Genomic DNA, 60,948 nt, shown 5'->3' with positions numbered 1-60,948 from the left:
TAATATTGTAAATCAACTACACTTCAATAAAAAATCTTAAAAATTAAAGAAAAAAGACAGGGCCTTTAAAAAAGGTAGATAAAATTGTTGGAACAAAAACTTTTCCTTTGCTAACTTATGTTCCAGTGTCGAGGGTCTGCAAATTAACTGACTGTCAACAGATTAGCAGGAGAAAAGACAAGGATTATTCACATGTGTGCAGGAGCACTCATCAGTGACTGAATAGACAGAGGTAAAGGTTTGCGTACCAATATAACAAAAGTCAGGGGAGGAGTTAAGGGCTTCACTGGGATTGCATGGAAAGTTCCATTAGGTGTTTCGTTGCTGATGAAAATGGGCTGGAAGCTCCCTCAGAACGGGTGGTTTATGGCACTACTGGTGCCAAGGGTCAGTCTTGTCCCACACAGGAAACTCTCTCAGTGGACAGAGTTTATCTAATCTCTACATGGCAGCTATATTTTCAGAAGGCTATGCTTAAGTTTAGGTAATGTTTCTTTCCCCAGTTGTTGACTGTTCAAATATTTTCAGTTTAAAGTAAGATTTATAGGACTTTGATGGGCTCTTAGTCCCTTCAAAGTTAAATGGGGTCATTAGGGTGGGCCCTAATCCAATATGACTGGATTACATATTGGAGACAGGGTTACACAGAGGAAGCACGCCGTGTGAACATGAAGACAGTCTAGTTACCGGTCAAGGAGAGAGGCCTCAGAAGAAACCAACCCTGCAGGCACCTTGATCTTGGACCTCTGGCCCCCAGAACTGTGAGAAAACAAATTTCTGTTGTTTAAGCCATCGAGTCTGTGGTACCTCGTTACAGCAGCCCTAGAAAACGAATGTTGTCTATTTTGTTTTGTTTTCTCCTTCTGACTCTTGTGAATTATGTCAAAAAGAAACAAAAGTCTGCCCGGCAAGAATAAAATTAAGGAAGTGTTTACCACAAAGCCTCTGACATTTTGGGTGTTCAGAGACATTTTCTAAGGTCAAGGGGAAACGTGGCAAGAATTAACCCACTTGAGCACAGGACTGTCACAACTGTAAGGCTCTGCTGGAGAACCATTTGCGGGGGAAGGGGTTATTAATAGCCAGAGGCATCCTCGCCAACAACAATCCATCACCAGCTTCCAGAGGCCATCCCTTTAGGTAACTAATCAGAGCCCGCCCCCCTCCCAGTGGGTAAAACTATAACAAAGCACAGGTCTGCGGGCACCACAGAGTTCAGGAAGCCCTGCGTGCTGAAAGGACTTGCTTGTGTTCACATATAAGGGCCCTTTGGAAACTCTTCATAGTAGTTTGGAGAGACACTGAGGGTGGGGAATGGGATAGAGGCATGTGGGTTAGTAATCTACCACAGCTGGATGGTGTCAGTGCCAGGGAAATCTTTCTCCTTCTCTGAGAAGGTGGGACCGGAAGAAGGAGGAGGAGGGAGGAAAGAGGAGGGAGGGAGCGGAAGAAGAGAAGGAAGGAAGGACGAAGGAAGAAGGAAGAAAAGAGACGGCGGAGGATCCTTCCTTCCGTTTCCTCATCCCTCCCTCCCTTCTTTTTTCTCTTTCTTTCTTCTTTTTTTCTTCATTCTTCCTTTTTCCTTCTTTCTTTCTTTCTTTCTTTCTTTCTTTCTTTCTTTCTTTCTTTCTTTCTTCCTTTCTTCTTTCTTCCTTTCTTCCTTTCTTCCTTTCTTCCTTTCTTCCTTTCTTTCTCATTAAAGTAATCTTATTACTTCCAGGCTGGGGCAAATATGCAATACAATAAGAAAGAAGGAGGCTTCTCGCATTAACATTTGAATAAAGCAGGAAAAAACTAGAGATGTATCAGAGAAGATTACCCTTTGTGATCAATGAATCATTCTGTCTCCAGAATAGAACTTTAATTGAATTAGATCCTTCTCCATTAAATCCAACTGGATTTTATTTTAAAGATTATGTTATCTTTTCCAGATTTGTGTTAATTTAATAAGTGACTACAAATCTTCTTTATTAAGGACCTGAGCATCCTATGCAAAGCAACTGACTAACTGATGTAGAAAAGTGTCAAGCAAATTTAACTGACTTAGCAGAAATCTGCCTTTCAGAAAATGCTAGCCACCAAAGTGATTTAACAAAAGGAAAAGAAAAAACTAGAATTCAGTAATTTTGAACAATAACCTTGATTTATCTACAGAATGTTCCTTGAATTAAAAAACTATGACACAATATTACATTTAAAAATTATCATTTTTGCCAAAGGACTTCAAATCACATATTAAGGTGTCATTTCATATATTCCAGCTCAGCATACCCATGTCAATATCATCACTGTCTTATTTTATGGAAGAAGAGGAATTCTTTGCTGTTTCCAAAGAAGCCGTGTCAATGCCCGAGGCCTAAAAGATGGCAGTACTGTGTTTGCAACCCTCAACAAACCATTTTAGAGACTTCAGCTGAGGCACAGAAATGACTTAAAGAGCACACAGGTAACTAGTGGAAAGAAGGGAATGGAAACACCTTGATAACTTTACTTCTTGATTAAAGGCTTGTGGCCCGTCTTTAACTTCAAATCTATCTCCCGCCGCCCTGCACTGACTCCTCCACCTGGAACGCTCCTTCTTCATGGCTCGTCGGCCCTGTATCTCACTCAGGTGTCAGCCCCGCAGGCACACCTTCCATGGCACCTTATTTAAGAATACCCTCATCCTTCATTATGCTACTTCTCACTATAGCACCTGTTCCACTTGAATTCAATGATACAGATTTACATTTCCTTAGCCAGAACCTTTGAGAACAAACGTGCTTCCAACATAACACATTTAAAAAAATTTTAGAAAGAAAGTGTGAGGCATTTGCTGTGTATTTGTAACACCTTAATACCCCTGGTCTGGGCCACCATCCCATAATAAAATTCATCAATGTTAATTTCTAACAAGACTAAATAAAGTCTGTAGATAACTTCATGTCAGTTCAAGACAGCTATTGTGACCAAACAAGTTATAAAAATATGTATCTTTGGTTTTCTGAGCCTCTTGGATTTTAGAATTGTAGATAGAGGATTTGGAGAAATATATAAATATAAATTATAAATATAAACATAAACATAAATATAAATATATATAAATATATATATATATATATAGTCTGCCTCTCCCACAAAATGTAAGTTCCATATTAGGGTAGGGGAGCATGTCTGTAGACATGCCATAAATATTTCATGACTAAATTAATAAAACTACTTTCCACATGTTGATTGTTTTGGACCATAATTAGTAGATACTAATTCAGACTTACAAAAATCTTTCAGAGGGATGTGAGAGTTGTTGATCTGAGTAGCTCTGGAATCTGACACAGTAGAGGCAGTGTCATATAGTGGATAAAATTACGAACTATTAGACAGAGCCCTTTGTCTTGTCAGTTCTTCACTAAAGATATAAAAGCTCTCTTCTCTGGTCACTTCCTCAGGTCTTCATTCTCTAATGAAGGCTCCCAAGTATCTGTAAAAATTCAGCAGAATTTGTATGCTTTTTGATTGTTAATCTGTCAGTAAAATTTTCAGACCCAGTCAGGAATGCAAAGAGAGTCATGGAAAACTTCTTCCTCCTCTGCACTGTGATGATGGTTAAATGACTTTACACCAGTGACAAAATTGAATAAAATTAAGCTCATGCACACACACACACACACACACAAACGAGTGCATGTAAAACTGGTGAAAACTGAACAAGGTTGGTGGACTGTATCAATGTCATTTTCTTGGTGATGATTCTACACTCTAGTTAGGCAGGAAAACTCTTTGGGAAAAACTGAAAGGTGCTCAGTTTTTCTCTATCATATTTTTACAACTACAAGTGAGTGTATAGTACCTCAAATAAAACAATTAATTTAAAAATGAATGCTCATAAGCATTATTTCTCTTAGGATGAACCAGTAAGTAAGATATATTTTCTCTGATTCTATATAATTTTATAAATTTTTAATCCTTTTATAGCCTAAAAGTTTTCCATAACTAGATGATAAATGATTCACATAAAAGGGTTAGCAAGAAATTGAAATCTACTAATGAGGAAATTAATATTATGAACATCAATCAGCTTGATATGGAAACATTTACCCTGTGTGTCTGGAAAATTTATCCTTCTACTTCAGCCAGCAACTGGCTTTAAAATGCATGAGTTCACAACCAGATGAAAGTCAAAATTTTCAGAATCTTGGCAAACATGATCATTATTTCATGGAAACATTTGGTTTTGATTTTCCTATAAAGCCAATAGGCAATAATAACTGTACTCACAACTAACTGCTTAAATTTCTGTTTAATAAAAAGGTAGATATGCATGTCATAGATAAATATAATTTTTTTCTCTTTTTAAAAAACTCAAGTACCATCAGTTACAATGTGTCAATTTCTGGTGTACAGCAATGTCCCAGTCAGGTATATATACACACACATATTTGTTTTATATTTGATAAATATAATTTTAATAAATGTTTAATTTTATAGGAGTTTTTGATACACCACACTCAATTTCCCCTGTCATTCACATCTAACATTATTATGGTACATTTGTGACAATTCAATAACTAATATACATTATTAGTCATTATTATTAACTAAAGTTTATACTTCATTCAGATTTTCTTAGTTTTTTGCCAGGGCCCCTTTTTCTGTCCTAAAACCCCTTTCAAGACACCACATTACATTCAGCTGTCATATCTCCTTAAGCTCCTCTTGGCTGTGACGGCTTGTCAGATTCTGCTTAGTTTGGTGACCTTGTTTTGAGGAGTCCTGGTCAGATATTTCGTAGAATGCCCCCTCAGTGGTATTTCTCTGATTTGTTTTTTCCACAGTTAGACTTGGGTTATGGGTTTGGGGGAAGAACACCAGAGGTAAAGTGGCTTCTGTCAAGGATATTAACGTGATTTTGACGCCTGGAAATTTAGTGTGAGGGGATCCATTAACAACCCTAGAGAAGCAAAAAGGGGGCGCAGACTCTGGTCTCAGCTCTAACAGAAGCAGTTGGATGACTGTGAGCCGTGAGCCTGCCTTCCCTGTGTCCTTGTTCACCCATCTGAAGACTGAACTTTCATCCATTCCTAAAGTTCAGTTGTTCACACCAGCCAGGGGCACTCGAGTTGCTCTGTGGGGTGGAGCTCATGCATTTCCTTGGACTCTGGACCGTCTCCTTGAACAGACATTGGTGCGATTCATGCAATACTGATAAGAACAGTCTAAAAAAAGCCTGTATCCCCAAGTCAAGCAGCCTGAGCTATAATGCAGGACACTTGTTTTTTTTTTTTTTGCCTGTTGTTAAACTTTATCAGTATCCAATCAGTAATTAAGTTCAAAAAATGAAATGGACCCCTCCTTCATACTTCCTCTCCCTTGCCATCCCTCCTGCTTGTCTATCACAGCGTCTTAAGTCTATGTCTGAGTTGAAGCCAACCTTCAGTTACTGCAAATTGAAGAAAAAATATTCTGTTTAACTAGATTTAAATTGCTATTAACACTTAATTGGTACATATGCAGAGCTATTATGTCTGTTTCTATTTGAGACAGGAGGGAAGGGGACAGGGCATAACCATTAAAAGAATGACACAGCGATCAGCACCAAGATGGTGGGAGATTCAAGTCCCAGTTAGACGCTGAGCTTCAATATACGCTCACTGAAATACACTAGGATGCTATATGGCACTCCCACAGGTGCCAGGGCAGTTTTAAGGGTGACCAGAAAAGGTCAAAGGGTGAGTGATGGCCCAGTTCCTGGGAACCCCACCCCCTTCCCCAAAGTAGTTGAATCAATCCTCCCACTTGTTAGCATATGAAGTTACCAAGCCCATAAGAACTAACAACCCCACACCCTGTGGCCTCTCCTTTCTGGGTGAGACGGTCCGCACTCTGTCTATGGAGTGTGTATCTGCTTTTACTTTAAATTGAGCACCCAACCCCACACCTCGTGGCCTTTCTCTCACCTTCTGAAACAGCCTGCACTCTGTCTATGGAGTATGTATCTCTCTGAATAAATCTACCTTTACTCAACTGTGGCTCACTCTTGAATTCTTTCCTGCATGAAGCCAAGGACCCACACTTGGTGGGATGCATGCCAGGGACTCAATCAAGACCTGGGACGTGGCCATCTTCTTGCCCCACATTTTTCCTGTATCACATTTACACACAGAAGTTAAAATCAGATTTTTCAGAAGCACCATAGCTAAAAACTTTCAGTAATATTTTGTTTTCTTTCTATTTTTAAAAAAATCCTCCTCTCACCATCTGGTATAGTTTGCCAAAAGCACTAAAAAGATGGCAGAACAAGGAAAAGGAACTCGGGTGGTCCGCAAATTGGGCAACACTGTCTTCGCCAAACTGAGAATTTACGTGTGGTGAGTAGTGTCCTGTGTCCTCACCTCCTTCCCCTCAAACTTGTAGGACTTAGAAGGCTCTGTCTTTGGCATGTGGTCATTAATAGCAAGTCACCGGGAGAAATCTCAGCAAGGCACACAGCCCAGATCCCTGTAATGTTCACAAAGTTTGATAAATACAGATGGTGTCTTCTAAGAGATAGGTAAATACATCAGTTTTCCTCTAGTGGAAAACTACTATATGAAAGCAGAAAGAAAATTCTCCTTGACATTTGGAAAATACCAGCGTCCACAGATGGAAGGAACAGTCTATGGGCAGTAGAATTAAACTTCTACATTAAATGAGCAAACCACCTATGCGAAACAATCTAGGCATTGTTTGCTAATAGTTATTCTAAAATTGTTTTTATAAAATATTTTGTATGTTTCCATTACAATTTTATTCCTCTTAACTTTTTGTGTGACTTTTTTTTTAATCCAGAATTCACTTTTGACCTTGAGGAGTGACTGTAATGTTTGAGGAGAGGAAGCTGAGTTGTGGCAGGAAAATTTCTATCTTGACATCTTAGGTCTCTCTCTCTCTTTTTTTTCCTGTTTCTAAGACCAGATTTGTTTATTACCTCAAACTGCTCATGTTCCCTGGAATTCCATGTGTACACCCATTGGTCACTGAAGTATATACTTTATCACGGAATCCTGAAATCTATGGAAATCAAATGGAAACCTAAGTATTAAGCTGAAATTTCAATCCATTTAAACCCTGTTCACCCCTAAGCTCTCAATCACAAAATGTGACTCAATAATGCAGAAAATGTCTAAAATGAAAATTCACATCCAAGTATCTGCATTCTAGAGATCCACTTCTGTATTCGTCCTAGTCAGCCAAAACACAGCAATATCAAGACTGGAGAAAATTATGAATATTTGTTCATAACTAAACTTTATTCTCAACACTTTTCAGTATCTCTTTTTTCCCCAAAAAATCTGTATTAGGAAAAGATTATTAACAACCTTTTTCATTGTAAAAATAAAATTGTAACAATTAAGGGGCATTTGTGTTTTGAGTGCTGCCCACATGTAGAGAAAAAACTTCCTATGTACCATGTTTCTCCTATTTTTCATCTTTCTTGTCCAACAATAAAAATTCTTTATCCTTCAAGATCAGGAAATGCCTTTTAGTTAAAAAGAATAGGGACATAGAACAGAAACTTATGGTTACCAAGGGGGAAGGGATAAATTGGGAGATTGAGATTTGCAGATATGGACTGGTATATATAAAATAGATAAACAAGTTTATACTGTAGGTCTGGAAACTATATTCAATATCTTGTAGTAGCTTACGGTGAAAAAGAATATGAAAATGAATATATATGTATGTTCATGTATGACTGAGGAATTGTGCTGTGCACCAGAAATTGACACAGCACTGTAAACTGACTATACTTCAATAAAAAAAAAATCACTTTATAAAACTGAAAAAAAACAATAGGGAAGAAGTTTGTGTTTTAAATAAAATTTCTTTAGGGGAATGACCAGTAGTTACTTGGGGAAATGGAAGGGAGGATGAGGAAAATCTAGGAATGGATTTAAGAAGTACTAACTCTCAGATGTTAATAAATTGGTTTTCACTCGCACACTGACATCAAATATGTGGATTTTCCACACAAAGCAATTCTCTGATTCTCTGCAGACACCAACTAGATGTCCTATAATTTAATCAAACTCTTACACTGCCCAGAGTCAAAGCAGACCCCACAGGTCAAGGATTCAGTCGCAAAAGACTGGTCCGGACTTCTGATGCCTGTCCCAAGTCCCAGGTTGTCCCTTTATTTCTGACCAACCGGCTATAAATCAGGAGTTCCCGTAACAACCTACTAGGGTTTGATAATTTGCTGTAACAGCTCACAGATCCTTGTTAACTTGTTACTTAATCTTTACTTATATTTATCAGTTTATTATTAAGGGTATTATTATAAAGGAAACAAGGGAGCACCCAGATGAAGAGGCATATAGAGTGGGGTCCAGAAAGATCCTGAGACAGGAGCTTCTGTCTCTGTGGAGTTGAGCGCACCACCCTCCTGGCATATGAATGTTTTCACCAACCCAGAAGCTCTCCAGACCCAGTCCCTTTGGATTTTATGAGGCTTTATTGCATAGGTCATGCTTGATTAAACCACTGGCCATTGGGGATTAATTAAAGATTCAACCCTCTAATCATTCCTCAGCCCTTCTGGCAAGTAGCACCAACCTGAAGCTCTCTGGGGGCCCCCACCATCAGTCCTTTACATAAAGATATTCTTATCACAGGGGAGATTCCAAGGGTCTTAGAAGCTCTTGTATAGGAATCAGAGACCAAGAGCAAATATTATGAAAAGAGATGCTCCTATCACTTCTATCATTTAGAACATTATAAGGGTTTTAGGAGCTCCAGGAAGTGGAGACAAAGGCCAAATATATACTTCTTCTTTTATTACATAATCATGTAAGTTACAACAGAGAAAAATGTACTAAAGGAAAGTCATGTGTGAAAAGTTATTATAAAGTATCTGGCAGAAAATGAATCAGCTCTAAGCAGGCAGCAGTCAGCACCAGTGGGTCCTCCTTCTCCAACTGCAGTCTCCTGTTCTCTTTGCCCTTTCAAAATTTCTAAATGGGGAGGGGACTGTTGTCCATGTGTCCCCAGGAACCAAGCTAGGCGTGATGATTCATGCAGGGGGAAGAAGAAGCTCTCAAACTATTTGAGCCTACATTAGGCGCGTCCACTTTAGAGGTCACCATGGGGTTAAAGACAGTAAAACCAGATTCGCAGTTAATAAGGCTAAAATTATGAAATGTGAATAGTTGCCAAAAATTACCCACTTAATTACTCTTCTCTGAGTTTTTTTTTTTTTTTGCCCTCTTCCCTTGCTTTTCTCTTGTCTTTCCACCCTTCCTCTGATGTCACTGCTGATGTCCAGATAATTATGTAGAGTGTTCATGCAACACAGCCGTGCCAGACAAAGAAGCATCTCAGACTCTGACGGTCTGCAAAGCATTCTGCTACTGAGTTGAGAAGATGTGTTCATTCTCTACTGCTGCACAGCAAATGACCACAAGTTTAGTGGCTTAAAGCAGCACACATTAATTATCTCATAGTTTCTGTGAATCAAGAGGCTGGTAACAGTTTGAGTCTTTTACTTGGAGTCTCACAATCAAGGTGTCAGCCAGGATGCATTCTCATCTGGAGGCTCTTATGTGGAGACAAATCTGCTTCAAAGCTCACTCAGGTTGTTGGCAGAATTCCTTCCCTTTCTGTGAAAGAAGTGAGGGCCCCAGATGCTTGCTAGGTATGAGCTGGTGACATAATATAATGAGGCTACCCTCAGCTGCAGAGACCAGGCGTGGTTCCTAGAAGCTGTTCACAGTGCCTTGCTATGTGGTCTTCCTAACGAGGCCATTTACTTGATCAAGCCAACGAGGAGAAGCCCTAGCATGTGTCTGCTAGCAAGAAAGAGTCTCACAAACTGTAATATAACCAATCACAAGAGTGACATTTCATCACTGTTGTCTTTTTCTATTGGCTAGAAGCAAGTCTCGGGTCCTATCACCCTCAAGGGGAGGGAGTTACACAGTCACAGACACTGGGAGGTGAGCATCATGGGGAGCCACCTTATTCCACACTGGGGAAACCGGGGACACTAAAAAATTACATATTATGTTTATAATTATATATACAAGTATATCTATATCTATGTACTACTTGTATTCCTTGAAATTGATCTCTAGAAAGGCTACAGGCTAACAGTAAGCTTAAATGTAACCTAGCATGTTAATAACATTCCACTTGTGTAGACATAATAGATGTGTTCAGGGCAGACCCTTTATTACAAACTATGGTTCCTTTTAAGGAAGCACACATAGGAGTGTACAATGGACTCCTTGCTATACTTACACACTGCTCACTATCTTATGCACAGAAACATTCAATACCAGTGTTTCAGCTACAGGAACCTCCCATCAAACCTACTTCAGACCAGAGACTACGATATCCAGTGCCCATATTTAACAAAATACATTGACTACTAGGAAAGATATACCATGTCTACTGAGAAGTTAAACTCCAGAGGAGTCCAAAAGGATTCTTGCAAGCTGTGCTCATAATTCTACCCATTTTTCATAATGAATAACAAATTCTCAGAGATGGTAAAGTCAAACAGAAACTACGTACTGAAATTCAAATAAATAATTTACCTCCTCTGCAGAAATATACATCATTTTTCACCAAAGATAATTAGATTTTAAACTTCATTCTTTCTCAGCGGTTATCTGTACGAGCACGAAAGAATTTATCTACACACTAATGTTTTCAAAGACCATGTTTAATGGATTTCAAAATTAATAGCTGTCAAATAATACACACCAACACACACTGGTCACATGTTTCCTACAATGCTCAAATCCCAGATGAGTAGGTTCAGAAAATAAAATTTTAATTTAAAGGAAGATGCAAGGATTTAATCAAGATTATCATGGGTTCTTTTGCATTATCTTCCCTTTGCACATCTGGGGGCAGGGATGAGCAACTGTATCACCTGAATGCTGCTCTGATTTGCCTCCTCCTCTCCATCTTAGTGATTTCACCCAGCCATTGTCGTTGCCCACCTTTCTTTAACCGGTTTTTCCCCACTGTAGTCTATGCTTTGTATAAGCATGGATGCAATTTTTCTAATTGAAAGCCTTCAATGGCTCCTCATTACCTACAGGGGAAGGCCCAGATTACTTAGAAGGACGTCGACAGTCTTCCATCATCTGGCCTCAACTTGCCTCTCCAGGATTAGCCTTTGCTGTTCTCTGTCTCACTGTACAGACCCATGCTCACTCGTCTCCAAATGCACACGGTCTTGCATAATTTTCTCCCTTCATATAAATAGCATTTATATACCATGTTCATGAAGCCAGTTCTCTTCTCGTTCTCTTGATGTTGATCTCTGGTGCATCTGTCAAGACCAAATTGGAATGTCCACTGCCATGTTGATATGAAGTGCCTTCCCCGCATTTCCCAGAAGTTACAAAAAGACTTTATTCTTATTGAAATTTAAAAAGAAAGACATAATTGAACTACAGTTTAATTATTTGTTAGACTAACTAGATCGTGAACTGCTCAAAATCAGGGACTATATCTTACATTTTTTATTCCAAGCACTTTCTGTGGTAGTGGTGCCTGCTCTATGGTGTAAACGCTCTCTAATTGTTTACTAAATTGGTGTTTTTCTTTGTACATATCTCAAGTTGGTTATTTTTTGAACCACTATTCATTTTAATAATTAAATTAATACATATATCTTTATTTATTTAGTCCACTGTGTTGTTTTTTTCCTATTGAGAAAACCAGAGATATTTCAATAACCAAACTTTTAATGTCTTCAAATATAAATTCATCAAGCATTTATTGGACCCATACTATACTTCAAATGCATTTATTATACCTCTATCATGCTTCAGACACTGCTTAAATACTAGGAATGATCTCATAATCTAAATGTAAAGAGATTAATATAAACCAAAAAAAACCAACCCTACTATACTATATTTAGTGCTATGCTGGAGATATTTATAAGATGTACAGGAACACAGAAGAATAAGTGGTTAATCATGACTAAAGAATTCAGAGAATAAGTCAACCAACGTAATTCTGTAAAGACAGGCTGTGAGTTTGGTTATGTGAGAGCAAAGCATAGAAGGGAGAGGGAATTGGAGTGGCCAGTAGGAAAGTTTCATAGTCTGCTCCATCTGACTCTCACTCAGCTTCTATTCTTATGGTGATGCCCATGTTAAACTTTCATACAACAAAAAGAGTAACATCACGCTTCCGTTTAAAATGATGCAATTGTTTCTGTACAAACAAGAGGAGCTTAATTACACTCCCCCAAATGAAAACATGAATTCCCAAACGGCACAGTATTCATACCTATATTATGTTATTTCCTCTTTAAACCAGTCACAATCCTGATTATTTTATGACCTAGAGGCTGAATTATTAATTTAGCTACTATTTACACTCCTCACGTAAGATAGCTAAATGGAGAGGGGAAATGCATACACAACAGAAGAAGACACCACGCGTAGCTGCTGTGGTCTGCATCGCTGTAAGCTGGCCACAGGTGATAACAATTTCATCCCTGAGACCTAAGAGTTCTTAATTAGTAGGACCCAAGGTTGCACGGATGGCAATCCCACGTTTGTGAATGTGCCACGAGGTGTTGGACAGAGTTTACCAGCCTTCACACTACTGACATTTGGAATGGCTAGTTCTCAGTTGTCGGGGGCTGTCCTGTGCACTGCAGGGTACTGAGCAGCACCCCAGCCCTCCATCTCTAGATGCCAGTAGCATCCTCAGAGTCATGCAAATCAAAAGTGTCTCCAGACATTGCCAGGTATCTCTGGCAGGTATGGGGGGTTAGGGCCCAACTGAGAACACTGTGTAGAATGATAAAAACCACTTTTTTTTCCACTCCTTATTTCCTGAACTGTGGGAGCCCACGAATGGGTTAACAAATTGTAACAGACCCCAGCCGCTTGTCTCCTTAAAGAAGAGCAAATGTGCTTAGTAACTGTCTTGCTTGCATCGTTGAGGTTTTAGATAGCACTCTGCTCATTGCAAAGCAACGACCCAGACCCTCGGCTATAAGCGCTGGGCGTGCCTGCTGTTAGATAGTCTTCTATCCCCAAAGCAAGGAACTGGCCGGGCTGGCGGTCTGCTTTAACATATCTATAAGAATGTATCTTGCTCCCCTCTTCCCATGACTTCCCTAAAGGTAAACTGTAGGCCACCGAAGGAACGAGCCTTGGGCTGGAATGGTAAGCAAGTTGTAAAAAGCTGCAGACTCAGAGATGAGAAGGCTGGTTAGCCAAGGACGGGTAAGACCCCCAGAGGGGGGCAACCTAAGACAGCACAGCCGCCTGAGTCCAAGAAAAATGTTAAGCAGCTGCTTCTCATATGTTCCACCCTGATAAGCTGTAAGGCTCGCTGGTGCCAACACGAACATGATTTACCAAAACACAAAGGGTCTTCTGACCTTGAGCCAGACTCTACAATCTCAATCCCACCCTGTCTTTCCCTAAATTCCTGCATTCCATCACACAACTGTCAGTGATTTCTCCTTTGATTGTACACAATAAATGTGGGAGCATTTGAGAGGTTCGTGGAGTTGGCTCCCAACTCCCTCTCACTCTCTTGACTTTTTCCACAGAGTCTCGAGTAATTCATTCCATCTCAGTGGGACTTCTGTTGGCCAGAACCCACAACTGGTGACGAACCCACACGGAAACTGTATGTGCTGCCGTTGTCTCAAAACATACATCAAAACTTTATAGGACAGGTCAGCATCCTCGCAGGAACACCATCCAGGCAGGGCCATGACAGAACCGTTATTAGGCTGTTGCATCATTTCACCCTGCCAGCTGGTGGGGTACGTGACAATGCCTTGTGGATCTTGTGAGTGTTGGCCTTTTCCTCATCTATCTGACTATTAAATGAGTTGTTTGCTGAGAATACTGTGTCGAATGCCACAACAGCAAATAGGGCACCCAGTAACTCCACAGATGGTAATGCTGATGGAAGCACTGCAGGTAGGAAATGCAAATTCATACGCAGAGTGTCTGTTTGAGAACAAGTCCTCCCTGCTGCCTCTGAGTAATCAGCCCACTACCAAACAGCTGGTTGGTTCTCTGAGGAACGGAGCTAGGGAGAGGGCTTAACACTGGTCTCTGCTCTTGACAGGTCTGACACTCAGCTGGCCACGTGGTGGCCAGGCCTCAGACTGGGGTGACAAGGCAGATCAAATGCTCCCTGCCCCTGGGGGGCATTCTAGTTGATCATGGTAGGAGGAAGGAGGTAAGAGAGGGGGGCTAGAGTTCTGACAGTCCTATTTCGTGGACTCTTTCCAAGACCCAATATTAATTTTACTTATTTTCCTGAGTCCTTGACTTTGTTTTCACTAACTTGACATTGTAAGAAGAAATCAGGATTTGTAATTTATTTGGACATATGGCAGTCTAACTTTAGAAGTCCAAGATGACAGTTGAAAAAGCTTCATTACTGCTGCAAGATAAGCAGCTTGAGACATAGTAGCCTACAACTCTAACCAACTCAGATGTTTTTTGACTAGTGACAAGATAAACTAAACAGGTTATCCTCATACAATGGAATACTATGCATCAATGAAAAGGAAAAACTATAGATATACATAATAATATAGAGACATCTTATATCTCAAAAACATTATACTGAGAAGGAAAAATCCAGAAACAAAATTAGACACTCTGCCTGACTTCATCTATATGGGATTCTAGAATTGGCTAAACTAATCTATGTTTGGCAGAAACCAGATCAATGGTCACTATAGTTAAGGATGGGACTAGTGAAAGCAAAGGAGCAGGGGGGTTTCTTTGGGATGACAGGAAGGCATAACTTGATGAGAGTGACAGTTACATACGGTATATGTATTTTTCTACACTACAGTGTATTTTTAATATAAATCTGCCTCAATTATGTTCATTTATAATAAAAAATACAGAAAAGCAAGTTTCAGAGATGAAGGTAATAAACTCAGATTTCTTGAACAACCCATGAGGCAGTTGAAAAACAAGTTGACTTCAGGTTCTCAGAAGAATATTTAGCAAAAGTTTGAGTTTTAGGGTCTTGAGCATTTCAAATAGTGATTCCCTACCATAGTTGCCCATTAGAGCTGTTAAGGGAGATGTTGGGTACACCAACATCTGGGTTTTTCCTCCAGAAATTCTGATTTAATTGGTTTGGAGAGAAGTGCAGAATATAGTATTTTTTAAAGAGCAGATAGGTATTTCTCATGTGCCATCAGGCGTAGATACTGTTACTATAAAGGGTTATTGAAATTATGGAAACAGATCAGATTTCTTTCAGGTAGCTCATAAAATGAGAAAAGAAGAGGAGTAAAGATCAATATTTACAAGGCTAAAATTTTTTAAAGTAATGAATCTTTATTAGAAGTATTGGTATGCTTCTCAACAAAGACATTAAAAGGATAATAAAACAATACTATGAAAAAGTCTATGTAAACAAATGTGCCAGTGTAGAAGTGGACGGAGTTTTGGAAAATACAACTTACCAAATAAGAAGAAACATATATAACTATTAGAGAAATTAATTTTTTATCCAAAGCCTCTAAAAAACCAACTCCAGACCCAGATGGTTTCACTGATGAATTACATTAAAAATCTTCAAGGAAGAAACAGCACTAATCTTGCACAGATGATTTAGAGGAGGTAGAATGAATTCCTAGCTCATTTTTTGAGGCCAATATAACATTAATACTAAAATCTGACGGACATTATTGAAAAAACAGAAGGATGTTACAGGCCAATGTGCCTTATGCAAGAAGATGAAAAAAGCACTTCTAAATAATTAGCAAATCAAATCCAACAATCCACAACTCATGATAAATTATCCCTTGAGCACGGAGTTTGCCCACCACAGAAGAACCACTTGGGATGTGGGAGAAGCAGCTTCAGAGTAAATATTGACATTTGGAAAGAACAACAAACAAACCAACAAAAATAACTAGTGCCTACCGCAAAAGATGCAATTTCTGATTATTTCTAACATAACTATGCATATTCTTGCTAGGGGTAATTAACCTGGGATTTAGGGGTGTTATTTTACCTTGAGTAAATGAATGTATCTCCCTGAGTATCAACAGAGATGTGTCTAAGACAGAGAGAATAATGTATTTCATTAAAGACCCCTAAATAATTAGAGAGTGGGAGGAATAGAATCTTTAACTCCTTATCATCATGCCAGGACACTCTCTATTTAGCATAATTAAACTTTCAAAGATGAGTTCTAAGTTCCAACAGTCTTGCTCATTCTCTACTATTAATGTGCACTTAATATACTTGTTATAAATCTGATCATTGTGACCTAATTACTACATAATATCTTACTTCTAAAGCAAGACACATTTAGGTAATTTCTATCATCTCTGTGGGATGTAATCATCACAAAAACTTTCTTACCAATTGAAGGTATTACTTGTCTCTACTTTAAAAATATACCATAATCATGACATCTAAACATAGCAATATATAGCCAATTAAGCCTACTCTAACTAGAATGTGTGAAGTTTCAAGAAATATGCTCTTTTATGTCATTTCAGTTACATTTTAAACCTTACATCTTGTGATCTGGAATCAACTTTCCTATTTACCCTTTGCATTCTTGGCTGGTACCACAGAAATTTAAATCAAAACCTTCACTTACTTGCTGAGCTATGATCAGGTTTAATCAAGCATTCAACCTGAAGAGGCTTCTTTTTGTACCAATCTTCAACCTTACCCACAATTTGGAAGGAAAGGTGGAAAAATAAGACAATTTGAGATGCTAGACAGGGCACTTGGCTGGTTAAGGCTTATTGCTTTAAGATGTTCTAAGGCGAGGATGACGGAGCCACTGTAAGTTATGCTATCTTATTTCATAGCTCAGAGAAAGTAGCTCTATGAGCTCAGTGACAGTAACGGAGAAAGACGGTATTCAGAGGTGCTGTTCACTTTGAAAGAGATGGTAGGGCTGTGGTGAGGATCAGTGAAAGGAAAGAAGAGAAAGGCAAAAAAAAAAAAAAAAGGCATACAAAGAGAAAATGATGTAAAAACTGATAAAGAAATAGAAATGACCAGATACTCTCTAAGATCTCGGGCTAGAAAGTAACTGTGATGGTAGGCTAGATCACGTGACAGTAAAAAGTAACCCTTGAATCGCTGTGACTCGACACCATACACAAGTGGCATCCTCGACGCCTATCATGATCAGCCAAAGAACTCTGCTCATTGTAATCACATGGACCCAGGCTGGCAAAGCAACTGCCATCTAGAACATTACCAGTTCTGCACCAGACAGCAAATGCATACCAGTTCTCAGTCTTCCCCAAGGAAATGACACATATCACTTCTCTCAATTCTATTGGCTAAGCCAAGAAAAATGGCCCCACCTCTTGAATGCGCCCTCACCTCCTGACAATGTGCCTCTGTAGGAGAATCATAAATATGTGGTCAAGTAATAAGCATATATGATACTCTACAGCCCCTGCCAGATAGTAAGGTGAAGTACATACCCCACAGAGCACTGGTAAGTGGACCACCCAGTATCCAATCTCCTTTTATTCTCCATCCACAATTGTTATTTCTTGAGATGGTAATCTGAACACCTAAAAACTACATTGTCCATCTTCCTTTGTAGACAGAGGCAGCTGCGGACACAGTTCTGGCTAACAATACATGGATGCCATTAGTTGGGGCTTCTAGGAACACTGTAATTCAGGCACTTAAAACAGACTAAGCCGGCTCCTGCCTTTCTTCCTGACTTCTGGGAACAGATGTGATGCCAGCGGAGTGGGGGTGAGATGTGATGATGCCCACGCTTTCACCCTGGATGGCCAAATTTCAAACTCCTAGATGTTTAAAAGAGGAAAAAAAAAAACCCTTCTATTTCTGTTCAGCCACTTTCAGCATGGTTTTGTCTTACACATGTGGCTGGATCTATTCCTATGCGATCCGAAATTTGAAACCAGGAGTGCGGTGATACAAGTCATGGATTTTAAAGTACAGACTTGGCTTCGTAGGGACCTTGTAGTGGCAGGAGTTAAGATCTCACTCATTTTTATTTCCCTTGAATCCCATTCAGCGCTAAGGCAACAGAACAGCATTTTTTCCCCCTCTGATAAATATCTAGAACCACTTTCCATATTGTTCAGTCTTTCTGTTACTCTGTGTTTCTGTCATGAAAACAAAGTACAAAAACTGATCACAGTATCAGCTTCTGACTAGATCACGGTTCTGAGATGCTGTCACATGGACTGACTTTATTGAACATGAGGGTGGTTCTCAATAAATCTCAGCTACTTATCCCTTAAATCATCTTCCCTCTTAGGACCTCACAAGCCTCTGCTGCTCTACATTTAAGCTGTCCCACTTAACTGCCTGTCTTCTCTGAAAGCCTGTGGCTTGTTTTCCATTCATTTATTTATAAGCCTGTCAGTATGATGACATTAGGTGAATTCCTAAAGATGGAGGGAAATTCTGAAAGCGAGGAGGGATAAAGTGAGGAAGACAGGCAGGAAGTTCTATTTCTCGAGTTACCAGTGGGAGAATTACACAGTTACAGGTAGAAATGATCAGCTTTTGTATATTAAAACTTTTTTAAAATGTCTCTAAGATTTTCTTCCAATCACAGGAATATTGCCATATCTTGGTCTTTTGATAGGTTTGCTTAATAAAGATGGTCTTTAGATACTGTGTCTGTGGTGACTATGTTTCCCATTTCTTTGTTGTTCTTCTCATATTGCTAACAGAGCACTCCAACACAGTCAACGTTACAGAATGACTCTAAGTTGAGCCATATTTTCAGGAAACTGAAGAAAAAAATGACCAAAGAATAGCTGAGTTCAGTGCTTTCCTGGGAATAAAGAGAGACCCATATGCATTTCTCTCTCCAATTCCCCAATAAATTTGCTGTCTTTGGCATATGCATGTTGTGGATGACAGTGTCAATTAAGACAGGTTCTATTTTTAAAAAAGAAAAATGTTAGCAAAAAAAAAAATGTTGATTTAAAATTGTCTTAGAGGAAGAGATAAAGAATACTCATAAGACATACTGCCACATACCCTTCTGCAAAAGATACTCCACGACCACACTACTTCTAGGAAGATAAAATTTTCTTTTTACACTAAAGATAAACTTTCATTTAAAGGACAATTCCATATCAGAGAAATGCAAATAAAAATTACAATGAGGTATCACTTCACTCCAGTCAGAATGGCCATTATCCAAAAGTCCAAGAGTGATAAATGCTGGAGAGGGTGTGGAGAAAAGGGAGCCCTCCTACACTGTTGGTGGGAATGTAGGTTGGTGAAGCCAATATGGAAAACAGAATGGAGATTCCTCAAAAAACTAAAAATAGACTTACCATGTGATCCAGCAATCCCACTTCTGGGTATATATCAGGAGGGAACTCTAAGTTGAAAAGACACCTGCACCCCAATGTTCATAGCAGCACTATTTACAATAGCCAAGACATGAAAATAACCTAAATGTCCATCAACAGATGACTGGATTATGAAGCTGAGTATATATACAATGGAATACTACTCTGTCATAAAAAATAATGAAATAATGCCATTTGCAGCAACATGGATGGACCTAGAGATCGTTATTTTAAGTGAAGTAAGCCAGACAGAAAAAGAAAAATACCATGATAGCACTCATATGTGGCGTCTTAAAAAAAAAAAAAGGACACTATGAACTCATCTACAAAACAGAAACAGACTTGCAGACTTAGTAAACAATCTTATGGTTACTGGGGAAAGGGAGAGGGAAGGAGTAAATTTGGGAGTTTGAGATTTACAAATATTAGCCACTATATATAAAAATAGATTTTTAAAAGTTTTTTTTTGTATAGCACAGGGAACTATGTTCAATATCTTGTAATAACCTTTAATGGAAAAAAATATGAAAATGAATATATGTATGGATATGCATGACTGGGACATTGTGCTGTATACCAGAGACAGACACATTGTAACTGACTATATTTCAATAAAAAAAATTAATAATGGACAGTTCCAGAATGGGCATTATTCTATTTAGCTCCCTTCCACTGCAAAACAATGTGAAGTACTGGAAACAAATATTGTCAGAATCATGTTTTCAAAAGTACTGCTATTTAGAAAGAAAATATGTATATAGGCAAACAAACACTCAAACACAGCACCAAAACCAGACAAAACAACCAAATGAAAGCAGACTTCTATGAGGAAGCAAGTACACAGGCCAGCTGCTATCCTGAGAGTATTTTTCTGAAGCTCAAGTTGACAGACTTTCATTGTGACAGCAATAGGAAATAAAGGTTAGGTTCTGCATGAGGTAGGGAGGTTAATGGGTACTTATCCTTAAAGATGGGAGTTAAATGTTCACAAGCTAATGAGAAATAAACCCACTGTGCAGAAAGAGACAGTAAGAAACTAGCTAGCATCAATCATCCCGCTAGGCAAAGGGAAAAATTTTATATGAGAATTTGAAGGCATTATACAATCCTCATGTGGGTTTTCAGACTGAATTCAGACCTTGTGTGTGGTAGCAAAAACCTCAATCAAGTAACTCTACTGAAATGAGTCTAGCATAGTAGCACTCCCAGGCAACTGGGAGAGAAAAAAATATATATAAATTGGCTCTGTAGGAAGGAATCTTCATCTGAGACCCTAAAAGAAAGCAAAGAGAGAATTCCAAGGACCACCAACTTTGCAATATAAATTACAAAGCACACAAGGGAGCAAGAGTATTACTAAGGCAGTGAAGACCCCAGGAGCCAAGAGTCCAGGAAGAAGTGAAGCTCACAGTGGAGATCTCCGCATGTGGTGCTGCTTTCCCCCAAAGGAGAAGATGTTAAAAGCTGAATAATGCTTTTGACAGTCTCCTCGGACTGGGGCCAAGGAAGGAGAGGACTGGTAATCATTCCAGGCTTTAGATCATAAAGACTAATCTGTAAGAGTAAGAGCGAAATGGAATTAGACAAACACTTAAAAACACCGAGGCTCTGATTCAAAACAGATCAACCCGTTTTCTATGAATTCCCGTCTATGTCTCCATTGTCTGCCAAAAGAAAAAGCCAGTCTCCTCTGGAGGACAACGATATCACTCAAAGTCTCGAATCAACTTTACAATTTTTCAAAGGAAATAAGGAGGCATAAAAAAAGGCAAAAATTGGGCAATAACTAAGAGAAAAAACAAGTATTATAAACAAATTCACAAAATACCAGAGGGAAATAATTGCAAGAAACAATAAAGAGCAACAAAAGGGGTAAATCTGTAGGTAAATTTAAACAAAGATCAGTTGACCACTCGAAATCCTACAGAAGATCTTCCAACAAAGTAACTAACTCATCATCCTGGGGCAGGAGGAGTATTTTGCAGACCTCTACGGGTTTGGAGAGAGGAAAACAGCCCCCCACCAAGGACTGAAAGCAACATGACGTTTCTTAGATGAATGTTTCTTAAGTGAAGTGTATGAAGCACTCATGTCAGAATCTCCGGAAACGGAGTGTGTCCCACCCGCACATATTGAACCAAGATTTGTGGCGGCTGAGTCCCTGAAAACTGCGTATTTCATGCAGCAGATAATCTGCCGCACGCTAATGCTTAATACGAGCTGTTACAAGATAAACGATGGGTACTTCTCTTTCTAGGATGAGTTATTCCCTCTTTGAAATAATATATTTGGAGTAATGGTTACTACCCAAGTTAAAAAAATATCTTTTTCCTGCCCCCGTACATCCAGGTGGGTCAATGTTTACTTCATGGACTATAATTGAGAGGGTAAAGTAGAATGTAACAATAAAGGAAGTACTTTCGATCACTAAGGAGTAAATCCAGTAAATTTTTCTTCTGTTTAAATAAAATCTCTCTGACTATAAACTAGAACCTTTTTATTTTTGCTTATAACAATTGGAAATGGAAAAATTCTTATCATCCTTCTTATAAAGATTCCTTGAGCCTTTGGCATTCAGCGTTACTTTGATCACAGTTCTTGCTTGTTGACCCCTTGCAAGGTGCTAGACTGAGATCTGGGCACTTTAGAATCCAGGTGGAGATGGATAAGCCACATAAACAACTAGGTTCGGGCCATTGTTGTAAAACTTTTTGAGCTCTGTGCCAAAATCACAATTTTCAATTCTTCGAGAACTGCCCTCTAGTCCAATAAGGGTCAATTACACCAGACGTGTTTATATTCATGATCCCCTCTCACCACAATTCACTGTACCAGGAATGATCACACAGCCTGCGAAGGGCCTATCAACTTCCGTGAACTCCAAATTTGAAATCGTAATGATAAAAAGTTAGTGGATGTGGGTGGCTAGAAATACAATTTGTATATTCAGTGCCTGTGGGATGGTCAGAGTCAATCAGGTTATGAATATTAGCATCCGATCTAAAGAGAAAAGTACAGTGCCTCGTGTTCTCTGTTTTCTTCTTTAAAAAGGCAAAAACTTTGGCATGTCAGTACCATCCTCTAGACTCTCAGTTATCCCTCCATCAAAGTAGCATAACACATTAGTAAATAATAGCACTACATGGAACTAATTGCCTGGGTATAAACCCCAGCTCCAAGTTCCATGTCACAGATTTGTGATATTGGACATATCAATTACTTTTTAAGTCTCACTTTTCCCGTCTGTAAAATGGAAATAATAGTGTTATCTACCTCAAAGCATTGCCATGAAAATTAAAAAAATAATATTTTAAAGTCAGCTAATGTATGGTAAATAAGAAATAACCATGCAAGTAGTATTTTATGAAACAAGCAAATACAATGTATTACTAAATGAAAATTGTCTTGACTTTTAAATGAAAATTTACAGTGCTGGATACTTTATTGCTTTTTTCGAATGACTTTTAGTCACTGCTCACTCTGGTAGTGATAATTATTACTAAGTCTTTTATTTGTTCTCACTTTTCATATCACAAAACTTTCTCCTCAATTCACTTTCTTTCTTAGTGTAGTGCATCCTTTTAGATTTCTTACCAAAAACATTTATGTATGATATACATACTTAATAGTTTGTTTAGGATATTGTAAAAGAATTAGATCCCAAACTACATTTTAAAATAATACATCATGACTAAATAGGACTTAGTCTAGAGAAGTTCTACATCAAAAAGTTATATCAATGTGATTCACCAAATTGAATAAAAGGGAAAAAATCTACACAATCATTTCAATATATGCTGTCTATCTGTTTCTATATCTATTTGCCATTTTGCTAGATTGTCAGCCATTAACATTGCCTTACTATACCCTCTCCTAAGATCAATTTTGCATAGCAGGTACGAGGAACATCATTTTCTAGAATCTCCTTCCCCATTGCTTCAGGCTAGAATTTGCCAATAAGAAGACCTTGCATATGTGGAAAGTGACTGGAGGAAAAGTTTTCATTCCAGGAAGCTTGTGGCAGCCAGACACCATAGTTTCACAGATTTCTCTACAAGTTCCTACTTGGCTGCTACAAAATAAGACAGAAAAGACCTTGGCTTTTACCAGAGACTTGAAAATTCCTGAACTTTCCTGACCAATGTGGGAGACTGAGAGACTCACTTGTTCAGGGCTTCAGACTGAAGTCATCAGAGACTCCCTGACCTTCTAGTGAAGCTCTTTCCAATCTTCACCCACTCAGCTCTTTATACATTCATAGGTGTTCTATTGTCTTAAAAACATCTTTATTACAATAATATTTAGAATAATTCCATTTTACTGACCAAACCAAGAATGATAAAAATGATGTAACAATTATAAAAATATGGGTAGATGTAAATGTTCTTTCACTCATAAAAGCTACCTACAAAATTTATAAATACATTTCAACAAATGGATAAATTTAAATACATTCATTTTAAGATCAGAAATAAGATAATGATGCCCATTATCACTGCTACTGTTGAACAGAACTGGCCAGGAAATTAAATGACTAACAAAGATTAGAGGAGAAGAGGTAAAGTATTCATTACTTGTAATGCTATAAACATTTACATTAAAAAGGATGATCAACAAGTAATACCAAATGATAAAAGTACTATGCTATATTTAAGGATAAAAAATAATAGTCTTCCTTTATACTATCAATAACAAATTATAAAATATAATTAAATACAAAAGACCCCAAGTTATCAAAGCAATCATGAGAAAAAAGAACAAAATTGGAGGTATCATGCTCCCTGACTTGAGAATATACTGCAAAGCTACAGAAATCAGAACAGCACAATACCAGCACAAAAACAGACACATAGATCAATGGAACAGAAAAGAGCCCAGAAATAAACCCACACCTTGTGGTCAATTAATCTATTACAAAGGAGGTAAGAATATACAATGGAGAAAAGACAGTCTCTTCAATTGGAGGTGCTGGAAAAACCGGACAGCTACAAGTGAAAGAATGAGATGAGAACATTTCCTCACACCATATACAAAAATAAACTCAAAATGGATAAAAGACCTAAGTGTAAGACCTAAAACCATAAAACTCCTAGAAGAGAACATAGGCAGAACACTTTTTGACATAAATCGCAGCAATAGTTCTTTAGATCTGTCTCTTAAAGCAAAAGGAATAAAAGCAAAAAGAAACAAATGGAACCTAATTAAACTTAAAAGCCTTTGCACAACAAAAGAAATCATCAGCAAAAAGAAAAGACAACCTACTGAATGGGAAAATATTTGCAAATGATATAACAGACAGGGAATTAATATTCAAAATACATAAGCAGCTGATACAATTCATTATCAGAAAAATAAACAACCCAATCAAAAAATGGGCAGAAGACCTGAATAGACATTTTTCCAAAAAAGACATAAGGTAACTAATAGGCACATGAAAAGATGCTCCGAATTGTTAATAATTAGAGAAATGCAAATCAAAACAACAGTACCACCTCACACCTGTCAGAAAGACTATCATCAAAAGTCTACAAATAACAAATGTTGGAGAGGATGTTGAGAAAAGGCAACCCTTGTTCACTGTTAGTGGGAAGGTAAATTGATGCAGCCACTGTGGAAAACAGTATGGAAGTACCTCAAAACACTAAAACTAGAACTAGCATATTTCTCAATAATTCCACTCCTGTGTATACATGCAAAGAAAACAAAAACAGCAATTTGAAAAGACGCATGCACCCCAATGTTCATAGAGGCATTATTTACTATTGCTAAAATACGAAAGCAATCTAAGTGCCCATCAACAGATGAATGGATTAAGAAGATGTGATATACATATATATAATGAAATATTACTCAGCCTCAAAATAAAAATTTTGCCATTTGCAAAAGTGAAATAAGTCAGGGAAAGAAAAATGTTATGTTATCACTGATATGTGGAATGTAAGAAATAAGATGAATGTATATAACAAAACAGAAACAGACTCACAGATACAGAGAAGAAAATAGTTAACCAGTTGTGTGGGGTGACAGAGGAGTATGGGATTAAGAGACACAAACTACTTTGTGTAAAATAAAAAAGCAACAAGGATATACTATACAGCACAGGAAAATACAGACTTTTTTGTAATAATTTTAAATAGAGTATAATCTATAAAAACATAGAACCACTTATGTTGAACACTTAAAACTAATAACTAGTACAATACTGTAAATCAACCATACTTCAATAAATTTTTTAAAGAAATAAAAATCTCAAATAAACAACCTAACAAATATTATATAATTTAAAATAATATACCACTTTAGGTGTGGCGGGGGCCAGAGTTCGCTGCACGTCGATGGAAAGTTTGGCGGCGCGGCTGCCCCGAAGTTCAGAGTGACGACACGTCCACGTGCACCTGCCCTGAGCAGCAAGGCCTCCCCGGCGTCCCTGTCGTGGGCAGAAGGGCCCGCTGCTCGTCTGTGGACCCCTCGCAGTTGGCAGGCTCCCGCAGACGCGGGGTCTAGGCCTCCGCCCCACCGCGTCCAGCCTGGGCAGCGGCCTCCAGGACACAGGCGGCAGAAGCAACAGCAACGCCAGAGGCTGCAGTGGCGGCTGCGGCGGGAAGGCGGGAGTGGCAGGCAAGAGTGCAGCCGCCTCGGTAGCAGACGATGCCCCCACCCACCCAGCGTCGGAACAAGAGCGGCATCATCAGCGAACCCCTCAACAAGCGCCTGCGCCGCCCCCGCCCTCTCGCCCACAGCTCTTCCCTTGGGGGCAGTGGCGCTGGCAGCATGATGGGCGGGGAGTCTGCTGCAAAGGCTGCTGCGGCTGCGGCTGCAGCCGCTGCCTCCCTGTTGGCCAGTGGGCACGACCTGGCGGCGGACAAAAGCAACGAACGTGGCTGTGGCCAGCCTGCTGGGCAAGGCAGAGCGGGCCGCGGAGCTGGCAGCCGAGGGACAGCTGACGCTGCGGCAGTTCGCGCAGTGCACGGAGATGCTGAAGCGCGTGGTGCAGGCGCGCCGACCGCGGGTGAGCGAGGCGGGCGCCCGGCCTGCCCGACATGGAGGCTTGGCGGGTGCCGAAGCCCTCAACTGGCCAGTCCGACTTCCCCTACCTGGGCGCCTTCCCCATCAGCCCAGGCGTCTTCATCATGACCTCGGCGGGCGTGTTCCTGGCTGAGAGCGCGCTGCACATGGCTGGCCTGGCCGGGTACCCCATGCAGGGAGAGCTGTCCTCCGCCATCAGCTCCGCCGGGAAGAAGCGGAAACGCTGCGGCCTGTGTGCGCCCTGCCCGCGGCGCATCGGCTGCCAGCAGTGCAGCAGTTGTAAGAACCGAAAAGCTAGCCATCAGATTTGCAAATTGAGGAAATGTGAGGAACTCAACTCTTCTGCTGCGCTGGAGGTAACTTACACGCCTTAGAGGGAGGTGTGTGGGCTCTTGCGCCTGTCCGGCAGTCCAAACCCACTCCTGCCCAGATCCACACCTTTCCTGCCTGGGCGAGTGTCTGTGGGATGCCCAGCCCATCCCTGGGCTCTAGGGTTTTAGGGCAGGCTCCAAGACACCGCTTCACTGCCCCACAAGTCAGAGCCACATCCTCAGATAGATGCCCGTAGGTTGTTTTGAGCTTAGGCAAGCATGAAATTCCAGGCAGGGGCCTAGCATTCTCTCCAAGCCCCCGGATTCTGAACCCCTCCTGGAGTTTTGGGTCAGGGATTGAGATTCCCACAGAGGTACTAAGTCTCTGACTTTCAGACATGTCCTAACGCTTCCAGTCCGTGACCCAAGATTCCGGGACTCTCCTCTGCCCCATTTGAGGGGTTCTGTCTGGTGGACCCTGTGGCTTTGAGGGGTAAGCCCTTCATTTGCCCTTTCAGAGACCAACTTTTCCCCCTGAGGCCACCCAAGGATAGAGCAGCTCCAGTGCTGACTGCTCTGCTCTGAGGCCTGGAAGAACCCTAGCTCTAGGCACCTAGTTAACAAATTTGGGGTGCCTTGGGACCCTAAGACCAGTCTGGCTGCATACTTAATGGCCAGGGGTCCTGTGGACGGGGCTGGGACCAGGGGATGGCTTGAGCCTGGAGTACAGGCAAGCCTTGGCCACTGTGGGATTGGCTTTGAGAAGGCAGAAGGGTTCCCATGCTGTTTTCTCGCCACCCTTGTAGCAGGGCCTGTCCCATGCCCTCAGCCATAACACCTTGCTGTGGTGTCAGGCCTGGGTACAAAAGCAACTTTTCAGCCTGCTGACCCTGCCCTGTCCCCGCCCCTCTGCGAATGGGCTTGATGCAAATGTACAGAATGGCTGTAAAACAATGGCACCCCAGCCGTGGCTGTCCCCTACCCCAAGCCCCAGCATGCATCTGCCCTCCTGTCCAGAGAACACACTTGTGTGCACACAAAGGCGCCTGCTCTCATCTAGTGTAGAGACAGTTACACACACGCACACACACACACATACATCATGCCCAGTACCCAGTCTTATTACAGGCGCAGCTCTTAATAGACACCGCAAGCATCCTTCCTTCCTAGCACAGCTCCAAACACGCTAATCACTGTAGCACAGCTCAAGGCACACACCTTGTATGTGTCCAGTGCACACGTGTACACGTACTCATTTGACAGAAACGTGACCATAACTCTCAGATGCACCACAGGCACCTGGCGCTTGTGGCCTTTGGACCGGGGAAAGGAGTCTTCCTGTCTGGAAGGAGTGTTCCTGGGCACAGTGGCTCAGGAGGCCTCTGGGTGCTCCGGGCCCTCCAGTGGCCCAGCGGGTCAGGCTTCTCCTCTGGCCTGGCCAGGATGGCAGGAACTCCACGGGGTGGCCTCTGTTACTCCATGCCCATCCCTCCATCGTGAGGCCATCCATGGGGTGAACATCTTTAACCAGGCCCAGCCAGACCCTGGGTGAACTCTCTCCTTGTTTTTGTCTCCTGTTCCTGCCAGAAGGTGATGCTTCCGATGGGAGCCTCCTTCCGGTGGTTTTAGTGATTGTGGCGGGAACCCAAAGCTGCCCTCTCTGTGCAATGTCACTGCTAGTGTGGCCTCTGGCAAGGGATTCAAGCAAAAACAAATGGATGCACTGTCTTTAGAACCAAAAATATTCTCTCGCAGATTTCACTCCTGTTTTTACATATATATAGTTGTTGTTGTCATTTTAACATCTCCACGTCCCTAGTATAAAAAGAAAAAGAAAAAAATAATTAACTGATTTTTTGGAAGAACAACAAAAAAAGAGGTACAGACGAATCTATAAAGTACTAAGACTTCCTGGGCAAAAAATGTACAATCAGTTTTCTTCCTGCGTCAATGTCAACGTTGTCTGTGCAGAAGATGCAGTTTTTGTGTAGAAAATGTAAATTTTCTGTAACCTTTTGAAATCTAGTTGCTAATAAGCACTACTGTAATTTAGCACAGTTTAACCCCACCCTCATTTAAACTGCCTTTGATTCTTTTCGACCATGAAATGGTGCATAGTTTGCCTGGAGGATCCACTCATGTTTATAGAGAAAGTTGATGGCGCCCTGTCAGCCCCTGGGTACCCATCCACTCGTGCGGCGCTGCCCCGAGGAGCTCGCAGAGCGGGAGGGAGCAGCCCACCCACCCCCCGGGGCCCGGGCCTACCGTGCTGCACCCTCGGTCCCCAGAATGGGATCCCCCACCCCAACAGTGATGATTTTGTGTAAACGAAGGAAAGTTCTGTTCGTTTATACATTGAGATCTGGGGAGCCCATGTCTCGATATTTCTGAGCCTGGGTAATTCCCTTAGAGAAAATAAGGCCCTTTTTTCTGGCCTTTGCTGATGGCAACAGAAGGGGCTTCTGTGCCTGGCCCGCTGCAGGTGGAGGTAGGTGCCGGGTTGGGGGCCTTGCCCATGGCCAGCTTCTCACTGCTGAACATGCTGTTTGTATTGTTTTAGGAAAGCAGGCTGTTTTGTGAATACAACAAATGCACGTTTGTGTCAAGAAAAATATATCACTTTAAATAGCAAAACCCCACCCTCCAAAAATTAAGAAATAATTGAAGAAGAGTGTCATTTAAATAGCATTGCATCCCATGGGATAACAATAAATACACTGGTATCTGGATCAGTCTCCTGGCTGTCCACCACCTGGCCTTGAAGTCAGTGACACATATTCCGAAATTATGAATAATTGGCTTCTAGGTACGACTACAGCAGCAAAAAAACTCCGAAATTCTCATTGTCTTATAGCAGCAAATATTTATTATTTGATCATATTATATGAGGGCTTGAGTCGACTGTAGCTCTTCTGGGCAATGCTCAACTCCACATGCCTCCTTGTTTCAAGTCTCTGGCTGAAGGACAGCCCCTGAGATCCCCTTTCTCATGGCAGAGGGCAGAAACTGAGGAAGGCAGAACTAAAGTGCAAAAGTTCATTTAAAGTTTCTGCTTGGACGTTACTTGGATCCCATCCACTCATATCCCATTAGCCAAGCCAAGTTGATAGGAAGTGTATATAACCTACCTGCAGGAAGGCAGAGCAAATGCAGGGAAGGAAAAATTGAATGGGCACCAAAGGCACAACTGATGTAAATAAAACAATAAGCACCTTGTCTAGAATATAAGACACATTCCATAGCTTTAGCTCTTACTTTCATTTTATTTTGTTGAATTATCACACAGTCCTGAGAAATATCTTATTACAAGAAAATGACGATTCAGGGTAACCAAGTATCTTGTTTAAGGTTTTGTAATGGCAGCACTAGAACTTACAGCCAGGGATCCAGTCACCACAGAAAATGAATTTTCCACAATCACACAAGGTGATTATATGGAAACTGATCACAGAATTGACAGTGTCCTGTGAGAAAAATTCCAGTTCCCAACTGGAAAAGCTCCGGTAGCTTAATCAAGCTCCATTTGGTGAATTTTCTGTAGACTACTGTTCATTCCAAGCCTATAAGTCTATCCTTCAAGAATACTTTTCTCATTCTTTTCTATGACTCTAGCAGAAAATTTAACAAATAATTAATGAAGCCTTTCTGCTACGTGGAAAGCGTGGGGGAATAAATTCATCAGCTGGCACTTTTGACCAGAATGTAGTTTCCTATTTCATTTTTCATAGCAGGACAATTTTTTACTGATTTGTTAAGTCAACCATTATCTGCTTGATAGTAGTGTTCTCATGTTAAAATAACAAACTAACATTTTGTTTTAAAATGTTTATCAAGCTTGAGAGTATGCTTAGAGTGAATTTGTTTTCTGGGGCTTGTTCCTATCAGATCCTGATAAAATCTAGATTATGGGTAAGCAAACAAATGACACAAACATATAACGTCCCAACTTCATGCCCTTCTACTCCAGTAGCGTTCTAACTTTGCAGGGTCTCACGAAGCCTAAGTGTCATGGACTGAAATTTGTGTCTCTCCAAAATTTGTGTTGAAGCCCTAAACTTTGGTGTTTGAAAATGAGGACTTTGGGAAATAATTAGGGTTAGATGAGTTTCTGAGGTGGGGGTGCTCTCAGATGGAATTAGTGCCCTTACAAGAAGAACCAGAGCTTTCTCTCTCTCCCAGGGTGTGCACAAGGAAGAAGTTATGTGAGCACCCAGGGAGATGTGGCAATCCCAAGCCAAAAGAAGGCTCTCCCCAAAACCTGACCATGCTGACACCCTGATGTCTGACTTCTAGCCTCCAGAACATGAGAAAACAAGCTCCTGTCACCCAAGCCACTCAGTGTATAGTATTTTGTCATGGAAGCCCTAGCTAAGACTTTGTGAGATAAATGAAAAACACCTGACACAGAGTAGGAGTTTTGTTGTTATTGTTGTTGTTTTTATGGGTTTTGTTTGTTTGTTTTTTAATGACAGCTGCTAGTTTTTTGGAGGGCAAGAGTGGGAGGAAAGATAAATGATGAGTAAGTCATAGTCACTAATCTTAAGAGTTTACAACCCGATTCTGAGCTTTCTGCATATAAAAAAATGAAACAGCCAGGAACACACTTCCGTAGAATGTCTTTAGATATTTTTCACAGTGATCCCCAAATTTAAGAAGCCAGCAGGATCCCCAGAACCATATATCTTTTTTCATTCCTTTCTTAATTCATTGATTTCTATACTCATTCATTAAGTAAGTATTTATTGAGTAACTAATAGATGACAAACAGCATTAGGCACTGAAGCTGCAAAGCTAGATAGGACGTGGGAGACCATTTTCTCTCTCTAGATTTTCACATCACCATGTCCATACCAGCTTTTATTAAGTGGATTAGCAAACAGTATGAGTCTCTATTATTCTTATGGAAATTGATATTCTTTGTTTAAATATCAGTAATTTTAAAAAGTTAATGTAGAGCTTTGCCTTCCTAATGTTTTATTGGAAAATAATATTATGAACAGATTTTGGTTTTATAAAATACACACCAATTAACCTCTCTGACTAGACTTAACAAGGATTCTCTAGACCCAGTTTAGCACTTTGATCGGACCTTATGTCATAAATATTTGAATGGAAACTTACTCTTCACTTTCATTTCTTTCAGTAGATGTTCCCCTCACCCCTAACTCCCCCAGTTATTTGATCTTTCCTTGTAAAACTCACACATTTCTATGAGCCACTTCAAATCCTTTGTAGATGAAGCGTTCGCATAAAGAACAAAATTGTCTAGCATGTCGCTTGGAGAATAAAAGTGAAAGTAGCTCTTTTCATGGATCATAATATTCAAGTTGTTTTTAATAGCTGGCTTAATCTCAAATGCAATTCCATAATTAATATAATCTCAAATGCAATTCCATAATTAATATAAACTCTGAGCGCTTCAGAACTAAGAGTATATCATGGTCTACAGAAGTTATTTTGAAAAAAAATAGAAGGGTAGATGTTAACTTTTCTGAACAGTTTATCAGTTAATAAATATTTAACGAATGTCTGACATTTTTAGGTATGAATTATGCAAGTTGAGACCAATTAAATAACAATAAAAATACAATTTTTTTTCCTAGATAGCAAAGTGGTCAAGGCAGTTTTCTGCAGTCACACTTCAAACTGTATTTCTTGACCTCAGAGAATGTTGGGAACAAAGACTAACATTTTTCCCCATTGAATTTCAGAGGAACCCAGAAGTTTTCTACTGTATTTTTCTCCAAGTCAAGCAAGATTCCTACTATACAACAAACTTGTTTAGCATTAAAACATGGTAGATTTATTAGTCACAATTAAAACTCCAGTGTTCTAATTTGAATGAAATAGACTTTTAATGCACTTTGGAGACATCAGCTTTTCAGCTATGTGGTCTTCTTGTGGGCCAACTCATTTGGGTCTTCAAAATACTTATAAAAACAGTGATCCTGTAGTGTAGAGAGAAGAAGCTTCAGTAATGTCTTTTAACATTTATCTGTTTATCTGGCTGGCATCTTGAAGACTATCTAAATGAAGGCAAGAACTAGGCAAAGAAGATAATGAAAGTCTTCTCCATGGATAGACTTCAGTTTTACGTTGTGATCATCTGTAAAAGAACTGGTATAAATTAGGCCAAAAAAATGCTAATGAGACCTCCACTCTCCTATAATAGATCACTTTAAGTTCTGAGAGAACATGCAAAGGAACGGGGCTTGAGTCGGTGGTATGAATTACTGAGCAGAGCAAAGCTGTAAGAAATGTCACCTTTAAGTGACCAAACAAAGCATAAGTTCACTGTGCTAAGCTGAAACAACTATTCATGAATTCAACTACAGGTTTCTAACTTTTCTGAAAAAGGAGTTTAAATTATGCCTTCTGGAAAAATCCCTGGTGCGTGGGAGTGAGTTACAGTTAACGTTTATATAACCTAGCATTTGTTGCAAAGAAATATGGCCATTTAAAATGTCAACCCTTGGTAAAAGCCAAAGGCAAAGCACCAGAAATTAACTCAGAAGAAAAAAACATTAATGAGAAGGTTAAGTTAATGTGGACTGTGTATGTGGCTTTATACACTTACTTGAAACTTGGTTAGTGCTACAGAATGAATGTTCGTGTCCCGCCACAACTCATGTTTCTATCCTATTGCCCAATGCGACGGTATCAGGAGGGGGAGCCTTTGGAAGGTGCTTAGATTATGAGGGTGGAGACCTCATGAATGGGATTAGTGCCCTTATAAAAGGGGCCTACAGAGCTCCCCAGACCCTCTATCAGGTAAAGACACAAGAAGTCTGACACCCAGAAGAGGGCCCTCACCCAACCACATTGGCACCTTGATCTTAAACTTCAAGGCCCCAGAGCTGTTAAAAATAATTGTCTCCTGTTTATAAGCCACCCTGTGGTTTTTTTGTTCTGGCAGCCAGAATAGGCTAAGACAGTTAGTACCTAGGGGTCATAGCAGAATGACTGGTCTTACTGCAGCTTCTTTAGACACAAAATTGTGAACGTCAGATTTTTTGATTGATTGCTTTATAGTCGTCAGCTCAAGACTGATACCTCCCGTAAATACCCACCCTAATCATTGCTCGTGATACACTGATAGAATAACAGCAAAAACTAACACTTGCACAAACTATGTGCCAAGTACTATTTCAAGGCTGTCCCATATATTAACTCAAGTAATTCTAATAGCAAACTAAGGGATTGCTGGTGTCAGTCTCTCTCTATAAAGAGGTTTGTATACTTTTCCAGTGTCACACAGCTCCGACGTGGTGACGTTGATTCAAAGCCGAGATATCTCCCTCCACATTCTATGCCACTAACAACTGTGGTATATTTTTTTCCTGAGAGAGTGAGCCACATGATTTAGACTAGATAGTTAAGCTGGACAATCTGTTAAGTAGGTTTAAACTCATTTTGTGTTTGGGGTTTGTACAGTTTTAAAACCAAAACTAATGTACGAATTTAATACAAACAAAGCAACGAAGTCAAAGAAATTCAAATTAGCAATATTAATTTAATATAAAGGATATTATTTTGCTAAACCTAAAATTAAAGTCAGCTTTAATAGTAGAATGATGCAACCCAAGTCCACTTTTACATTCAATCAGTTTCTGAATTGGCCTTTAATAACACAATGTAGAGATCAACTATGTGCCTGAGGGTGTTATAAAAATTTGGTAAATTAACTTTGTGTTTATTTTCTATATCAATTACTGTTCTTTTCAAATATAGGACAAAGCACAGGATTAACTTTAAGATGCGCCGTTTCAGTATTTGTAGTCTGTGAATGTATATATGCTGGGTATTACATAGATAAGAAAGGGACAAGGGATAGGAATTGGGGTGCAGCCATGCAGAGGGATGGATGGCTAACATAATCAAGTTCTGTAAGAGGAAGTAGTGGTAGATATCTGGCAAGAAACCAAGATTATCAACTGCAGTGCATAAAACAGTGCTTCATTCTTCTTAAGTCTTTGTTCTCTAATATGTATTGTTAATAATGTGCTTTAGCTTTCCTCTGTCTACAAATATGGGCTCTGCCAACTCATCCTCTCACAACATGAATAGGTTCTGACTGCCACAATGCAAGTGTAATTTTGTTTTATTTTAAATTTGACATGTCTTTACTGCCAAGAATGGGTGAGGACGAATTCTCTCACTACTTATTTCTATTTGAACTCCTTTTAAAATCTCATTTATACAGAACATGGTGATGTCAGTTAGTCTTAACATGGACAGCCACATTTGTATAAGTTAATGCAAATAAATTTTGTGGCAGTGTTAGGTTATAAACTGATTCTAATATGCTTATTATATATATTTATTTATTTAATTTTAGAGTAAAAAATAAAATGTACAAATTCTCATAGAATACTCTTAGACCCACTAAAATATTTTCAGTTTGAAAAGTAATTTATGGTGAGAAACATACGGAACAACAAGCTAGGACTGTTGTGGGAGAGGCAAAAAATCAAAAACAAAACTGACTAACCGGAGAATGCTCATTTATTGGAGGAGAGATGAGTGAAGACAGACTGACAGTTTAGGGGAGAAAAAAAAAAAACAAACCAAACAAGACTTGTCTCTGACCACACATTTCTAAATGATTGCTTTATATTTTCTAAACAAAATCTTGAACAGGTTGTTATTTACACAAGCATTGGAAGATGGAAATTTTCCTGAAGAACAAATAGTTTTTCTTTGCCCTTTAGGAAATAACTCACCTAGCCCTTGACTTAAGCAGGTCATAGGTGGTTCCAGGCCAGATAACTGAAGAGGTATGGGAAGCATGAGGCCATGGGGAGGTCACGTCCCACCTTAGTTCTCTGCCGTCAGCCTCCCTACTTTGGGAGTGGCGGTTGGGCGACCACTGCTGATGCTGTTAGCAGATCGAGACAGACATCAACCAGAGACGTGTGCTGCTTTGCTCTGAAAGCAGATTAGGAGGGTAGAAGGGCTTTGGCTTCAACGTGAGAAGATTAAAAAAAAAAATATTCTGAATATTAAGGACCGATTTTGTCGCCTTAAGTCTCGTTAGTTGGGATCACGTGTTTTACAGAGTCTACAAATGAACAGCGGACCGTCTACTTGAGCTGAAAGAGCTGACCCCCATCCCAGGTGCCTCCTTTGCAATCACAGGTGGCTTTGTGGGGAGATCTGGACACTTGAATTACAACTGGAAGAACAGATTTTTTTAAAGAACAGAGTATTAAAGGTCACTGAACTTTACACATTTCTGAAGATAGCGTTTTTACCTTGGCTTTTATACTGACACCAAGAACTCAGGGTAGTGACTGTGGTTGGCCTGGAACAGGGTCTCAGAAGTCCTTAAGGAACATTTTTCGTATCCTCGACAAAATACTGTATTTTCTATAAACCATGGTACCTCCCATTCAAATCTGAAGCAATGGCTGGTCAACAAATTCTCAGAAATCTATGAGTATGCATGCAAAAGCAAAGAAGGAGAGGACTCAGTGTTCCCCTTTGTGAGTGAGAAATAATAAGCATTTATGAAATGACTGTGTAAGAGCAATTCACCATTCGGGAAATGTGGATTGAAGTTACTTAGCCAAGCCCTAGCATTAGAGGTAAATGTGATACCCCTGTGGCTTCATCCACCCCTAAATATATCTAATACAGCCCAACGTGGCCAAGTATTTACTTATTGCTGCTTCTTCCATTAATGAATTTAAAATGACTTGCAGCCCCAGTACCTTTTGGTTCTGACACATGGCTCTAATGGGAATTCACGCAGCTTAATCACTATTCACCTTGCTGAAAAATACGGCGCCATAAAGCCCAGTGGTGAAACCAGCCTCATGTGTTCTGACTGCTGTTCCTCGGGGTAATTAGTGGTGGTTCCAGTTGTTGCACTAGACGGCCCTATTATATTTCTATGTGCAAGAGGAAGAGGTCTGTTCACAGTAATAGTACGCTTGTGGGGAACAAGTTCTCTGAATGACTTAGGATTTACTTCTCAGTCTTTCAAAATGGGTTAAGATGAGTATTTTCCAAGTAAAGTGGCCTGGGAAGATTTTATTGCTCTGGTCAGTTCAAATTAAGAATATAAATTATTGAGCCTATACTTTAAGGTTCTCTTGCTTGAAATAGTTGACAGACAGATTGAGAGCTGAAAATGTCACTTCTTGGCAATGAACCAGCGCTGCAAAGTTACATTAGATGAAACATAGATTTTCTATAGGGTTACATAACTTTAAAATTTAGCATTATTGTTGATTTATCTACAATATAAAAGGTAAAACATTAAAAAATCCCTTTCTGCTTTTTTTGCTTTATATTGGGATAATGAATAAAATTATTAATACTAATGGCTTTCTGATTTTTATATATTCCATTACAGAAACAGATGTACAGATACAAAGATATAATTAGACAGAACCCAGAACACCATTTAACGTTGCCAAGAAGATGTACACTTCTCTGAAAAAAGTGTGTTCCTGAAACATATACCTATAAAACAAATTATTTTGAGTTATTCAGGTGTGTTTTGAAAGCTGGAGTTTTTGAAAAAATAAAGAGGTAAGTCTGTCTAGGCTAAAAGGGGGAAACAAAATCAGGTAGTAAATGAGCAAACTGGTATAATCACAATTCAGACTGGTTAATGTGCTTTGGAGTCAGACCTGTCTGGTTTGCATATCAGCCGTGCAGCTTTGGAGAACTTAACATCTCAATGTCTTCATCTTTAAAATTAAATAATACTTTATAAGTCTTTATAAAGATTAAATAAATCTTACAAAGAAAGTCGCTCAGAATTTTAGATATAGTGTATTTTTAATAATTGGTACTCATTAGATTTACTCAGTTGAAATTAATTTTAAAAATACTTATTTAGGTCTATTGCGTGCCAGACACTCTGTGCTAAGTATTTAGGGATACACTGGTGAGCGAAAGCAAGTGCAGTCTGTATTAAAAACAAAAAGCAAGCACAGTGCTAAATAACCCTCTTGGAAATTCTCAGTCTGTTGGAGATCATAGTAAATCAAATGATCCCACAAATGAATTTAAAATCACTATGACATGACACTGTCAAAGCATATAACAGGGAAGATGAATTAGTTAAAGAACAGGGATGATTCCTTTGAGAAAATGATGATTCAACTGAAATATGAAGGGAAAAGTGGAAGAAAATAGGCAAAGAGAGAAGAGAAGGATTTTCCGTGCAGCATTTATGAAGCCCTGTAGGATGACACACTGCTCTTTAGAGAAACTGTAAAAAAGCCATGATTCTAGAGCCACTATGTGTGAGGGAGGTAGAAGTCAAGGGAAGCTGCTCTAGGAAGGGCTGTTTCCATCCCCAGGGGTCTTGGAGAGTTTTAAACAGACAGTAACATGAACAAAGCTGCACTTAAAAAGATGCCACTGGCTGCAGTGAAAAAATGGATTCAGGAGGAGCAAGGGTGAATGTGTATAAGGCCTACTGGGAGCCTTCTTAACAGTTTAGGTGGCAGTGGAAATGGAGAGAAGTAGATGAATTTGAGAAAGATTTATGAGGTAAAACTTACGTGGTTTGAAGTTGAATTAGATATGGGCTTTATTGCTAAGGATCTGTAATACTACAAACCATCCCTTGTCCGTTCACTCTCCTTCTTTTCTAGATGTCTATTTCATGACTTCTCCTTCATTGTCAACCACCTACATCTGTCTCCCCCATCCTCACTCTCAGCTGATGACCTTTTTTCTGAGTCACTGAGAAATGGAAGTAATCAGAGGACAAGTCCTAACTCCCCAAACTGCACATAACTACTCACCTACCAGCCTCTGCACTCGTATCTTCCGTCCTCCCACTTTTAGCCTGGTTGTGTTCTCCAAGCTCTGTCTCAAGCTAGTCTGTCCACATGTTCACCTCATCCCGTCTACTCTCAACTTCTTCAGTAATTCTCCTCTTCCTGTGCTCTCTCTCTCCTGGATCATTCTCATTAGTGTGCTAAGATGCCCTTTTATCTCTTATTTTTTGAAAAAACTCTTTGACTCCATTTTTTCCCCATAGCTAATGCTCCATTGTTTTCCAGAAACAGGAAGGGTGAGCTTGGTTTTAAACAAACTTTCTCAAGAGTTATTGGTATTTTTTCCTCCATTTCCCCTATTAGTCTCTCTTTAAACCAACTCCAACAGACCTGCACCATTCTACCAAAACTATAAGAAATCATAACCAACAAAGTTTAGTCATGCACATTTATGTATGGTGGTCTTAGGAAACACAGGAAAAGACAGAAGAAATGGTAACCCTTAGTCACACTACATCATCATGTTAACTAATCAGCACAAACTAGCAACCTAAACATTTCATGTAAATTCACATTGATTGACCTTCCAGCTGAGCTACTAGGGGGGAATGTTACAGACAAACGTTAATGTGAACATTTACAGCCAGTTGTGTTGACTTATTTCAGCCTTTCTACAATTCACAGCTATCTCAAAATTTAACTATTAATTTTTCAACTATATTGCATTCATAGTTATTTTGTGAAAAAAATCATACATGCTTTTGTCTTTATAGGATCCTTGCAAATATCCACGTAAAAAAAAAAATGCCATTATTGACCACAAGAATAGCAGAATTTAGAATATATCCAGGCAGAGGGAGAGAAAGGGAATGAGAGAAACATTAGAACTGATTTCCTGAAATAATTTGTCTTAATCAGAATGTATCTCATAGTGAAACAGATGAAGTCAGGAAACAGTACGATACAAGAAGTGGAAGGAACAAAGATTTATTACAACTGGATAGGTTTTGAGATCAGAGTTACAAATGTCACAAAAGTAAACGGTCTGAAAGAATGTACTTTTTCTGGGAAAATAATGAATTTAATAAAATAAACTGTTAAGACATGTTATGTCTCTGCCATTATAGACTTCCTCGGCATTTCTATTTAAATTCTACATTAGACATTCTAGTTCTCATTTATACATCTGGCATAAATCAAAACTCATGAATTTGTTAAAGGATTTTTGGTTGGTGTTGCTATTCAAGAAAATGAGTTGATTCATAATATTTTACAACTTGCTTCTAGTGGATTTAAATATTGTTATTTTGGTGTTGAATAGTAATAAGGATCTCAGAATGATGAAGCTGAGGATGTTTATATATCATTCCAAAAATACTGCAATATAGCAACTCAGCTAGGCTTAAAGAGGGGTACCAAAATATGTGCCAGAGGATGTTCTGTTGACCAAATTTAGCAAATTTTCATCTCAACTATTACCATTAATGCTCTCAATAGCTTCCAGTTTACAAAAAAAGTAGTGACAGTAAGGTATATATTTAAGATAATACAACACTTGGCTTTCTTCTATGCTCAGATTGAATAATCACTTAGAAAATACTAAGAATAATAATAAAAAATCATGAAAAAAAACAAAATATAAACTTTTCACTGCTCACAAGACAAAGTCCAGTAACTTAGTTTTAAAAGATACACATCATGGCTATTATGTGTACAATATCCCATAGCTGTAAGTTTAGGGCTGTGTTGTCCAATATGGAAGCCCTAATGGCACATGGCTGTTGTGCACTTGAAATATGAATAACCCAAACTGAGATGTGCTGTAAGTAAAAAATACTCACCAATTTGGAAAGTTTGTCATTTGAAAAAAGAAAGTAAAGTATCTCATTAAAGACTTCTAGAACCTTCCCCAGAATGTAGAGTGCAGGAAAAAATATCACTTCCATCTTTATTAAAAAAGAAACTGAAATAACTTCAAGTTCATGACTTTTATCATCTATTAGAGAACTGAGGTTGTGAAACAGCTAACTGCCCAAACTCTAAGGAAAGACAGGCATCCTCAGGGAGAGAGGATATGCAAGCACTCACTTACTAGAAGCTGCTGGACACTAATAGGGAGAACTCAACCATAACAGTTGACACATTGGTGAAGGCCCACAGCATACCGGCAGGGCAGTGATGAACCCTTGGGAGCTAGAGAAATGGGAGCAGTCCACACCCTCTTTCTGAATCTTCTCCACGAATCCCACCATGTAATCACAGAAAAAGCCTGGAGAGCCTGAAGAATGTGTTGGTTTAGTGCAGCCCTGAGGGTGGGGACTAGCACCTGTGGAGGAGCGCCAAGACGCGGCCCTTGACCCTGTCCCCATCTCCTCATAAGGAACCCACGCCTGCAGGAGGGAGACAAACCGTTTCACCCTAGAGCACTGAGGGGAGGGAACAGGAAGTCCACACTCCCAGGGAGGGGCAGGAATACACGCGGGGCCCACATAGCCGGGAAAGGGGCAGAAGAATGGAGAGGATCACACTTCTGACACCCAGGGACACGGTTCCTGCTGCGTCTGAGGCTTCGGACAGAGAACAGCTGCCACCATCGGTCCAACAGCTCCAGGGAACAACAGTGTGCAAAGACACCGTCTCTGAGGTGCAGCTAAAGCCATGGGCGGCACAAATATGAATGTGCTGAATCTGTCCTCATTCTACACAAAAGGTATCACTATAGAAATTCAAAGGGTGCTTTCGGTTGAACCATAGTAACTACAAGCCTCAAAGCTAGCCCAGCTTCCATTCAAACCCCTATACTAAAGACCTAGCAGATGGAAAAGTGTGCCCATTTCCAAGTGTGCCCATTTCCATATATATACACACATATAAAATGAAAAACACACTTCCAAGAAATAAAACAATCATCAGAACCAAGCTCAAATATGACACAGGTGTCAAAAGTATGTAATAGGAAAATTAAAATCACTATGACCAATATGTTTATGGCTCTAAAAGAAATGGTAGGTCACATGCAAAATCAAATGGATAACTTCAGCAGAGAGATGGGAACACTGAGAAATGATCAAATGGAAATGAGAGATCAAATGAGAAAAACAGTAACAAAGAATGTTTCTACTCTGTTCACAAGTATACACAACACAGCCAGGGAGGGTGTAAGTGAACTTGGAAATAGGCCAATAGAATTTACCCAAACTAAGCATAAAGAGGAGAAAGAGTGAGCAAAAACAGAACAGAGCATCCACAGCACTGGGATAGGATTAAGCAGTATAACATACATGCAGAATTCCAGAAGGAAAAGAGAGATAGAACTTGGCAGAAGAAATCTTCTTAATACTAATGAAAAATTGATGACTGAGAATTTTCTAAAGTTAATAGCATATGCCAAAGAGCAGATTCAAAAACTCAAAGAACAACAGCAGGAAAAGACCAAAACACAAAAACCAAACAAAACAGAACAAAACATAGCCACATACATAGACATGTCATATTCAAACTATTGAAAACAAAAGTCAAAAAGAAAATCTTGATGACATGCAGAGGAATAAAACTAAAAAATATAGCTGAATTCTCACGAGAAATCATGAAAGCATTAAGACAATGAAATGGTATCTGTGATGTACTAAAGAATAAAACAGAGCTGTCAACTCATAACTGTATAGTCAGCATTTTGTATAATTCTACAGCGGTGTTAAATAAGAAAAGTTTTTTTTAATTGAAGTATGGTTGGTTTACAATGTTGTGTTAATTTAAACAAGAAAAGTTTAATACAGACTTTCAAAGAAAAGAAATACATTATGAAATAGAAACTTGGACCTATATAAAGAAATGCAGAGGGCTGGACAAGAATAAAGATGAAATAAAGTTGTATGTCTTAGGTTAAACAAATCTGAAAAATAATAGACAGTCCAAAGCAGAAATAATAGCGAAGTAGTTTGTGTTTACAACAAAAAGTAAAGTAAATTGTTATCCATAGCACAAAGGATGGGAGAGAAGAATTGAGAATATGCTGCTTCAAGATCTTTATGCTACACATGAAGTGGTATAATGTTTAAAGGGAGATTGATTAATTTAGAAAGCATATTTTAAATTTTAGAACATTATAATAAATCACTTATGGAGATAAAATGGAATCATAAAAAACTCAATTAATCAAAATAAGATCAAGAAAGTGTCGTAAAGACAAAAGGAACAAATAGAACAATTAGTGAGACGGCTCTGAGCTGTCCAGCAACCACCAGCCTTTGTGTCAGCCCCACTGAGGGCCTAGACATTACGGAGCAGAGATGGGCCATACTTTGTGTGATCTGTTCAAATTTCTGACCTAAAAAATTGTGAGATAGAATAATAACAAATTGTTATTTAAGCCAGTATGTCTTAGGGTGGCTTATTATGTAGTGATAAATAAGACAAATTGTTGGGAATTATTAAATTAAAAGAAACAAACAAAAAAATCAACCCAAATCAACCCAGATAAAAATATATTTCTGCTAAGAATACAGAAATGTCTCAAACACTTAATTTATTTTTTCATTTAACAAATGTTTGTTGAGCGCTTTCTACACGCACCTACTGAAGGTATTATTGTGCTTGGTAATTGACATGTGTTGTTTCATTTGATCTATTTCACAGATAAAGAATTTGAGGTCAGGGGTAAGCTATTTGTCAAGGACTCCATAAGCAATTGAGTTGGGATCCAGGTTTAGGTCAGACTGTAGCTCTAATAATCATAAAAATCTGCTCTTCTCAGGCAGACACTTGATTTTAAGAAACATACTTCTGCCTCACATACCATCAAAAGCATTTAGGCAGCAGCTCATCCTGTCCCTCTATCTGGTTCACATACACTGTCTTCTGTACATAGTTCAGGTCAACAGGCTAGCGTATCAGCCCTGACGTTGTCACTGACTCCTTTGTGGGGAGTCAATACAAAAAGATACTAAAGAGACAGGGTTGATTTCTGTGAGGATGAAGGAAACAGTGATTCAGGGATTCTAATTCAGCGTAGCCATCGTGAACAGAGGCTTGAGGGTAAAACGGATTCAAATCCCAGCCATTCTGTTTTCTAGCTGTGAGGGAAATTTTTTAACCTGGCTAAGTCTCAATCCTCATATATACATGGATAATAAAACTTCACAGATATATCTTACGATTCAAATGAAATAACGTTAATAATGTCCCTGGTTCTCAATTAAGCTGCTATTATTTTAGGGCCTTTGGATAACAGGATGGTCAGAGAGTTTAATTAACTGAGACATGGTAATAGAACGGAGAATGAATTCTGGGGGCTACCAGTCAAATTTTGCACATGTTGAGTCTGAAATGCTTGTGGGACATTCCACTGAAGATTAACAGTGGATAGCTGGATATATGGTTCTGTAGGGAGCTAAGAAAAATTAACTCAAATGAAGTTATGGCTAATTTCTAGAGGCACTTGAATCCCAGATTGAGATATTTGAACCAACAGAAAACACTGGAAGTTTCTGAGCAGAAGAATGAATTCTGCTGCTAACATAAAAAGTTCTGTACAGAAATCATCCTTCCATATGTGACTCTCCAATAGTAAAATATGAAAAAGTTGAATATTATAATATTTTTTAAATCACAGAGATTAAAACTTTTAATCACTTTTTGTGTGAATACTTTTTAATATCATAAAGCAGTGGAGAATGATGTATTTCTCTAATGTCAATACCATCTGGAAAATTATGCTATTTTTTGAAAGAAGTCAATGTGTATTATTAAAGCTTTGTAAAAATTTTTATTCAGGGAATGTGTGGAGGCGGATCTCATTTGTAACCTGTACTAGAGGTCAGCAAATTGGGGCAATGACGTGTCAAATGCATCCAGATGATTGTGCACTTCACAAGTACATTTCCTCTAATGGCTGCCTCTGTGCCCCGTCCCCTCCCCCAGGGTGGCCACCGCCAATTCTAACCCACTGAGCTCGAGCACCTTTCAGCGCCGGCAAGGGAGTGCTGCTTATCTTTAGAACATCGTTCATGGTAATGCTAAGCACAACCGAGAGTAATTTGTAGCAAGACAAAACATACCTTGGTCATCTTGCTAAGGACTTCATGTAAGTCTTGGAATGATCTGCTCAGATGAGAAGCACAGAAAGGCAAGTAACAGGCAGATGGTTGTCCTATTGCATAATATCTGAATAAGGATGACAATCCAGACTTAGAAACTTCTCAATACCATCATTTTAGGAAAGGAAAGTGAGAAAAATAGAGCAGACTCTTATCATGACAAAGACGGTATTGGTAAAGCTAAGAACTTTGGAGCTGTCAGTACATTGGCATAATATCAGCTTCTTGGATCTTATAAAAAGAATGGCCAGAAATCTAGGCAGACGCTGTTAACTAGAAATCTTATAAAAACAGCGAAGGAACAGAACACATCATTTTTCATTTCCAACATCGGAAGTGATTCATAGATCATCATTCAAATGTCCATCTTACCATCTCTACTGCTTTATCTTGAAGGTAGGTACTACCTATGATTCGTTCCTTTATTTACTTATTATTTCATGAGCTTATTAATCAAGGATATATTTTGTGCTGGATTCTATGCTAAGTGTGAGGAATTAAATAAAAAGCAAGTTCCTGGACTAGAGCTATTCTTAGTCTAAGAAGAAGAAAGTTAGATGTCAGGCAGAGACGTATACAAAAAAATCACAATACAGAAATATAAGAACAAAAGAGTTATCGTGCCAAGTGCTATGGAGCACCAACAATACAGTGATCAACTACATCTAAGGTTGGGGAAATCAGCAACGGTCAGTGAAGACTAATGAAAAAGATCAATGTTATTCAAACATTTATGAAGAAAGAATAGGGGTTTATTCAAATGACAGGGGAAAGTTCATTTTTGATACCAGGAATAGAGGTATTGGATCAGTTAGAGAGATTTGAGCCGTGAGTAACAGAAAATATGATTGTACAGAACTAAAAAATAATGACTTTTTTTTCACATTACAGGAAGATTTAGAAGCAGGATGGCCCCAGGGTTGGCTAATTCAACTGCACAATAATTGCATCATATTCCATATCCTTTCCATCTTTTTATTTTGTCCTTTTCAGTAGATTATCAAGTTCAAAAGATAGCAGTAATAGCTCAAGATGTCACATGCAGACACCTCCTGTCCACCAAAGAAAGGGGATATTCTCTCCTGTGGACCTCTTTTTTTCTTTTTCTTTATTCTTTTTTTTTAAATTGAGGATCCATTTTTCCAAAAGCACCAGGTAGACTTTTCTCACTCTCATTGGCTTGGGATAGGTAATATGCCCATGTCTAAACCAATTTCTGGTTAAAAGAATTAGTTTTGTTTAGACCAGTTCTCAGGCTAAATCTGGTCCATGAAGTAAGAGATTCTTCAAACTAATATTTGCAACTGAGTTGATAATAGGGAAAACTAACTTTAACCCCCAATTAAGCAAAATGCTGTCCTCCCAGAAACAAATTCCATTCCTTTTATTAATAGATCTGTATTAAACTGTAGTCAATTATTACGATTATACTTAGAGTTTCATTAATAAACATTTTAAAAATGTGTTTTTTCTCTTTTTATGTAAGTACTTGCATAATATCCTTGAATTACCCTCTTTGCTCACAAAGCCTAAAACACTATCTGGCCCTTTACAGAAACATTTTGCTGATCAATCATATTTCTTTTTAGTGGGGGAGAGTCTCCTCCCCTGACCACATATCTCCAGAAGGTGAATCCAGAACAGAGTTGACTCTGCTAGTAAGAGAGGTGGAGTAGGGAGTATAATTGTTGGAATAGACCCAACCACATCTGCCTCAAGTATGAATCAAGATGGTGGATGTTAAAAAATGACTCCTAATTTGGAATGGTTACAGAATTGTGAAGAAATGGACAGAAGATGCTGTTTAAAAGTTTATTTAGTGATCAGATTATCAACAGCCAGGGATAGCATATTAAATAAATTGTTTTGTTGCCTGTGCTTTTGGTGTCATATCCAAGAAACTGTTGTCTAGAGCAATGTTATGAGATTTCCCCCTGTGTTTTCTTCTGTGTTTTCACGCTTGCGAAATATCAGTTGATCTTGTATGCAGGGGTTTATTTCTGGTCTCTATATTCTGTTCCATTGGTTTATATATCTGTCTTCATGCCAATACCATGCTGTTATAATTACTGTAACTTTGTAATATATTTTGAAATCAGGAAGTGTGATATGTCTCCAGCTTTGTTCTTCTTTCTCAAGATTGTTTTGGCTGTTTGGCGTCCTTTGTGTTTCTATATGAATTTTAGAATTGTTCTTTCTATTACTGTAAAAAGCGCTATTGTGATTTGGATAGGAACTGCATTGAATGTATAGATCAAACACTTTCAGTAGTATGGGCATTTTAAGAAACCATGAGCATAAGATATGCTTGCATTTATTTGTGTCTTCTTTAATTTGTTTTATTATTTATTTGTAGTTTTTAGTGTACAGTTGTTTTACCTCCTCAATTAAGTTTACTTCTAAGTATTTCATTCTTTGTAATTTTTTTTCAGTTAATTCCAAATCCATATTTATTAATAAGCAAGTAATAAATGTACACATCTGGAATGTGTAACTACTGAAACAAGTTTAAATCTGATGCTTTTTTTAAACATTTTTTATTGATTTATAATCATTTTACAATGTTGTGTCAAATTCCAGTGTAGAGCACAGTTTTTCAGTTATATGTGAACATATACACACTCATTGTCACATTTTTTTCTCTGTGAGCTACCATAAGATCTTGTGTATATCTCCCTGTGATATACAGTATAATATTGTTTATCTAGTCTACAATTTTAAAATCCCGTCTATCCCTTCCCACCCTCCATCCCCTTGGCAACCACAAGTTTGTATTCTATGTCTATGGGTCTATTTCTGTTTTGTATTTATGCTTTGTTTTTTTGTTTTTGTTTTTGTTTTTTAGATTCCACATATGAGCGATCTCATATGGTGTTTTTCTTTCTCTTTCTGGCTTACTTCACTTAGAATGACATTCTCCAGGAGCATCCATGTTGCTGCAAATGGTGTTATGTTGTCGGTTTTTATGGCTGAATAGTATTCCATTGTATAAATATACCACCACTTCTTTATCCAGCCATCTGTTGATGGACATTTAGGCTGTTTCCACGTCTTGGCTATTGTAAATAGTGCTGCTATGAACATTGGGGTGCAGGTGTCATCCTGAAGTAGGGTTCCTTCTGGATATATGCCCAGGAGCGGGATTCCTGGGTCATACAGTAGGTCTATTCCTAGTCTTTTGAGGAATCTCCATACTGTTTTCCACAGTGGCTGCATCAAACTGCATTCCTACCAGCAGTGTAGGAGGGTTCCCCTTTCTCCACAGCCTCTCCAGCATTTGTCACTTGTGGATTTTTGAATGATGGGCATTCTGACTGGTGTGAGGTGATACCTCATTGTAGTTTTGATTTGCATTTCTCTAATAATTAGTGATATTGAGCATTTTTTCATGTGCCTATTGATCATTCGTATATCTTCCTTGGAGAATTGCTTTTTCAGGTCTTTTGCCCATTTTTGGATTGGGTTGTTTGGTTGTTTCTTATTAAGTCATATGAGCTGCTTATATATTCTGGAGATCAAGCCTTCGTCGGTTTCATTTGCAAAGATTTTCTCCCATTCCGTAGGTTGTTTTTTTGTTTTACTTATGGTTTCCCTTGCTGTGCAGAAGCTTATAAGTTTCATTAGGTCCCATTTGTTTATTCTTGCTTTTATTTCTTCTAGGAGAGAATTTTTGAGATGTATGTCAGATAATGTTTTGCCTATATTCCTATATTTTCCTCTAGGAGGTTTATTGTATCTTGTCTTATGTTTAAGTCTTTGATCCATTTTGAGTTTATTTTTGTATATGATGATAAGGGAGTGTTCTAGCTTCATTGTTTTACATGCTGCTGTCCAGTTTTCCCAACACCATTTGCTGAAGAGGCTGTCTTTATTCCATTGTATATTCTTGCCTCCTTTGTTGAAGATGAGTTGACCAAAAGTTTGTGGCTTCATTTCTGGGCTCTCTACTCTGTTCCATTGGTCTATATGTCTGTTTTTGTACCAATACCATGCTGTCTTGATGACTGTAGCTCTATAGTATTGTCTGAAGTCTGGGAGAGTTATTCCTCCAGCCTCTTTCTTTCTCTTCAGTGATGCTTTGACAATTCTAGGTCTTTGATGGTTCCATATAAGTTTTATTATGATTTGTTCTAGTTCTGTGAAATATGTCCTGGGTAATTTGATAGGGATTGCATTAAATCTGTAGGTTGCCTTGGGCAGTGTGACCATTTTAACAATTTTGATTCTTCCAATCCAAGAGCATGGGATATCTTTCCATTTTTTAAAGTCTTCTTTAATTTCCCTCATCAGTGGTTTATACTTTTCTGTGTATAATTCTTTCACCTCCTTGGTTAGATTTATTCCTAGGTATTTTATTACTTTGGGTGCTATTTTGTATTCTTTGTAATGTTATTTTAAAAGAGAGAGTTTTCTTAGTTTCCTTTTCACGTAATCCATTGTTAGCATACAGAAACACAGCTGATTTTTGTATGTCAATTTTGTATTCTGCAGCTTTACTGAATATGTCTATTAGTTCCAACAATTGTTTGTGTGTGTGTATGTATGGAGTCTGTTGGATCCAGCAATTCCACTTCTGGGTATTTATCCAAAATATTTGAAATCAGGATCTCAAAGAGATATTTGCACTATCATGTTCATTGCAGCACTATTCACAATAGCCAAAATGCAGAAACAACCTAAATGATTATTCAGCTTTAAAAAAGAAGGAAATCCTGCAATATGCAACAACATGGTGAACCTAGAAGACATTATGCTAAATGAAATGTCAGTCATTGAAGAACAAGTGCTATATAATTCCACTTAAATGAGGCATCTAATATACAGTTGAACTCATAGAAGCAGAGGGTAGAATGGCGGGGAAGGGGAAGTGGGGAGTTGCTCTTCTATTCCTGTAAAGTTTCAGTTTTACAGGATAAGTAAGTTTAAAGATCTGCTGTACAACATCATGCCTACAGTTACCAATACTATATTGTCCACTTAAAATTTTGTTAAAAGAACATACTAAATGTTCTTGTTATAATAAAAAAGCAAATTCAAATTTTGTCCTCCAAATAATAGGGAGCAGTTGAAAGATTTCAACAGTAGATGATGTGATCAAAATGGACTTTAACATGCTATTGTTAAGGAACAAAATCCAACTGAGCACATTTTAAAGATTTTATTGGCTTTATTCCGTGATTCATGAATCAGGCAGCATCCAACCCAGCAGACAGAAAGGAGCTCCCAAAAGCTGTACAAAGCAAGAGCTTTTGTAGGAAGAAGAGAGCAGTGACAAGGAAGTTACACTGGGCATTTGCTTTTTGGCTAAAGCAGGGTTATCTCCTTTACATGGAGCAAAGGGGAGACTTGGAGCTGCGTCAGGTAACTTGCTCTGAGCAGGCAAACACTGATTGGTTGACCTAGGACCTTTTTTTTTTTCTGGGAAAGTCACATATAAAAACTTAGTTAAGTTTTGGTTTCCTGATGTAGGGCTTAGCATGAGTGACCCTATCTTGGGCTTAATCTGGTTACTTTAACAATATCTTAGCAGAGTATGGTGTATGCATTGGACTGGGGCAAACAAGGTTGGAAGCAAAGGTCCATTTAGGAGGGAGTTTCAGTGCTCCTCATTAAAGCAAAAACTGAAGCACATATGGCAGGGATGAAGACAGATGGACTCTTGGAAGAATTTATATTGTGGAGGATGGGAGAATTCAAGATCACTCTCTGACCTATAGGTTGAACGCCAGTATTACTAAATATTACGGTAAATATAAGCAAGAGGAAACACTTTAAGGAAAGAGTTTTTAATTTGTTGAGTGCAAGAAGATGAGCTCAGTCAAAAGCTGGAAATCCTCTGGACTAGGTCTCAATATCTTACCAGTTTGTATCTTTCTTGCCTATTATAGGCTGTTAAACGTGGCTGAAGCTGATTCGTTATTTATTTAATGATAAAGTCTGCCAAATCAGGTTATTTAAAATTGAACTGTTGTTAGTTGGAGCCTGATATAAAATATTAACTTTGAAAGTATGAATTCTAGCCATTTCTTGCATAAACATTGCTTGACATGGTCTAAAAATTATGGATCCCACTAGAATAAAATTACGTTTCTGGTATGTATTCATTGATAAAATGCCTAATGATTAAATGCCATGCTGAATTTTTATTAATCAAAACAGGATCTCATGTATTTGAAATAGGATAGTGCATTTGTGTACTCAGTGCATTATTTATTCAATCAACAGACAACACTTAGTGTGCATATGGAGTTACAGACCCTTGAAGTTAAACCAAACACCCAACCTGAAGTAGGGTTCCTTCTGGATATATGCCCAGAAGCGGGATTCCTGGGTCATACAGTAAGTCTATTCCTAGTCTTTTGAGGAATCTCCATACTGTTTTCCACAGTGGCTGCACCAAACTGCATTCCCACCAGCAGTGAAGGAGGGTTCCCTTTTCGCCACAGCCTCTCCAGCATTTGTCACTTGTGGATTTTTGAATGATGGGCATTCTGACTGGTGTGAGGTGATACCTCATTGTAGTTTTGATTTGCATTTCTCTGATAATTAGTGATATTGAGCATTTTTTCATGTGCCTATTGATCATTTGTATGTCTTCCTTGCACCCCAATGTTCATAGCAGCATTATTTACAGTAGCCAAGACATGGAAACAGCCTAAATGTCCATCAACAGATGACTGGATAAAGAAGTGGTGGTATATTTATACAATGGAATACTACTCAGCCATAAAAACTGACAACATAAGGCCATATGCAGCAACGTGGATGCTCCTGGAGAATGTCATTCTAAGTGAAGTAAGCCAGAAAGAGAAAGAAAAACACCATATGAGCTTGCTTATATGTGGAATCTAAAAAGAAGAAAAAAACAAAAGAAAGCATAAATACCAAACAGAAATAGACTCACAGAAATAGAATATAAACTTGTGGTTGCCAAGGGGGCAGGGGGTGGGTAGAGATAGACTGGGATTTCAGAATTGTAGAATAGATAAGCAAGATTGTATTGTATAGCACAGGGAAATATATACAAAATCTTATGGTAGCTCACAGAGAAAAAAAAGTGACAATAAATATATATATGTTCATGTATAACTGAAAAAATTGTGCTGAACACTGGAATTTGACACAACATTGTAAAATGATTATAAATCAATAAAAAATGTTTAAAAAAAGAAACACATAAGAATAAGAGAGGTAAGCTCTGGTGGTAACATGAACTATTAGATCTGGGGGATTATGAGAATAAAGGGCATTAAATTACCCTTTGCAGCAAAAAACAAAACAAAACAAAACAAAAAAAAAACACCCAAAAGACCTGCAGCCCACCATGTGGTGCTTGAATTATTTTGGTTTAATTATCATATCATAGAAATAAAAGCAGGAAAATCTCACAAAGTCAGATAGAATCATCTAACTACTAATAATTGATGCTTTATAAACTTCAAGATCCAGTCCAGTTTAAAATTTTTAATCTATAAGACTTTGACATTTCATTGGGAAGAATATTACTTCTTCTAAAAACCCTTGTGACAAGAGAGCCTTCTGACGAGTCAGAGTTCTCTTGGCTTGAGGCTAAATTTCTGTTACACTGATTTTCCCTTTAGTCCATTTTAGCATTTTATTAATCTCTAGGTTTACTTATTTGCAATGTCTTACATTGCAAAAAAGATATGATCTCAACATCATTCTCAATCTGGGCTAGATAGATTCCTATATATTTAAATTTTTTCTTTCATTACAGTAAGCAGAAATTTGTTAACTCTTTAAACAATTAATGCAGGTCTCGCTTTCTCATTAGCAAACCCGTATCAATCCTATAAGCTGGCGCTAATATTTCTGTTTAATATATAAAATGCTCGTTCTCTAATTTAATAATTATTTGATGCTGCCTAAAAATGTGTTTTTAGATAGTGTTACAGAGATACTTGGGTCAAGAGATAGCAGAATTGAGACTAGGAGAGGTTCTAATTCAGCTACAAAATACTATTTTTAACCTTCCCTCTCGATGCTATGTGATGTTGTCATTAACTGTTCTATAACCAAATTCTGAATAAAATCTTCTTTTGAAAACTTACTTTATTACTACATTTCAGATAACTTTTCCAAATGTAGAAGTAGGGCGTACACAATAGGTTATAAAGCCAGTGTCTTTATACCAGCAAACTTTTTCTAAATGTCACAACTGTGTTAGTTTCACCCAAATGGCTGTATTTGTGTTATTTCATGTTCTTTCCAAAACGAGTGAGTTACTTCTAATTTATTTTCTTAATAATGTTCCTGGGCTCTCTGTTGGCCAGAGTCGAATAAATTTCATTTATTTAACAGTTTATATAATTCATGATTTTTATGTCTTTCATAAGTTCCCAGATAGAAAACTAAGTGACTATAAACCTGATCTGCAGTTCACGTCTGCAAGGCAGCCCGGGGAAAAGCATCTCTTTACAAAGGTCTTGATTTTTAACAAAACCTAGGCATGTGGGTGAGGGTACCAGTCAAGCCAGAAGTGTCCTAATGTGAGGGAGTAAATGGTGAAGCCAGGACTCTAGAACTGGGGTCAGGATGGGTAAAGCTTCCTTACTCTTTATGATGATCTCCTTCCCGGCTTAGCTGTGCCAAATTGAAAACACTAATAAACGTTACCCAAATATCTTCCTATCTCAGCATTTAAGTTACTCAGTCTCTAAAGCCATGTCAGGAATCTAAAGAAAAGAGTCAGTGTGCTTAAAAGGAAATGGGCCAGTTCATAAATACGGATAGACCCTTATACGTAATCTCATCACACTCCTGGAAAACATATGCTAAAGAGTTACAGCCTGAAACCTCATTAAAGGCCACACTGTTATCCTTTACAGAGCTGCCTTCACAGGGTTCAAGTAGTAACAAAAGAAATAACTGACCTTGTTTCTTTGCCTGGCAAGCAGTATGCTTGGGCAGAACCTGCAAGTTTCTACGTGCAGTAAATTCAGAAGACTGAGAAACGTATGTCCTAACCTTTATTCTCCACTGATACCCAAAATTTTAGGAGTGGTAATTCATCTCATCAAGTTAAATATTTTTTTTCCTATTGAAGTGAAAACACACTATCTCAAACTTACCATTGAGACTCCATTAACTCGATCTTTTCCAATGGACCAGCCAGCTAAAAATAAATCCCTAATGAAGGAGACATATAATTAGATGTGATAGATACAAGGTATTCATGAAATTAGCAGGAGAATGTATCCAACCGCCAGTTGGACTTCTAGGATTGGAGCGAAAATGTGACAGCTAATTCAGAGATAAAAATTTAGATTAGTCGGGATGTCATTGACAGTGGTTGGCAGAGGGAATTGAGGATACTTGAGGAATACCAGCATTTTGAACATGACATTGTGTTTTTCTCTGAATATATAAATAAAATATAATTATGTCATAAAAATTTGAATACAGAAAAAATGAAGAACAAAAGTTCTGCAACACAGAGATAATCATTTTAATACTTTGAATTATAATTCTCTAGTAGTTACTATGTGTATCTGTATATTCTTCTTCTAAATAGAATTAGTAGCTTTTTTTTTACCTCTTAACAAATGGCAAGCACATACCAAAAATGGGCAGGAACGTAGATTAGAAAACAAACTGCTGGAACCTCTTTTGCACTGAGATCAGTCACAAACATATCTGTAGCACACAATGTGTAGAATTTAGATTAGTTGATTAAAGGATGTATGCATTTAAAAATGGAAGCATATAAATTTGCCAAATTTCATTCCAAAGAATTTACACCTAAATTTATGGAATGTCATCAACTGCATATAAATATGTTTACTAAAGTGTGCATGATCAAACTTTTGGAAATTTGATTCTCTAATAGGTAAAAATTATAATCTTATGTTTGAATATGCATACTTAACAAGGAGTAGTTTTGAATATCAATACCTGTATCAGTACGGTTTTACGCATTGTTACTGATTTATCCTTTGCCTGTAACATGTATTTTTTTCAGCTTTATTGAGACGTAACTGGTATATAACATTGTGATCAGGCTGTTCTGTTCCACACACACCCCCAGCCAGAGCTCACACTGCCCTCCAGTCCCCTGAGGCTGCCTCTGTGCGGTGGGCCCCAGCCCTCTGCCCCGGCTCCTCACTGATTTCCAGTAGCCCGTCCCAGCTCGTCCCTGCAGGCTCGTGTCTATGGCCTGGGATCGCAGGGACCCTCCGTGTCAGTTTCCCTTGGTTCTGTCTGCTGTCAATTTCTCCTCTGAGCCTCGGAAGCTCTGCTTTTGTCCCCACTGACCTCTCAGTTGGAGAGGGGACATCCCAGCATGAGGGTGCCTATGCCACTCTCTCCCTGCAGGATTGGTCCTGCACCAATTTTTAATTTTTCCTTTTTTTTTCTTACTGGATTTTGTGAGAATCCTTCTGTATTTCAAAACGAGAATATTCTGCCAGATTTCAGTAGGTTTCTGTGTGATTCAGTAGGTATTTAGATGTAATTATTGGTGTATTTGTGGGAGAGGGTGAGCTGTGAGTCTCTCTACTCTGCCATGTTGGCTCTGTCTCATAAACTTATAAGCTTTTGCACAGCAAAGGGAACCATCAGCCAAACAAAAAGATAACCTTGGGAGTGGGAGAAAACATTTGCAAATGATGCGACTGACAGAGTTTTCATTTCCAACACATATAAACAGCTCATACAGCTTAATAACAAAAACCAAATAATCCAATCCAAAAATGGACAGAAGACCTAAACAAGCAATTCTCAAATGAAGACATACAAATGGCCAATAGGCACATGAAAAAATGCTTAATATCACTAATTATCAGAGAAATGCAAATCAAAACTACAATGAAGTATCACCTCACACTAGTCAGAATGACCATCATTAAATAATCTACCAACGATGAATGTCGAAGAGGGTGTGGAGAAAAGGGAACCCTCCTACACTGTTGGTGGGAATGTAGTTTGGTGCAGCCATTATGGAAAACAGTATGGAGTTTCCTCAAAAAACTAAAAATGTACTTACCATATGATCCAGCAATCCCGCTTCTAGGCATATATCTGGAGGGAACTCTAATTCAAAAAGATACATGCACCTCAATGTTCATAGCAGCACTGTTATATACAGTAACCAAGACATGGAAGCAACCTAAATGTCCATTGACAGATAACTGGATAAAGAAATTGTGGTATATTTATGCAATGGAGTACTGCTCAGCTATATAAAGAATAAAATAATGCCATTTGTACCAACATGGTTGGACTTGCAGATCGCCATTCTAGATGAAGTAAGCCAGAAAGAGAAAGAAAAATGTTATTTGATGTCACTCATGTGTGGAATCTAAAGAAAAGAATAAAAGAAGACACTAATGAACTCATCTACAAAACAGAAACAGACTCAAAGACATAGTAAACAATCTGATGGTTACTGGAGGGAAAGAGGGTGGAAAGGGATAAATGGGAGTTTGAGATTTGCAAATATTAACTACTATATATAAAAAAAGATAAAAAAACAAAATTTTTCTGTATAACACAGGTAACTACATTCAATATCTTGTAATAAGTTTTAATGAAAAAGAATATATGTATGTATGTGTATGACAAGGACATTATAGTGTACACCAGAAATCGACATATTGTAACTGACTATACTTCAATTTAAAACATTGTTTAAAAAAAGGCTTAGTGTTGTTAGAATTCAGTTCTTCCTAATTCGATCTATAGAGCCAATGTAACCTCAACCATAATTCTAGAGTGTTTTTCTATAGAAACTGACAAGCTGGTTCTAAAATTTACATGGAAATGCAAAGGCCTGAGTATGGCCAAAATTATATCGCAAAAAAAGCACAAATGTGGTAAATATAATTACAAGATTTTAAGCTACACAGTAATCTAGACAGTGGTATTAGTTTAAGGATAGACAAATAGATCAAGTAGATATAATAGTCAGGAATATTTCTATGCATTTATAGTTAATTAATTTTTAACAAGGATGCCAGGGTAATTCAATGTGGGAAATTAATTTAATCATTGGTGCCAGAAGAATTGGATAAAGATATGAAAAATTAATAAATTCCAAACACAAATATTAATTGAGATGAATCCTGGATGTAAAAGCTAAAAGTATAAAGCTTCTGGGAAAACATAGTATCTTTCTGGCTTTGGGGTAAATAATTAGAGTTCTCAGAGAGGACACAAAAAAAAAAACATTAAAAGAGAAACTGATAAATTGAACTTGATCAAAATTAAAAACTTTTATCATTTCCTGTGAAAAATCATTTGTGACACATGTATTTGGGAGAATATATCCAGATTATAAATATATATCCAGAATTTAGAAAGACCCACAACTCAATTAAAAAAAAGACAATTAAATCCAATTTTTTTAAATGCACAATAGACATGAATAGTCATGTCTCCAAAGAAGATATATGAACGGTGAATAAGCATAAGAAGAGGTGATCAAATTGTCAATCCTCAGAGAAGTGCAGCTCAAAGACACGGTGGGATTTCCAGTACAATAGAAAAGAATTTAAAAATCTGGCAACACTAAATGTTGCAAAGTATGGAGCAACTGGATCTCTCATATTTTTTCAAGTGAGAGTGTAACACCATTTGAAAAATGCTTTGGTTGTTTCTTATATAAAGTTAACTATATATCTACTCCATGACCTAGTAATTCAGCTGCTTGGATTTTCCTGAGGAACATAAAAATATATGTCCACAAAGAGACTTAGGAAAAAATATTTATAGCAGATTTAGTCATAACAACCCAAACCTTGAAATAATCCAAATGTCTATCAAGAGGAGAGTAGATAAATAAATTGTAGTGTAGTCATACAATTGAATATGACCCCATAATAAAATAAAAATGAATGAATGACATGACAACATGGATGAATCTCCAAATCACTATATTATGTAAAAGATGCCAGAGACCAAACAGTCCATAATCTGTGTTTCCATGTGTATGAAGTTGAAGAATAGAGATAATTAATTTATGGTTTGCTATTAAGATAGGGTGGAAATTGACTGGAAATGGACATGAAAGAAACTATGAAGTGATGAAAATAGTCTATATTTTGACAGAGGTAAATGGTTCCATATGTGTATATAGTTGTCAACACACATGGAATCATGTGCCCAAATCTGTGAATTTAGCTGTAAATTTTATTTTAATTAAAGTATAAAATGGTAGGGGATTGACGCTGTGTGCTGGGGCTGGCTGGAGTTTCAGCAATGCTGCAGAAATTCAGGAATCGTCCAGGCAGTTGGTACCCATTAGATCCACCCAAAGTGGGCAAACAGGAAAATACTGGGGTCTTCTACTCCCTTTTCTTAGAATGTTGTCTGCTCTTTCCCCTTCACGTCTCCCTCTCTCCACAGAGAACACTCCCTCACATATTCCTCGTTCTCAACAGGATGAAAAACAGGAAGTAATTATCACAAGAATTTACTATTTTCAGGCTCAGAAAACTTACGTAATTATGTATTGAATGAATATACTCCCAGCTACTAAAAAATAATTAAATGAACATGTTCTAGAGAGTTATGAGAGCTTGCAGGTGATTTTAACTAAGGAGTGCTCATTGCTGTCGTAAGCGTACACAGTTTACGTCAGGAGATGCTTATCTGGGATTTTCCACCTTGGTCTAGGACTCCACACTCCGCGCTGCTATCCACATTGCTGCGGTCATTTCTTTGCCCCTCCCTCCCTCTCTTCCCACTGTTTCTAATTCCTGGTTCGGTCTAGGCCCTGCCCAGATGTTGACACTTAGTTCCATGATCCCTTTAAGACTCGGCTCCCTTGAACTTGGCCGTTGCTCCGGACTCTCCAGCTTTAAACCTTGCCTGACGCAGATTTCATCTACTGGCCTTCCTTGCTTCACCTGCTCCTTGGAGCCCCGCTCACCTCACCTGTCCTTCCAGCCAGTCTGTGTCAGTGGAAGACAGACCTGGGAAGGAGGACAGCAGGAGAGAGGAACTGATGAGAGAGACTTAGGCTTGGGAATAACAGAAGCTATTGGCAGGAATGCTGTTAGTTTGTTGATCACTGTGAGTTCCCTGCAAGGATGACATAACTCCCTTGCACAGTCATACCTTTAAGAATGTGCTGGTGGGCAAAGCGTAATCAGTAAGAGACGGTGAATAATATATCAGTGCAGGTGATTAGCACTAGCAGCAAAACTGCTCAAGGCATATGCTCAGCTCTGCTTTTCATAAAAATAACACCATAGCACAACATGAACAGTTCCAAAATTCCATTAGTATTCTTTAAACTGTATCCACCAAAAAAAAAAAAAAAAAAAAAAAAGGCTACTAGGACCTGTATTTTAATGAATACTCATGACTATAATCATCTGTTTCATGTCTTGGAATGTCATGACAATTACAAATAATTTTCATGAGAGTTTCATCTAACTTTAGACTTTCAAGCTAAACAGCAGAAAATAAGTATAAAATCTTTATCATGGAAACAAATCTCGTGGAGCTTTAGAGGTTGTAAGCTATGAAGTATACTGTAGCTGTCCATTTGTGAGGTTTTTTGTGCCTTTCACAAAAACGATGATAGCAATTGCTTACATGCGGTTGTCCTTGTAGTAAGTAGGAAGCTTTTATTTCCAGTAAATCACTTTTCCCGGAACAAAAAGGCAGAAGAAATTCTTCAGCGTCAAACTGTTTTTATTAGTGCAGCGAATCTAAAATTACATTATCTCTGTTCTCCTGGCCCCTGTTGCTGTATCCCTCAATATGGTTAAGTCCGATGGAATCCAGATCTCACTGTAGATCTCTTTTGACTGATGGTATTTGGCTCCAACTTAATCTACACAGTGCACTCAGCAGTCCTGACTCTAAGTATGTCCCTTGAATCTACTTTTCTCTCCCCTTCAATTGCATTCTCAAAACAAGACTCCGATTTTCTTCTATCAGAGAACAGGAATAATTGCACAAGAGACCTACGTGTCCTTAGAGGCTGATTGTGGCTTATTCTATCCTGATAGATGACATCATTTCTAAATGTGTTGGTGTTCAAAATGATAAGCACCAGGTTGATATGTGTTATCTTCTCTTATCAACTGGTTGGAGAAAATTGGTTACACTCACCAAGGAGCTTTTATGCAAATGTATGCAAAGCAGTTTATATTCAAATTATTTTTGTGCAAATTTCAGAACACATTCCCCCACCCTCCTCACCCTGCCCCACCCACAGCCCAGTGATAGTTACTTCTGTAGGACCATGAGAGGAACAGTATGTCATATGGAAAAAGGTTAATAATCACTGTTAGATGGTTGAATGTTTTGTACAGACAATGTATGATATTGAATGATAATGTACATCAGGGTTTTTTTTTTATAATTAAATATGTGTGTATTTCTGCATATATACACACACATGTATTTTTTTTTTACAATGTGTGTTACTTTCCTATGAGGACAAAAAATAAAGATATTCACTTGCTTTTTCTTTTTTTCTTTTGAAGATAATGAAAGCACTTTTAAATTTTAATGTGACAACTCATACTTGTATCATGATCAGATATGTGGTGTTTTCAAGTAATTTGTTAAAGTGTTGAAACTGGGTAATGATTTGTTTATAAAGGAGAGTTGATTCAAGATTAGTCATTTCTGTTTACTTCCATTCAATTACACATTCACAAATTAACAAAAAAGAGTTGGAATTATAGAGAACATGTGTATTGCCATAACCCAGTTATCTTTCCTATAAACTCTTTCATACCCAGGAGAACTTGTAAAGTCTATGGACATCTGACCAGTGTACCAAGACAGAAAAAGGTCAATGGTCTAACAGACAGGTGCCTTTTATAAATCTTCACAAATCAACATTTAGTAACCCTTTTGTTAAATTAAATTCCTACCTTTGTTTAATGTTGTAAGACAGAAGGATATTTGAATTCTCCACCATTTTTGTATTTTTTCTTCATGGTCTTGGTTTTCTTAAGGAAAAGTAAACTCTTTATTTTTTTGCTGCCACATAATTTAATATTTAATCTCTCATGAACTTGAAAATGTTGAAGATTTTTTTCTCCCTGAAGCACCATTTCCTTTGCTCATCCCAGGAAGCTAACCCAGAAGGCATATCCCTCTGTAGTTTTTAGATTGTTGTTTTCAAAGCTTTAGTATAATCCCCTCTTCCTGTATTCCAATCAATCTACCATAGGAAAAAATGATCTTTACTTATACTTTACTCCTTGGTCCACCTGGACTGATAGGCTAGTTTTAAAGAGTATCTTTAACACATTGGCCTGGATAAGAGATTAAAAAAAAAAAAAAAGATCTAGTTAACTTGCATCACTGCAACTCTGAAGAACCCAGAGGTACAGAGAAGAAGAAGATGCAGTTGAAACTAGAAATCACATCATTTGGGCAGTTCTCAAGATTTCCAGATTCTCAGAGAGCAATTAAGTGCCATATTCTGAACTCTCCCCTTGTATCTCAGGGGCTGGAAACCTAAGAAC

The 60,948-nt window shown here is 38.4% G+C and overlaps 1 protein-coding gene across 1 annotated transcript; it reads left to right on the top strand.

Annotated features, from left to right (window-relative positions):
* The first annotated feature begins 296 nt into the window (after positions 1-296).
* On the top strand, positions 297-28,281 carry LOC102523196 (CXXC-type zinc finger protein 5). The gene is given in 6 exon segments (XM_032466693.1): positions 297-387; positions 25,724-25,968; positions 25,970-26,187; positions 26,189-26,342; positions 26,344-26,697; positions 28,240-28,281. Coding segments are annotated over 6 exon segments (1,104 nt in total).
* The last annotated feature ends 32,667 nt before the right edge of the window (positions 28,282-60,948 follow it).

The sequence above is a fragment of the Camelus ferus genome, chromosome 2, assembly GCF_009834535.1.
Source record: "Camelus ferus isolate YT-003-E chromosome 2, BCGSAC_Cfer_1.0, whole genome shotgun sequence".
NCBI classification, from domain to species: Eukaryota; Metazoa; Chordata; class Mammalia; order Artiodactyla; family Camelidae; genus Camelus; species Camelus ferus.
Note: the sequence above shows the minus strand (reverse complement) of the source record. Positions and strands in the feature narration are given on the sequence as shown.